The sequence below is a fragment of the Columba livia genome, chromosome 2 (genome assembly GCF_036013475.1).
Source record: "Columba livia isolate bColLiv1 breed racing homer chromosome 2, bColLiv1.pat.W.v2, whole genome shotgun sequence".
In the NCBI taxonomy this organism is placed as follows: Eukaryota; Metazoa; Chordata; class Aves; order Columbiformes; family Columbidae; genus Columba; species Columba livia.
In genome coordinates this window covers 14,326,774-14,398,862 of record NC_088603.1, presented here as the reverse complement: position 1 = coordinate 14,398,862, position 72,089 = coordinate 14,326,774, and the positions used below count along the sequence as shown (strand labels likewise).

General features: G+C 36.4%; 1 long non-coding RNA gene across 2 annotated transcripts; it reads right to left on the bottom strand.

Moving 5' to 3' along the window:
* Positions 1–22,983: 22,983 nt before the first annotated feature.
* Positions 22,984–59,812, bottom strand: LOC135578407 (uncharacterized). Of its 2 annotated transcripts, none has more exons than XR_010469941.1 (5): positions 59,131–59,812; positions 48,271–48,355; positions 46,775–46,939; positions 43,700–43,740; positions 22,984–24,479 (listed from the first exon to the last, which is right to left on the bottom strand). It is a non-coding gene; the product is annotated as an uncharacterized LOC135578407 (long non-coding RNA). The 2 variants fall into 2 exon arrangements; XR_010469940.1 differs by lacking the exon at positions 22,984–24,479 and adding an exon at positions 41,146–41,346 and having other exon boundaries at positions 59,131–59,810.
* Positions 59,813–72,089: the final 12,277 nt, after the last annotated feature.

Sequence of the window (72,089 nt, the reverse complement as noted above, 5' to 3'; positions counted from 1 at the left end):
TATGGGGGTGAAAGGGGGGAAATTATTAAGAATACTTCACCTGGCAATCCTTGAACACTCACCATTGTGAGCTGAGAACAAGCACAGTCTCACTGTTATTATGCTTTGTCCATGTATACTGACAATGAATAGACCAACACTTTGAGTGTTTCTTCATTATAGCCATGGTTTGCTTTTCAAAGTGCTGGAGCATGTATGAGCTAGTTATAAATCAAATAAGTGAGAAATTTTGGATCCCATGCAAAAATCTCTGTGAGGTAAAATCATACAACAACCACAAAATATAAATTCAGATTTTCAAATAATACCATTATCATGTGTTTGGACAAATTGTTGTCTGAACATAAGTCTTGACTGTCTCGTTGAAACTTTGTAACATCAGATCATGGCTAAATCTCAGATGAAACATGACACTGTCATTATTTAGAGGCTTGATATTATTTAATGTGTTTTTTTTCCCTTCTTTTTCCTTGTGTTTCTGGCAGGCTCTCTATGGTGTGCAAGCAGTTATACAAGGCCATGTATAACAAAACAACAGACATCAAGGAGTGAAGGTGGTCACAAGTTGAAAATCTCCACTACACTGTCACACTCAGTGGAAGCAACTCTCTTGCCTCTACATACATTCTTATTTTTCTCAGTATCACCGGAAGAAAAAATGATGCAGTATAAGTTTTCACAGTGTCCACCAGCTTAAATTCAATTCAATCAGTTACATTTTGGATTTAGTTTTGAGGCAGGTATGTTCATTCCACTGAATAGGTTTGTAGTGGTATAGTGAGCGTCACTTGAATTTTTATATGTGCAAGGTTAAATTGTTCTGGGCATATCCCTGGATAAAATGGTGTTTGCATTTCTATTACATGGAACTGAGCCAATACGAGGCAGTGTGTGAGATGCAACTAAGAAAAAAGATGGGATATATTGCGTAAATACAATAATAAGAATTACTATGTGGATAAAGACTTTGATCAATATTGTGTTGTATATCAAGTAGGTATCTGCATTTCTATAAATGCATATGCAAATGTTCAGAAATCTTTTTTTTGTTTCATACTGAGATAGGAAATCAAATATCAACATACTTGAATTAAAATAAACGGTAACAATTTGGGAATGCCATGACACTCCGGTTTTAGTATAAAATACTCTGTTTTTAGTATAAAATACTAAATTATTATGTAGTGATATTCTGCAAACAAAAGCTTTTGTTTTGTCTCAATTTGATATTAATTTCTTCCTTTCACACTTGCATTATGGAAAAATGGCTTAATTTCTGCGTGGCTCTGTTTTTACCTACACAAGCAGAATCAAGTTGTCATAACAGATGAGTTTCTTGCAATTCCATGAATCTAACATTTAGAAAATTCAAGACCATTGCAGGGAAAAAAGAGTAACTGGAAACCTATAAAGAAGAGATCTTAGAACAACAAAGTTGTATGTGTTATGAGAGTTAAGTTTGCTTAACATTGCTTATTTATTAACATTTCTTTAAAAGGAAAAAATAAATCCTAATTTTTCATACTTAAAAATTTGTTCTGGAAAAATAACATCTTCAGTAAGAAATATTTGAAAAGAGAATTCTAATGCTTAAGTTCAACAGTTTAGGTTGCTTGTGATAGTACACAATTGCACAAAGAGTGTCAATTACAGCTTCACTTCAAGCCAAACACAACTTGTTTTTTACAAAACCTGTATTCTAGATAGTTTTGAAAGCAGAGCATAGGAATCATAGAAATACAAACAGAAAATTCTCTTTTCAAATTAATTTCTTATTTCAGTTAAGTCCTTCAGTGTCACTAGATAATTGACCGGACATAGTTAACAATAAGAAAGACTGTTTTGAGGTAGAAGGAGCCCTGTTCAGTCAAGGATATTAAGAAAAAATCCCATTGTTACATTGAAGGAAGGGATTGGTTTTTTTGAAGATTCATAGTTAAAAAGACACTGGGGGTGTGTTTTCTCAAGAAACCTGGCATCTTAGAAGACACTCATGGGAGTGTAGCTGCATAGCTAAGGTTGCTGGCTGTACATGATAATTTTTTTCACCATATACTGTTGACTTCTGCAATGTGAGCACGAGAAATATGAAGAAAGAATACATGGTTTCTGACATTATATTGTTTAGAAACAATATGCTTAGTTTGGGGAATGAACATAGCCAGAGAATCTTAGTTATCTCTTTCCCACTTTTCATCCCATAAAACTGCTTCCAACAACTTTTCTTTACAAATGTAATTTTCTTTTACAGAAGCTAAATCGAGGATCATTGGACAGCTCCCAAATACGTGTGTTTTTCCTCCCAGTTCCTTTGTGGAAACAGCTTAGCTGCATAATTTGACATAGTTTGAAAGTCAGTGCAAACATCCCACAAATACTGAGTGACTGTTTAACCTAAAAAACATAGAGTGTACTTTGAAAACTTTATTAGCAATCTTTCACTCTCAAGTATTTTTATAAACTTTTTCCCAGTGAAAATGAGATCGTCCCTTAAATTGAAAAATGATTAATTATACAAACTATGAGACAGAAATGTTTATCTTTATAAAAGAAAAATATTTACAGAGTGATTTCAGTAGTTTATAGTAAGTAAAGATAATTAATAGTTTGTTGCTATTCTATGATTTTTCAGTGAGATAATCCATAGCTGGTGGCATGGGGAATAGCTTCTATTTCTCAGTTCACCAAACACAAGAAACCTCCACTGAGTGGTTTATCTTAATAGCAGGCATCTGTCTGTTTTTCATTATTCACATGATAAAGAGGAAAGAACTTTGTGCTGCTTAGGAGAGCCTTAATGCAGCACATACTCTTAAAGTAACAGCAGATACATCTGGGAGCTTTTTCGCCACTCATATCTTGCACTTAATGCACACAGAGCTAGTGGAAAACCCTTCAGAATCATCTCAGTGTTGTTGTAAAAAAGCTTTTTGTAGAAAACAGCACTGTGCTCTGAAAGCCTCAGAGGGCAGGACTGCCTTGGGAAGGGGTGGATCTCAGCAAGTGATGTGTCCTGTGGTCCTAATGCCTGTGCTGACCCAGTGTCCCTGGGGCAGCTGTGGATGGAGAGCCAGATGTCCATGTCCCTGTACTGAGGAGTAAATGCCTGAGCATGCTCTGGTACTCCTGGTCAAAGAAACAGTAAAAACAAGCCTGTGGCCCTTGCATTCCAGTTATTACAGCCTCTGGTTTGCATACCCTTTCAGAAGCAGTCTCTATGAGGAATATTTCCTCACCAAAGCAGAAAAGGGAAAATAGCTTTTATTGAAAAATAGTAATGACTTTGTCGATACGTTTGTCAGCACTTATTCTTGCTGGTCACCATAAGCAGGGCAGTAGCTATAGGTTGCCTCTCCCTTTTTCCTCTTCTCCAAGTGTCATTGTGCAGTGTGATGTGAAGACATGACTCTTGATGTCCTGAGATGAGAGGAATCATATTGTTACCTCATCTGCTGTCTTCACTATCCCCTGTCCTGACTGCAGCTGCATTTAGCCCCACTGGAATTTCAGGTTAAACAAAGAGCTGGCCAAAGCTCCTATGAAGACTGGCTTACTTATTCTGATGTAAGCATCTATCTACAGGGCCAAGTGCACAACAAAACCATGAGGATGTTTGTTAGTTTAAATCAATGAATAAAAACGCTTGGATGTTACAGCAGACAGAACAATACTAAAAAGAATCAGTGATCTGCTTTCAACTAGATGACTGCAGTGCTGGTAACATTTTGTGTGCAGAAATGGATAGCAAAAGAGTTCAGAAATGAACATCAAATACAATTACAGCTTCAAAAGCTTTCTGTATGAGAAAGTATTGAAAACATTGGAACATATTAGAAAGGTGAGAAATCAAAGGAGACCAGATAAAGGTGACTAATGTAATGAATGATGTTGAGAAAATAAATCAGGAGCTCTCATTTAGTCATTACAATAAAGTACTTTAAAATATAAGAACAAGGGGCATTCAAGGAGACACCAAATCTAACACCTATTAAAGATGATACCTTTTCTTTATTATCTTGTGAAAATCATTGTAATAAAATGTTGCCGAGGCCAAGGGCTTAGTAGAATTCCAAGTAGAGGTAGATGTCGTATGGGAACATCTGTAGTAATGCTAGCTAGGAAGGTTCATTTTTGAAGGAAGGTAAGCCTTTTGTTCTTCATTACTTAAATAAAGCCACAAAAAAAAAAAAAATCACTTTGCAATGACAATTATTTAATTGAAATATCTTCTACAATTTCTCCCAAAGGATATTATGTTGCTCATTGTGGTCTGACATGGACTGGTACTCTCATGTTTCTATGGAACAAATTTGCCGTGGAGTTAGCTGTTCACTGAGTGATCAGGCCAATGTGTCTTAAGTAATTATCAACTCTCAGATGGAAGACACTGACCTCCAGGTCGCATTCAGTAACTAAACTTTGTGTGCTCCTAGTCCAGTACAAAATCTGGTTTAAGAGAACAAATTCTCGTGTTACATTTCAGCAAACCCAGAGACAAGCCTAGTCTTCCTTGAAGTTTATTTCACTCAGATGATATCAGCAACTTTCCCACACTGATTGAGAAGTACAAACCTATTTGACCCTCCTAACCTCCTTTCAAAATCACTTTTTGTTCTCTAGTTTTTTATCAGTTTAAAAGTACTGTATGCTATCTCTGGATAATTCTGAGTTAAAAAGTCAAATAATATATAATATAAACAGATAAAAGACATAAAATATATATTATTATTATTATATAATATATAATGTATATATAAAATATATGCTCACAGATATAAATGTAGCTATGTGTATACAAATGTGTATTCATATATATGTACACGTGTGCATGTGCGTATTTTTAGATATACACACACACATATTTACATCCAGAAGATATATCTACAGAAATTTACCCTCCCTCTAATTTATTGTGGGCCATTAATAAATACCATGAATTTCTATTATATTTCAACATCATCAATATGAGAAGTCACTGTATGACCCATCGACTTTATTTAGCAACTCCTCTGAAACACAGGACTGCAGATGTCAAGTGTGGTTTTTTATAGACCACACTTGTGGAACCTGAATTCAGTAATCTTTCTTAAAAACAAGTCTGTCCCAGAAGAAGCAATTCTTTCTCTTGTAAAATCAACAATGTCAAGAAACAAATGTCAGGTGACAGTTATACAGGTTATTTGTTATATGGTCTATTTTGAATGCCTGTCTTCTAATTTTTTTATTTCTCTGAGGTATGTCACTACGTGCTGGCTGTGATGGGAAAACTGGGCTCTTTGGATCAACAGTATAACAATAAACCTCCTTTTTTTTTCATTTTTTTTAAATCTGTACACAATTACCTACAGAATTTGTACAACCACTGATACCCAGAAAAAATGCTGCACTTATCAAGTCATAAATACATGGAAGGAGACTCCTTGTTTTGAGTTCATTCTGGGTTCAACATTCATGTCCTAGGCAGATGAAATTCAATGAGACCTATAAAAATAAGAAATATACATTTTTAAAAAGGTTGCTATTAAAACAAACAAACCTCAAGAAACAAAACAGTTTAACAATTAATCTCTCTTACCATACAAGCCCCCAGTGCCTATGTCTCCCTTCTAACAATGCAAGGACGTCTTGAAGGCTGTTTACTGTTCTCAGGGATACAGAGCAAGAATAAATGTCATGTTTTCTCTCTGCTTGGAGAGAATGTGACCTGAGACTGTGATAATGACAATCTGGTTATCTGGGAAGGAAAACGCAAGTGTGAAAGCCTGAAGTTTTAAGCAAGTACATCATTAAACTTCTTCTGGAAACCAGACAGAGGACACTGGGTAGGGCAAGCGCTCTGTGGAAGAGGGCAGCCTCAGGGGACTGTTTGTGGAGAAAGAGCAATCCCTGGCAGGGCTGTATGACCTGTGGGCACTCCTGGCAGGGAATCTGTGTGCAGGGAGGCTGAGGAGCAGGGGTGCCCAAGAAGGGGTGTCCAAGGAGCAGGGGTGCCCAAGGAGAAGGGAGGCCAAGGGGTTCCTGCAGCCTCTGGACTGGAGAGATGATTAGATGGCAGGAGGCTAGTGTCCTGCTGTCCCCACCCTTCCTGTGAACAAAAGTCCAGTGAGGACTGGAGAGAGACTGTTTCAACTACATATAGTCAAACACAAACTTGAGTCCTTCTGGGCCAGGGTCCAGCCAGGCTTGGGGGTGGCTGCCCCCGTGCCCTGCTCTGCCGGCTTCCTGCTGCCCTGCTCACCTGCCTGGCTTCTGCTCTTCCATAACTGCTCTCCCTGCTCAGGCAGAGCCTGGGACATCAGATATGTATGGGCTTTTGTTTATTTGAGTTTTAGCCTTTTTTTTTTTTTTTTAATTTATTTTTACTTTAAAATAATGTCCAATACATCCTGTTGCCTCTTTCTCTTTCCTGTTATAAAATATGACTTTGGAAATTGTTATGTGTTGTTTTTTTTAAAAATCACCATTGTTTATTTTCTCTGTAGCCACATGCCTCCCTTTCATCTCAAACTGAAAAAAAAAATCAAGCTAAGATCTCTTCTGACCTCTCATTTGTGTTTTATTAATTTCAAGCATACAGCACAGAGAATAACGGAGTGAACACGCAATTTTCTAGCTTCAATGTACACGTGTGCAGCCAATGCACCATAGCAGGTACCCAACAGTGGTGTGCTGTGTATTACCTTCCTCATGAGCGGCCCTGAAGCCTGAATTTTAAAGGCCAGGGCCTACTTCAAAAGCTTTCCAAAATTCAAAATTATCTCTGAGCATGACAGTCCAGCTGAAAGTGTGGATTTTCACAGGGCTCTGAACATCAGCTCAGTGCTGAATTAAATAATTTGTACACATAGAATGACTGTATGTTGGAGATGTTGGTAGACCAAAAGCAAAGACAACTGTGATGATTACTCTCAGCCCGAGTAGGTCGAGTCATTGTGGAGTCACACTGGATGCTTCCGAAGTGAAACAAAAGATGAACAGCACAACAGACTCAAAGTATTGAAGGTTCTGATCTTGCTTCCCATGAAATTTATCAGATAATAACTAGAGAATACAGGAGAAATAAGATTAGGGGCTAGAAAAAGGAAAGAAAAAATAAGCATTGGCACAATCCTCGTTGCTTTATCACAACCTGGGTCAATGAGGACTGAGGGCATTGTCAGTGATTTATTTTCTCAGGTGTAGGAATGTGAAGATTACTATGTTACACTTGACTTTGGACTCTTCTGGTGGTCAGTGCTGAACAGTGGTGATCAAAAAGGATGCATGCAAATCTACAAGTGTTCAGGCCCTCTGATACATGGGAAAATATTTTTTTTACTATATTTTTTTATTTGTATATATATATATATATATATATATATATATATTACTACCAGCACCTGTATTTTTATAGGGTTGTGACACAGAATATAAAGGTTTACAGCCTTTTCCCTTGCTCACTTCTTTTAATAATTCTGCATTTTTTTTTCAGACAAAGGCCATATCAGTGGAATGCGTTGTGATACAGTGTGAGCTAAGTTTATTGTGACAAAAGATGCATCAGTTTGAAATATTAACCCAGCATTGCCTTGGAGGCAGTGAATAATTAGTTTAACCTGGCAATGAACAATATAAACCTAGCCACAGAGATGGTGGGTGTTATCATCTTATGTTTTTGTAATGCAGTAAGGACACCAGGTTATCATGATTATAGCAGCAGGAGAGTTTGTAGAATGAGCTCATGTATAAACAGTTGCTCAAAAACACTGTGAACATTTATGAGGCTCATTATTTATCATTAATTATTTAACTGCAGGTCCCTGTGTGGGCAGTGAAATCCTGCTGATTTACTACTTATCAGGAATAAATTACCACTTACAACTTGGGGTTTTCATGATTTTCCTTTTGTCATCATAAATAAACTTAACTAATAAGACTGTTTCCTTCTCCCTATTAAACTGACTGCTGGTAAGAGGCTTTTTGGCTAGTGACCTGATATGAGACAAAATGTAGGATAAGTGAAAAGCTGTGTATTTTTATGAAGTCCTGGATTGTTTGCAATAGATCTGAGAACTCAGCACGGGCTCAGTATTTGCTTACATTTACAGTGTATTTGTACAGGACCAGATTTTTGAAACTCTTCAGCAACCACAATTAAAGCCAGATTTTTTTCTGAGGAGCAGTTTCAAATTTTCCAGCTAACTGGAGTTATTTTAGTACCTAAATAGCTAAATCCTCATTTCAGCACCACTCTGATCCTCAAAATCCCAGCTCAGCTGCTGTCAAACCCTTTAGGTGCCTCTGTTGCTGCCAGCAAGTCACCAAAGATGCCTATATTTCTGCCAGGAGCCACATACAGAAGTAAATCCTAATATCCTGAGACAGTTTTCAGCTCTTCTTCATGCTTCATCCTTAGCTGAATTCAAAACCCACGTAGTCTTCAGTGCATCTTTTGGCAGGTTTCCTGACAAGGAAGGCATGACCTGATGGATTACAGTACTCAGTCTACTGGCACCCAGAGACATGCAGAAGATTTGCCCATTTGCACACGTGGACACCTGCATGTGTGTGCATAGACATTTGGTTTATCCCAAGGCCCAGAAGTTGATACACTCTGCAGGCAAGAAGACAGGTCTGTTTTTCTGAGGGCTGAACCCTGTCAGGACTCACATCCTACCCTGTAAGCATATCTGTGTTGCAGCAAAAGTGATGCTATGGTTGTTAACATTTCTATACACCTGAATGCAAACTTCTGTTAACCCAGGAGGACATTTCAGCAACCAAAACCCATATAAATCTCTGATGCTTCTCAGACAGGCATCTCTAACACGACTGCAAACACCTGTGATGGGGTCTTTGATATATGAAGTAGGCAGGTTTTATAAAAAGGCTCAATTTTGTTTCTGTAGGACACAAGGGTGTGTTTTATCTGATCATTTACATTTATTTCTTTTTATATATTTATATATAAATGCATGTACACACCAAATACACAGTATACACACATTTTCAAGTGTACATACATTATGTATTTTTAACTTATTTATACATACACAGAAAGACACACACACATATATATGGTAGTGATAAAAATAAGGTAGCATATGCCATTCTGGTCCCTCAGATTTCAAACTTTTTCGGACATGGGTAGAATGCATTTTGTATTCTACTTCAGATTTTCATGTATGACTTCACAATTTCAGTCTTGACTACTTCTTATCCTGATGTAATGTTCAAAAAACTTAGGTCATAAACTCATCTTAAGAAATTTCTCATATCATCTAGAACTTAAGAAATTGAGGAGTGAAACAGAAGTTGCATTTTAATACTGTTATTCACATGTAAAGTTTAAAAAGTGTTTTTTAGTTTACAAGATGTTAATAGTAAATCAAATATTCTCCAGCTGACTCAGTGACATGTTACAACACTGACGAATGAAATACAAACTCTGCAAAAATTAATGCCTACTTATTTAGGATAATTTAGAGAAGACTTGTAAGTTATGTTGTTCAGAATATTTTTTTTTCCTCTAGTTTGTGGATGGTGTTTTTAAATCTAGTTTAATTATATACCTGTAGGAGGAAGTGGCAAGATTTAGGTAACTGCACTGAAAATGTCGTACTTGAGACTAATCATGTGTATAAAATTGTGTGCTGGTTTGGGTCTTCATCAAAAATGTGCCCATAATGTTTTACTAGGCTCATCTCTAAAACTTGTGAACTTCGGCAGTATTATCTCAAAGGAAAAACATGTTGTCATGTTGTCCTGCAAGACAAATTTTTTACAAGCAACCTTTAATATAGCATTTGTGATAATTCTGTTTTTGAATCAAATCCATTTTCTTGCTGTTGATCAGAGAGTTTTGGGCCCCTTTTTTGTTCTACTAAATCCAAAATGCATACACAGCTAAGGGGAAGCATAACCTGATATATGTGACTTTAACCACTTGTAAATGCATGAGTTTTAGTCCTTTCTGTATTCACATGCATGCTGATGTGGGTACCTTTTTCTTATTACCTGTGAAGACACACACAGGCCATCCCTGTAGAGTTTCTTCTCCCACCACAGTCAAATTGATGTGAAAGGTCTTGCCAGTGGGTTATTTAAATCCTGATATTCTGCTCTTGGTTGTCAAAAATGCTGGGTATAAATCTCTTGGCATTTACCTTTCTACACTGCCCACTAACATTTTCTACTGCTTCTGTCTCTACTCATGACATTTCCTGGAGAGTTTCAACTGAAAGTGCTAATTATTAATTTAGGGCTAGATTCTGGCTCCTACAGCCAGAGGCATGCTGTAGGGAATGCAAAGGGACTCCGATTTGTTATATGTGTGTTCCTTGCCACTGAGATCCTCTCTCATCCACTCTGTGGCTCATATTAGGGAAAATCTCATGATTCTTCATAATCAAACCTGTCCACGTCAGTTATGAGTTCGGATTATAAATGAAAAACAGATGGTCAAAGTTTGAGATTATTTTTTTCAAACACATAAGTACGTTTGCCCAGTTTGAACAATAGATTGCTTTAATCACTGTTTTTTGTTTTTTTTTTTCCACTTCACAAAGTAGATTTAGCTCTAGGAAAGAAATGTTTCATCATTCTGAAGCCCAGTAAGGGTCAGTGTTATTATGTCAGTATAACAGGTTAACTGAGGCATAAAGGTGAATTGACTTGCCTAAGGTCATGAAAGCAACCAGTGGCAGAGTTGTGAATCAAGTACAAGGTCATCTAAATCCCTGCAAAATGCCTTGCTCCCTAAGATTTTCTTCTTCCTTCTTGTTAGGAATATGTAGTTTAAGTTTTCTTTGGCAGGCAGAAAGCCCTCTACTCTTTCTCTCAATGTATTCCTAAGATAAAGTATATTCACTGACCTGACTCTAACAGGAAAAGTTTCATTCCAAACAGAAAGAGACTCTTATGCTCAAAGCACTCCTTGAATTTCCTTCAGCTTCACATTTTTCCAAACCTTCTTATTTGTTAGGCAGCCAGTTCTTATTTCCCTTGTCTTCAAGCCTCTTCCTCCAGCAGTGTCCCTTCCTACTTTTCTGCTGTATAGATTACTTCTTGTGTTGGCAGTTTTTTCTGTAATTGCCTCTTCTTTTCCAGCCACACCCTATGTGTGTTATGACAAGTCAGAGGTTCTGGTTATGCACAGCTTGTGAGTTGTGGGAAAATAACCCCCCAAAAGCCCTCTGACTTTTACCATTTCCCCCTTTACATTTTTCTCAAGAGCATCCTCTGGAAAGGAGCCTGTTCAAGAGTTGTTTTAGAGAGTGAAAATGAAGAGAGAATGAAGAATCTACGGCTGAATGCTATAGATTTTATAATAGCTAAAATGTCAAATGTTTATACAGATGTATGTATTTCACTGTATTCTCTTTTCTCCCTGCCATATGAAGAAGACAGATACCTGATGTCTGCATAGTAGTCTTTTTCTTTTATTATTTAAGATAAATATATGAAATAAATATTATTATAGTTCAATGAGACATGAGGAGAAAATAGGTTTTTTTAAAAACTGATGCCATAAAGTAGAATAGTATGTGAGTGTGTCAGCTTTTAACAGAAAATGGATCTTGATGTGGCAGAGAGAAGAAATACCCAGGAGTCTAATCTAACATGTAGTCATTGCTATGAATTAATGGCATTATGATGGTGTGGTGGGGTTTTTTCCTCACTAGGAAAGAAAGCTGTATAAACAAAATCTCAGGGAGGTCAAATAAATATAGAGGGATGCCTACTAGAGATGCCTACTCTTCTCTCAGCCTTCCTGTCCCTGTGCAAGGCCGGGCTGGTGGCTTCAGGGCACCTGAGAACACGAGGTTCCACCAGAGCAGTTTTGATGAAGAGGTCCAGGTTACCTGAGTAGTGAGTATGTGTCTGGGTCAGAGGGATTAGTAGATAGAAGGAAGGAGGTAGAAGAAAAGATTGCTTGTCTCTTCTCTTAGAGGAAGCACAGCTACATTTCAAGTTTGGTTTGGGATTTGGGCATAATTTTATTTGTTTTGCAATTTTTGACTCCTCTGAGAGTAACTTTGAGTGAAATATTTTGGGTTTCTTTTATTTTTGTCAACACAATCTGGCATTTTATTTTCACCTCTGCTGTATTATCAGTCACATATTTATCTCTCCAGGACAATTCTATAGTAATGATTGTATCTTAGACCACTTGGAAAATGAAAGCCCTGCAGAATGTTGGTACCTGGAACTTATACTGACAGCAACAAAACAAATGGTTTGTATTTAGTGATGTTGACTTGAGAACATAAAGTCCTTAGTATTTTGAAGCCTGCTTCAGAGACTACATCTCTCCTACTGAGATAAAACCACATCTATGAATAGCAGAACTGCTAAAACTATCATTCTTCTGGTGTGAATACAACAGCATTTTCACTGTGGAAATTTGCCAAAACAGGTGAATCACAGAATGCATTTCTTCATGCACTGGTTAAAAAAACAAACGGATGCTTATGGAAAAGAACAAATTATTCTGTTTCTCCATGTGTAACTTGTATACAGAGAGAATGCTGGCAAAGAACAGGAAGTATTTTTTCAGGTGCTTAATACACTACAGAAATAACAAATTGAGGAAATTACTCACATTAGTAAGCTTCTGCACGATTGGTGCCACATGTTTAAATATGCTCAAAGTTTTTTATTCCCTAGCAACCAAAGACTGATGTTTATATTAGAATCATAGAAGTATAGAATCATTTCAGTTGGAAAGGACCCTCAGGATCATCAAGTCCAACCATAACCTAGCTCTAGCACTAAAACATGTCCCTAAGAACCTCATCTAAATGCCTTTTAAACACCTGCAGGGATGGTGACTCCACCACTTCCCCGGCCAGCCTGTTCCAATGCCTGCTTCTCTTGATAACATTACAAAGTCGGCCTTCATTGTCCTTCTTGCAGCCTGAGCCATGCAAAATTGTTGTCAATGAAGCACTAAAGAAACTGCAATATTTTATTCTGTGTGTTTAGTTTTGACATGAATAAGGTTGCATGAAAATGCCCCTTCCAGTGGACAAAGGGAAAGCAATTGGATGGTGCTGCAGGTACTCCAAAAACCTCAGCCTTGGTTGAAACAAAATTAGATGCCATCATTGGGAAGCTGCTCTAGGGGTGGATTTAGTCAAAAGCAATGTTTACAAGCCCCATTAAAAAAACTGTGCTGTTGTACAAAATGTACACCCATCATCTAGCATTTTAAAAGAAGTTTTATTTTTCCTAAGCTATATCAACACAGCTAGTGATTTAGAGCTCAACTAAATCTTATTTTAATATTTATGGGGCTCCTGGGTGCCAACATTCTTGTAGTTTTAAGGTTTAATACTTATTCATGTTGCTTAATCACTGAGGAAATTCCCATTAGAGGGATAGGCAAAAAAAATTTTTGTCTAAACCTCAGCACTCTGAGAATCATTTCTAAAACTAGTAGTCTATGGAGAGGGGTTCTCCGATATGTTCAATTTCATTTGCATTTTAAGAAATATTTATTGGCCAGATTGTCATTAAATCTTGCATAGGGTATATAGGGTAAAGCTATCTGAGTTTTCAGGGGCCATAATGAGTCAAAAATATATTTTGAGGAAACTAGTTCTTTGAAAATTAAGACTGAATTAGAAAAACATAACATCTTCCAAAAATTATGAAAACAGTTTGGAAAATCAGCTACTTCATAGTTTCTCACAAAATCACTGAACTTTTTAGGATTAAATGAAGTGAAATATCTTTTTTGACATGAAAACTTACTAAAAGTGAAAATTGAGTAGACCTAAGACAGGTGTTCAGTTTTGATTTAGCAATTTAACCACCAAATGGTAAATAATTATTTATTCTCATGGCTTTAAATCCCCTCATTTTTTGTACTGCTCTCAAAGTTATTTAGAATAGCCCTTTGCCTCATGTGAAATACTGTGTAGCATAACAAACAAATAAAAAATTAATGCTCAGAATTAATGTTTTAGTTCCATTCCTAATGATAAAGTTCTCCAGATGTGAAATGGAGACAAGCCACTATTTGTACCAGAACTTCAATTTCTCATGCAGAGGGACTGACAAGTCTCTATGTCTGAAATCCCAGATGGTTTCTCCGGAGCTATGACTTGCACTAAACTTAAACAAGAGGAAAGCAGAAAAAAGTTTAAATTGCAGGGTTTTTTATTCCCAGTGGAATAACAGTAACAGAAATAGCAGCAATGATAAATTAGATTTTCTTAGTGCCATGTTGGGCATTGGCTGAACATATTCTCTAGAGATGCCAGCTACAGTATGGTATTTACATCATGTTGTAGTGCAGAAAGAAGTTGATACATTTTATGCAGAAACTAAATTATTTTCAACACATCTATATCTGTAATTGATATCTTTCACTCAGACATCTTCCCAGATTAGTCCATGGAGGGGCCTAAGTTGCAAAAGCCTCATTATTAAAGACTCATTACTGCTATGCCTGGAACCTTTTTCCCGATCTTTTTTTACAGCAGCATCTCTATGCGCTACTTGGGATTTCAAGCTTACTTCCAAGCCAGAGCTTTACATCTGGCAGCTATGTCTGCTTGAGGGTCTTCCTTGCTCATTTCAAGCTTTACTTTTTCTTCATTCTTGTTGTGACATTACTGATAAGTCTCTTTGTCACTAGCTCTTTTAAATGGCATGGAAGGTAAATTGTGAAGTATCTCCCATTATACTGCTCTAAAGAGAGGTAGATGGTGTTGCTGCACTTATGATGGGTTAGTAGATTTTCCTTTACTGTCATCCCCCTGTACTTTCCTAGGAATGGAGCAGGAAGAAGATCTGTGTCCTTCATATCACAGTATCACAGTATCACAGTATGTTAGGGATTGGAAGGGACCTCAAAAGATCATCCAGTCCAATCCCCGTGCTGGAGCAGGAACGCCTAAGTGAGGTCGCACAGAAACGCATCCAGGCGGGTTTTGAATGTCTCCAGAGAAGGAGACTCCACAACCCCCCTGGGCAGCCTGTTTCAGTATTCTGTCACCCTTACTGAGAAGAAGTTTTTTCTCAAATTTAAGTGGAACCTCTTGTGTTCCAGCTTGATCCCATTACCCCTTGTCCTATCATTGTTTGTCACCGAGAAGAGCCTGGCTCCATCCTCACGGCACTCACACTTTATATATTTATAAACATTAATAAGGTCGCCCCTTAGTCTCCTCTTCTCCAAACTAAAGAGACCCAGCTCCCTCAGCCTTTCTTCATAAGGGAGGTGCTCCACTCCCTTAATCATCTTCGTTGCCCTACGCTGGACCCTCTCCAGCAGTTCCCTGTCCTTCTTGAACTGAGGGGCCCAGAACTGGACACAATATTCCAGATGTGGTCTCACCAGGGCAGAGTAGAGGGGAAGGAGGACCTCTCTCAATCTACTAACCAACCCCCTTGTAGTACACCCCAGGATGCCATTGGCCTTCCTGGCCACAATGGCACAGTGCTGACTCATGCTCATCCTGTTGTCCACCAGGACCCCCAGGTCCCTTTCCCCTACACTGCTCTCTAATATGTAATTTCCCAACCTATACTGGAACCTGGGGTTGTTCCTGCCCAGATGCAGGACTCTACACTTTCCCTTGTTAAATTTCATTAGGTTATTCCCCACCCAACTCTCCAGCCTGTCCAGGTCTCTGGATGGCAGCACAGCCTTCTGGTGTGTCAGCCACTCCTCCCAGCTTAGTGTCATCAGCAAACTTGCTGATAGTACACTCAATTCCCTCATCTAAATCGTTAATGAATATATTGAATAATATTGGCCCCAGTACTGACCCCTGAGGCACTCCACTAGATACTGGCCTCCAACTAGACTCCACACCATTGACTACCACTCTCTGGCTTCTCTCCTTAAGCCAGTTTGCAACCCACCTCACTACTCTATTGTCCAGACCACACCTCCTCAACTTAGCTGTGAGGATGCTGTGGGAGACTGTGTCAAAGGCTTTACTGAGTCAAGATAGACCACATCCACCGCTCTGCCATTATCAATATGTCCCTAGGCTGTGTGGTGACTGCTCCTTACATGTCCTTATATTCATGGCTGCCATTTTAGAAATTTCACCTTGTGGTATCTATTGTAGGGGAAAACTGTTGCAAATGGATTGGTGAAGGATTTGTGTGGGATGGGAAGAGGGGAAGAATAAACTGCTTTCCTTATCTTACAAAGAGCAGGTCAGGTGCAGTGAAGCAATAGGCTGCAATTTCCAAAAGGAGGTAGTGCAGGGTGTAGCCCTTTTCTGTGCATTGAAGCTCCAGAGCAATTTTATCTTGCCAAAGCATGATACTCTTAGTTGTGCTTACACAGCATGACTGAGCCCTGACATTCACAGTTGCTCTAACCAGGGAGTCTGTCCTTGTTTGATATGTTAAATGTCGTGCCCTCTGTGGTGTTCTATAAATAATTGATCAAGTTTTAAAAGCAAAATGCTTGGTGAAACAGTGAAAAAAGATATGAAAAAAACAGCAAGAAACAAGGAGTTGTTTAGACTGGAAGTCTGCACAGCTAGGGTTCATGAAATGCAGTTAATAATACTACGTCATGTGCAAACACGTTGTTGACTGACTGCCCTCCCTAGATCTGAGTAATATGCTGTTTATATCAGACACTACTGTTCCCGCGGGCTGGGGCAAGTACTTTTCTGCAGTCATTGTGAAAAATCAAATCTGTCAAATAATTACAGTAATGATGCAGAGAGCTGAGGATGCAATGCAGAATTTCATATTAAATCAAAGTCAAAAGTGCCTCTTGGCCTTTCCTGCTAATGCTTTCTGCAACCGTAAAATTTGGCTGCAATTGTGCAATATTATATGGGTGAGAAAATGCAAAGATTATTACCATGCTCTCTTAAAAGACAAATCCTAAAGCTGGAAAACCAAAGTATGTAAAGCAATGGCATTTTATTTCACTAACCAGCAGAGAAACACAAAATACCTCCCAGACCCCTATGATTATGAAAAAGGGAGAGACATGTTTATGTAAATGGTGGAGAAATCCTGAAATGTTTCACCTGGCAAGTGTCCCAAAAGAGGAGGGCCCAGAAACCATTTTTCCTTGTCTGCTTCTTGGCAGGAGGTTTGCTGGCTTTCGTTTTGCACCACCGAGATTATACTTCTTCATTTTAGAGGAGGCCACAAGGCAACCCTGCCGATAAAAACAAACAAATGCCAACCTCATTGTCTTGATGTACCCCATCAGGCTCACACAAGTTAGTAATGAGAGTCATGAGTTCAAGGTCCCCAAGGTCCCTCTGACCTTTCTATCCCACTTCTCTGTCCTCTCCAAGGGTTCAAACAGCTAGAGTCCACATTTTCTCCTCTCTGTCACCCAGTCACTTTGTGACACACAAAAATTTGCCCAAAAAAGTACTGTTATGTTTCCTCCCAAAACCAACTACCTGATAAAATTGACTTAAAATGGACTTAAAATGGACTTGCCTGCTGCTGATCTTTTTTTTTTTTTTGCCATTTCTAAGCCTATGCAGGTGCACATAAAGGCATACATGATGCTTGCTGGATGACAGAGTGATCCTGAAGCAGACACAGGTTTTCAGGAAGAGCTTGATAGCTTCAGGCAGAAGATGTCTACAGCTGTACTCCCTCCACCACCTCTTCTGTGATTTGCCTGTAATGATTGTTACTGTTTCAGTAAACCTAGACAGTTTACGTAAGTATCCAGGAAAAAAAAAAAATAAAAGGGCATTTTTTCCTGATAAAGTTGAGTAAACTGAAGTTTGTGCTTTACTGAACTACTTAAAGTTACAGAAGTCTTAGATTTTTTTGCTGATGTTATTGCTCTCTAAAGACTGTCCCCCATAACAGTCTGCTTTTTGCCTTAAACTTGCTATCACTTTAAAATAAAATACTTCCCTATAATCATCCGAGTTCAGAAGTGCTTATAAACTTCCCAGTAATACCTATGAAATACCTTTTTATCTATATTTGCTGGAATAGTATATGGCTTCATTGAAACATATGGAGCTGATATTTGATAGGGGTTGTGGAGGGGAATGTGAACCTACTGTGAAATACGATATCAGCTAAATACAGAGTGCTAAAAAATAATGTAAATTTGTATAGGTAGGTATTGGTGGTGCAAACACTGAAAGGTGCAACTGCCTAATCTCCTCCCCGGTTTACTCTGTAACTCTCAGTTGCATAACTACTATTTGCTGATCTGAACTCTGTTTCCAGAGAATACAACATAAATTTGCTGTAATGAGGTGATAATGACAGGCTTAGCAGAACAGTATAAACTGAAGTAATTGGATCATCAGCATTTTGTTTTTATATTGTTATTGATAAAGACTGATTAGAAGAGGAATGTGCTTTGAGTTACTCACATACACAATGTGCAAAGACCAATATTTATCCTTTTTAGTGTGTATACTGGTTCGCTTAATTGTCTACAGACACAAAACCACACACTTTAATTTCTCTTATAAGAACAGAATGAGCTTTGAGGAAAAAAACTTGGAGAGGCCAAAGGTATTGTAGCTGTTTGCATCCAAAGGGTAGTGGTTAATGGCACAATGTCTGGATGGACACAAGTGATGAGTGGTGTCCTTCAGGGGTCTGTGCTAAGGCCAATACTGTTTAATATCTTTATCATTGACATAGACAGTGGGATCAAGTGCACCCTTAGGAAATTTGCAGATGGTGCCAAAACTGAGTGGTGTGGTTGACATGCCTGAGGGACGAGATGCCATTCAGAGGGACCTGGGACCTGGACAAGCTCAAGGAGTGGGCCCATGTTAATCTTATAAGGCTGAACAAAGCTAAGTGCAAGGTCCTGCACCTGGGTTGGGGCAAGCTCTGGTATCAATACAGGCTGGGGGATGAAGGGATTGAGAGCAACCCTGTGCAGAAGGACTTGGGGGTACTGGTGGACAAAAACAGGACGTGAGCTGGCAATGTGTGCTCAGAGCTGAGAAAGCCAACCATATTTCTGGGTTATATCAAAATGGGCATGGCCAGCAGGTTGAAGGAGGTGATTTTGTCCACTCTGGTGAGACCCCATCTGCAGTGTTGCATCCAGCTCTGGAGCCCTCAGTTCAGGAAAGACATGGACCTGTTGGAGAGTGTCTAGAGAAGGTCACCAAAATGATCAGAGGGATGGAACACCTCTCCTGTGAGAACAAGCCAAGAGACTTAGGGTTGTTCAGCCTGCAGAAGAGAAAGCTCTGGGAAGATATTGCAGCCTTTCAGTGCTTAAAAGGGCCCTATAAGAAAGATGGGGACAGACTTTTTAGAAGGACATGTTGCAATAGAACAAGGGGTAATGGATTTTAATTAAAAGAGGTTAGATTCAGACTAGATATAAGGAAGAAGTATTTTACAATGAGGGTGGTGAAACGCTGGCCCAGGTTGCCCAGAGAGATGGTAGATACTCCATCCCTGGAAACATTCAAGGCCAGGCTGGATGGTGCTCTGAGTGACCTGATCTATTTGAAGATGTCCCTGCTCATTGCAGGGGGGTTGGACTAATGATCTTTGAATGTCCATTCTACCCCAAACTATTCTATGCTTCTATGAAGTGAAATGGAGAGTGCAAAGGTTCGATGTTCACACTATGGATTTCACGGAGATTTATTTCAAGACAGTTTTAATCTGAACTGGTGGACTGAATTTAGGAATAACTTGGTTGGTGATATAGGAGAGATAGAATATGAACTTATGTGTACTACCTGAACTGGTAAGAATAGAAAAGTTTAAGAACTATTTGTAAGCGAGAATGCGGCCTACATGCATGATATTGTGTTGCTATGTAACTACTAAAAATTCATCTAAATATGTTTTGATTTCTATTTTACATTTTTCCAGATTTGAGACAGTTTATGTTTTCTTACTCTAATATCTGTTTTGTAAGCTAAATTAAAAGTATCGCTGTAGAAATACTTATAGCAGAACACTGTTGATTTCGCAGAGCATTGTGCTTCAATCTCACAACACATGTAGGATGAAATGCACTCCTCCCATCATAAATCTTGATTATCAAAACATTTTTTTTGAGGTCGCCCCTAAAGACAGAAACAACATGATTTATGTCCTTGTTTAGATGATAAGCTGTGTTGTGTGGGGACATCCCCTTTTGGGGGTGTTTGCCCAAGACCTTTGCTGGGGGCAGTTTTGGTTTCCATAGAAAAGCTGCCTTTTAGATCTCTTTCCAGTGCCTTTGTCACAGCTTACGCAGCACTGCGCTTAGGTGTTGAAGGTGATTCCATTATTCCACCCATTCCATTAATTCATCCAGCTCCAATTAACTTGGTAAGCTACTTGGTGATAACCCTCTGTAGGTTATGTCTGTAGACATGTTATGGAATCAAACCATTTAAATAGGTAAGTGCTTTATTATAGACTCTGTTTCAAGCTAAGAAGCATTGCATTAGTACATTAATTCTCATTAGCAGAAGCAAACCAGGGAATGCCTTATGAGGCAGTTAAAGGCATTAGATTGCAAATACTGTCAGTTGCTTAATGCTATGGCAAAGAGGATTTAAGACAGACAACACATCACATCAGCAAGGTATTTTGTGCTAGAATGAAGGAAATCTGAAACCAGATTCATAGCTGCTGTTACAAGAGAAAATTCCTCCCTTGACTGCTAAGGAAACACATGTCCTTTTGTTGTTAGAGGATGTGGCCCACAAACTGGAATGAATGAACATTTGACTCCTGTTGCCTTCCTCAAGAGTGGGTACTCTAATTACTGAGCTAGCGGGTGTGGGAATCTAGGGAGGAGGGGACCATTTTTTACCCTTCTGATTGGGAAAATGCTCTTGAAAACACATCACCCATCAACCCCATAGATACTAGTTTGGGAGCTGACAAGTTTTGGTAGATGCCCAGTATTCAAGATCGTTAGAGTTAATGGTGAATATGTTCAGAAATAGACTCCTAAGCGAAAAGAAACGTGGTGATAATGTGGCTGCCTGTGAACCTCAGCTCAAATATTAAGCAGCTAGATCTGAGAGCAGGAGTTTCGATAAACTCCTTTTGATGAGGTTTGTGGATTTGATTCTAGGTTAACTGATAGTGTTACATATTTGCTAGCGTATATAGTATGAGCATGCTATACTTAAAGATAGGTGTAACATGTGCAATGCCAGTACTATATGTTATCAATAATATTATAAATAAGGACATGGATACATATGTATAGATAAAAAAACTAAAAATGTTGGAGATCCAAAGATGGTAGCCACACACATTTGATCAAATAGTTTGACAAATTTAGAGAAGTGTACCAAGAATAATCAAAACAATTTATGTATGTGTCAGCTCACGGTCACTCTTGAGTCAGCCAGTGTATGGGGCAACTGAGCTCTGTCTTTTGTTTCTGCAAAGGAATCGTTTGTTTCATATCAATCATATTTAACCACTTAAGAGGTATTAGTATGAACAGATGGGAATGTGGGATTAACAGGCTGGCAAAAAGACTTGAAACAGTGAACTGATTATTCTTCTAGTGAAGAAATGAGAGTTAACAATGGTCAAACTACTTTTATAGTCAGACGTGGTGGATTATGTTACAATAAAATTATCATGAAATGGACAGAAGATTTCTTCTTCTTTCCTTCTTTCTTTACCAAAGAGGAAATCAACTATTTTCATGAAGTACTAAAGGAAATACAGAGTCATGCACATTTTTGTGGAAAAAAAGAAAAAAAAAAATCAAGGCTAGATGTTTCCCTGAAGTTGTCTTTAATCAAAAACAAAGAACTGGGTCTAGTACAAGGTACTGTTGTACAGTAATCTTGATATAATGGTCCTTTCTGGCCTTAGAAGTCATAGAATTTGCCACTACTGTATTTTTTTTTGAGTTCTCTAATAATCTAGAACTTCTCACTCTTCAGTGAAATGTCAGAAAACCTGAAGAAACTGGACTGTCACACAGGCTTATTTCTGAAGCTCCTGTATGAGGTATGCCTCTTTTAGCTACAGTTCTGGAACAAAAATACTCTTTCTAGAACAAAAATACTCTTTCTAATTTCCAGATAATTTAACCTAAAGATGTTAGTTCATATTCCTTTGTGTAAAACAGAAAATAACCTCCATTTCACAGTGCATGCAAGTGTACTAGCCACTAAGCTAAAGAAAAAACAAGAATTCGTGTTCCCCATTTTAATGAGAGAACACTGACCAGCCACACTGACTCTTGATGAATATAGTTGAAGTCAAAATCATTCCTTCAGTTCCAGATAATAACATCCCTTTTACAAAGATCACCCTTTTTTACAAGAAATATTAGATTATTATTGGCTTTGAAATCAGCTTTTGTGACACACATTTTTAGGGCAAATCTGCACAGCCAGATTGGTACAGAGGAGCTTCTTTTCTCACATCCCAATTTGGCCAGGCATTTACTAGCTCTAATAGAGGACGTGAACATCAGTCTTAGAGAAATGAGTGGCACAGCTAGTGTGCTGGCCCTCCTTAGGGTGAGAGGAGGCTGGCTTTCTTCTATCTGCATATATTCACCTGTGCATCTCCTTCGATATCTAACTGTCCTCATCCAGCACATATGGAAAACCTGCCCTTATTTCAGCATGGTAGATCCCATTCTACCATGGTGGTAGAACTTCTAAAGGTTAGATCTTAAAATGTGTTCTATTAAATAGCTGGAATTCTTTTGAACAAGCAGGGTTAGCTTCTCAATGAAGGAAAGGAGCTACTCGATTTCCTCTCAGAATCAGGATTCTGATGAGTAGTTCTGTTTGGGGTCATAGGCAAATGCTCTTCACAGAATAATAATGGCAAGATAACTGCTACCTCATGGAAAAGCTGTACAGTGCACTGGCTGGGACTGGTTTAGTAAAATTCCAGTCTAGTGTATGTCAGAAAAGAAGAAAGGACAGATCTCAGCAGGATATCTGTAACAGCCAGCTTTCGTTAAATTAATAGATGGATAACTTCTAAGTGATCGATTTATGCAGTTTCTTAAAATACATACATTACCAGCAGAAAGTGTATGTCAAAATTTCAACAGGTAATTTAGGTGAAATTCTTTACAACTTTGCAGTCATGCATAAATCAGTGTCCTTGTAAAAAGCCATTCAAGGTAGGTGTGTGCCAACACAGGTTCTCCAGCTGGCCAATTCCTTTCCAGCTGGAGCAAAAAAAGGACAATCCAACCTGTTACTTCTTATGACTCCTGATCAGGATTCACCTGGGGAGCTATGACTACATATTATCCTGGATTACAGAGTGAGCTTAAAAATTTGTTCCACACCTATATTCTTTTTTCTGGGATGTGCAGGCTAACTAATATTTTCAAAAGTCTTATTTCTGCTTTAAATCCTTTTCTCTTGAAGTTAAGCTGTCAGGAAAGGAAGGTAGTAATGATATAATATAATTTGTTATTCTTTGACATTTTTCACAGAAGAAATATATTTTTATAGCACTGTTCTTTGGCACATCACTCCTCCAAATTCTGTGTAGAAAGAGAAAGTAAAGTCTTATGCAACCTTGATCATTCTTTCACCTGTGAAGCAGATGAAGCTATCTGTTTGAATAAGAACTAGTTCTAGGGTCTTCTCCTGTATTTCTCTATCTTCAGTTCACAGTTGGACTGCAGAGTAATGGCTATTTCTTGAGTAAAAGTCTTTTAAGGACTGAAATTTATCTCAGCACACTAAAGACCAGTTAGGATCCCTTAGTTTTCCAAACAAAGAAACCATTTTACTTCTCTCCGTTTTCCAGCTTTGGGTATATATTCTTTCTTCATGTTAACTTGTTCTAGTAAGCAGAGTTTAGGCAAGCCTTGCTCTGTTTCCAGGGTTATACCAGAGAAATATTAAAAAAAAAAGAAAAAAAAAAAAGAAAAAAGGGAAAAAGAGTAGCAAACAGCAGACCAGAGCAATATCCAAAAGCTTCCAGCTCTGTTTTGCAATACAGAACCCAAGGGGTTTTGATAGGGTCTAAATTTGGCAAAATCAGCTTTCCCATCCCTCCCTAACTCTATTTTTCTCTCCTCTAACTATTTTTACTCCAAGTTCCTCTCTGTCTCTGTGGATAGAGAGAAAAGATCTATGGATAGGAGTCTGGGAATAGGATAAGAAAAGTAAAACTTCCTGTAAAAAAAATAATGTTATTATGCTGAAAGCAAAACCAGGGATGTAACACTAGAAATGAGTATATATTAGCATAAATGTATGGGAACTATGTAATCCATTGATTCATGTTAATGAATAGGTTGAGTATGTCGTCTGTTTCACAGACAAAACAAGAGCCTGTGGTCTTACCTGCATTTCTTTAGTGCATACAATGTTTTGCTGTCATGCATTAGCTCATCAGCATAGAAGTAAAAAAGCTGACGTCAGCTATCTCAGGCAGCTTCAGCTACACGTGTTCAGGCTGGAAAGCTTTTTTAACTCTCATTTGTTGGCACCCACCATGTGATTCAAACCAAGGACATGAAGCTGAGGAAGACATTCACACCACTTCTTTAAGAACTCAGCTGCAGCTGTCACACACGTAGGCTTCCCCATTCCCTGCCATGGAAAGCAGAAAGAGGCAGTTCAGCACACACAAATGTCTAAAGCAGGTATCTAATTCATGTCTAATTTCAACAGCTTTGTTGTAATTCCTGTAGGCACCCAGCCATCTTCCATTATCTTAAAGAAAATATGAGGATCTGAATCTCTTCTTTAAGGTGTAAGAAATGAAGTTAGACAGGATCAATAGTCCCCTTTTGCACTAGATTAGTACTTTGAAGAGGAGTATTTGGTGGGTAGTATGGCTTCTGACAGTATGGTAGCTTTCAAGCTGCTATGCAGGAATTGTTTTCTTTAAAAAGATTGTATTTTTTTTTAAATAACATAATTATTGGCACTGGCATTTAAAATTCCACCACGTCTCATGAGATGGTAAAAAAGCTGATGAAAATCAAAGTGGATGGCCACTTGCATAATGTTTCTTTGTCCAGTAGGACAATACTTTGACTTGAATATAAAATGTACAGAATATTGGCAAGGCCTTAAGTTCTTTCATGTGGTTCTAAATGAAAGTTAAGATTAAAATCTTTGTGTGCTATCTTTTTAATTTATTGTAGAGGATACATTCTGCATTCATACCAAAATGAACATTTTCAGAATACTTTGTCCCTTAGCACTATGTTGGTTCTGTTGCCCACATTATTTCTACCAATGTTTGGAAACATTAGTTGGAAGAAATACATATATTTATTGTCCGTATTTGATTTACTACCTGAAAAGTTTTTAGACTTCAGAAGAAATATTATAAACAATTTTACCTTCATACAGATTTAAAAATAGTTTCAATTGATGATGTAGATTTATTTAAAAAATTCTGCTGACATTATGACTTTAAAAATCTTGGTGTTTTTCACTGAAAGATAAGCAGGAAATCCATCACTACTCGATATCCCTATAGGATTCTTGCTTGACTGGAGTCAAGTCTCCAGCTGCTGTGAGATTTAATAACACCCTGGTTATGATATCAACAGATAGCAAAACCTTCTGGACAGCTGGAACAATTTTTACACTAATGCTGTAATTAGATACATAGAACTGTCGTGGTACAGAAAATTACTTAAAGCTCAGACAAAACACAATGTACCACTTACTAGCCAAAGGTCAAAGAATGTGCTTCCAAATCCACCAGCCTGTTATTTAGAAGAATTGTCTGGGAACGCTGGGTCCTGGATAGTTTGACAGAAGAGCTCACACGGAAAGACAAAACTACATTTTCTTACTGAAATTATTTTTCTTATTTTCGGAAAATAATTTAAATACTTCACAAAAAAGTGCATGCAGAAAAATAAGCTTGTGACCAGAAAGGACCAGGAAGACTAAAAGCACATCTACTTGTCTGGAATGATAGTACCCATTTGATATCCAAACTTATTCACTCTGTAAACTCCACATCCAGTGAGTACAGGATGAGGGCCTTGCAAATAGGTCATGCTTCTCAAAGACTGCCACTTGACCAATTTGGTTCATTAGTTGTTGAATTATTGATCGTTCTTCATGTACCTTTGATAAAAGTGTATTAATTCAGACTGATTAGAGGTGCCATTTGGAATATGAATTCTTTCAAGACTAAAATGGTGTTACATAGCACTATTATTGACAAAACGGAATTTGGCACACAGAAAAAAGATTGAATCGGAAGTCCTTGAATGATTTGAAAAATTGAAGCTATGCACTTGGCAAAATTTTAATTTCTGTAGAAACCATATTTATAAGCATTTGATAAAATAGTGTGATCTAAATCTGTTCTTATAAATTCAGAAGAATAGAGCTGCCTGTGATATTAGCCTAGGTTTTTAACTGCTACACTAATCAGAAAGGAAGCTATTCAAAGTTTTAGGCATTGCAGTGTTATTTTTACTTCATCAATAGCTATTTGAATGAATGTGAAATGAGTGAAAGTGATTTGGCTGGGATTCAGTAATGCATGGGAAATATTTAAGATGCAGTCAAGAAGCCTGCAATCAAAATTAATCCAAGTAAAATAAATACCCATCCCTCTAAGTGACAGAAAATAGAATAGTGAAGAAAAATATGAGTTCAAAAGATTAACAGAGGGCCCTTGAACTATATAGCTAATGTCTTTGTACAAAATAGTGTGCTCAGGCTGTTGAATGAGGACTAAAATCTAGCAGCATTTAAAAACTGATCTTTGTTTCTCTTTGTATAGAGAAAAAACAAACAAACAAACAATCAACAATTCCCCTTCCCCAAATTAACAATCAATTTTCTGACAAATAGGAAGAAGAGAGATGGAAGCGAAAGTAGTTGATTTCATAGAAGGTAAATCCAAGTTTGGCTCCACAAGAGGTGATTAATTAAGTTCAGAAGACAGGTATGTTTCTGAAGGATTGCACTGAGGAAGAAAGTGAAATGACAACATTAATTATATAAAACACAAAAAATATTTGACAGATAACCTTTCTCCTACATTTCACACAGCCTGGTGAGTTTGTGAAATTGTTCTTAATATGACTTGCAACATTTGGGATTTGAGGAGATTCATAAAGTCTTCATCAATTCTTCACCAACCTCTTAACTCCACTCTCTCTCCCACATTGTACCTTGTAATTGAGATCACGACAGATTCCTGAGCAAACTCTGCCAGAGAAAATGCTTCTGAGAGACTGACTGACTGGGAAGAGATGGTGCCCCTGACATTAAGCGGAGAGTTTGCATATGGATATGAAGCTGGACATTCTGGCTACAAAACTCTGTGCCATAAAACCCAAGTATCATGATTTGATATCTGACAGCTGCATAATATCCTAGCAGCATTTTCCTCTCCCAATGTACCAGCTGTCCAACTAAAAATGGAAATGATTTATATTCCCCAAAGACTAAACTGACTGACAAGCAATGTGGGAAGGAGTAGTTGGGCCCCACTGTGACTGTGGCACCTCTAAAGCAATGAGAAGAAAAGTGATGAGATCACAAGGATGCTCCCTCTGCTGGGATCAGGGAGATTTCTCTTATCCAAAAGGTTGCGCTATGTACATCCAGGCATGGAAGAGAGCCGGGCTGTGATTTCTATTGAAATTAAAGAAGAAATACACTACCCCTGATTAGTAACCCTGAGATACATGGTATAGTGGGTTATATATGTTCACCATATAGCAAAAAATCAGATATTACTTTCACACAGTGTATGTGTATATTAGTTTTGGGAGGGTAAAAATATGAACTCACTGGAGTCTTTGATTTCCCTAGGTAATAAAGTTATTCAGAGAATATTAGTTGACAGCTACACCCACTTGCAGTCATCAGTCTGCAAGGGCTGGTATGGAAGTTTAAAATGCCAGTATTCATCTCTTTCTCTCCCCTAAGTCTTCATTATAATGTATCTCAGCATTTTTTAGAAACTTCCAGTCTACTTTTTGGCAGATGTGACAGGCAGCTGTAAAATTGATATCATCAGTGCTGTTCATCCTACTTCTTCTCACAATGATTCTTAGCACATACTAATTAACAGAAATAGGAAAGGTGCAATCAATTTATTTAATGCAGTTAATTAAAAATAACTTGCAAGCTGCTATCAGATAAAATTTGGCTTGTGCAACTGCAATTCTACGAATTTTAATGATTTTTTTTTTTTTAACATAAATGTGCTTCTCAAAGTTTCCTTTCATTAACCAAAATATTTTAGGGCACATAGGAAGAAAGCTTGAACAAATCTTATAGAGCTTAGCAAAACATAAAAACACCCTGTAAATGTAGGGCTTATGTTTTTCAAAGCTCAGTGTTAGGCAAGGGGAAGAGTAAGGAGGGGGGAGAGACTTTGAATGCTTTTAAGAACTGTCTGCCTTTTCCTTACATTGGCTTACCTATTAGTAATTATTAGTAACATTTTTAATATGATTTATAAGATACAGTTATGAAACATTACTTACTACATGCACAAATATGCCACAAGTTAATTAAATTACATGTGTAATTTCAAATAATTGAGCTAAATACAGCTGGAGAGTTCAGTGGGACTTGTAATGAAATCCTTAGTATAGTATTTAATTACCTTCTTGTGCAATCCAACAGAAAGTATTTGGCCTTACAAAGTGATCTAAAGGTCAGGAGATTCAGTCTGCATTAGATCAAAGGCAGTGGCAGGCAGATCAAGAAATACAGCTAAAATATGGTGATTGTTTATTAAAATGAATGTGGTAGCTAATCTTGTGTGGTAGGGCTACAAGAGGGAGAAAGACTTTTCCTAATGAAATCAGAGACCATTTGAGGGCTTCACAGTTTACCTGCAAACAAACCGAGGCTGGAAGGATATACTTTTGTCCACCCTAAAAGAAAAGCACCTTGGGTTGTGCGTTTGTCACAAGAGCCACTTGAGATTTCTCTGTTGTGAAAAATATTTTGAAAAAGCCTAGGTTCTGTTAAAAAGACTCTTGTTTTGGAATTTATGCTTTTTTATTATTTGAATTTTCAGAACTAAAGTGACACATTTCAGAACTGGAACAAAAAAGAGCCTTCATTGATTAAGAGGAGAAGATATGAGCCGTAGCAAATATTTTCTTAAGTTCTGATGTTGATCTCAATGCTGAATAGTGATTGCCCCAAATTTAAGAAAAATGTTGAGTGACTGCTGCTTTCTGCAGGGACAGCAACTTTCAAGTTTCCTACCCATCTGCGTTGTCTTGGATCACAGACCTTTCTCTTCCCATTTGTGAGAAATTCTCTATTCAGTCAGAACCCATAAATTTCTCAGTATCAATGAAGGAGCAATGACTTGACCGAAGACATGACTTCATGAATTACCTGTTATCCAATGCAGATTCTGCATAACGCTACAAACTGGAGGACAATAGCTTTTTCCTCAAGGAAATATGTTCTGTAGCATGCTTTACGCTATGCTCACTGCCTGCTTTCTGCCATGATCTCAGTTTTGCTTATTCCATGCTTCAGGTTGTTAATGTTCAACTGCAGTACAGTGGAAGGGGGTAGCAGGTCTGAAAGATGATCTTCATAGGAAAGTTATAAATAAAGATGATCATCACAGAAAGTTATGAATTTTTGCATTTCACTGTTATAAGCAGGTAAAACTAAGGAAAATAAATTTATCTCCTATGTAATTCATCAGATTCCTATAGGGCAAATGTTCTGTAATTGAAATTATACTTATATTGTCCAGAGGGGAAGAGAACAGAGGCATTTATGTATTGTTTTATCTCTGCTGGTGTCTCTACCTGCTGATTGCTCAATAGTTTAAAAACATGCAACAGATTTGAATCCATCATCAACAGCCTTTCCATATATTTATATAGTACTTACTTATAAACACATTTTTTTTTATACTAAAATGACAAAGGGAAGACTATGACTGTTTTCTGGCACAACACAGAAATATTCTTTGGTTCCTAACAATTGCTTGTACCCACTTGGTACAAAGTGTCAGGATAGGGATTCAGGAGGGATTTCAGAAACAATTGCCAGAACAGAAAATGCATTTAAGGTCCCACAAAAATGTACTGTCTATGATAAAATTGCAAGAGAAATCTGGAAAGAAATTAGTACAGTTGTTATGGTAGAAACAGAACAAAATCATTGACATAGATGAGAAAAGTTTGATTTTCTTTTCTGTAAAAAGCATGAGAAATGAATTCAGATGAAGATGTACACTAGATATTTGAGAAGTGAGGAAATACTGTTTTTCAATGGAATAGTTCTGAAAAGAGAAAAGCAAGTGAGAAGAAGATGAAGATGATGAGTAGAAATTATCAATTCACAAGTGGGAGGAGAGGAAAAATAAGATTAGGAGATAGCAGCTTTGTTTCCTTCCCTAATTTTTAAGATGTGAAATTACTACTGAAATAGAGCTTTAAAACATACCAAAATCTTTACTGTGTGCTTAGTTCTACTTCTATGAAATGGAAGTACCTAAAATTAATGGTGTCACTGGTTTCTTTGGAACTCCTTTCTATAACTCCATGTGTGTGAGCAAGTTGGTGTAGAATGAATGTGTTTGTATGCATGTACATGGATACTGCATTGCCATATTGTCTGCATCAGCTTAACTGTACCGAAACTAGCAGAGCTGAGCTGGTTTATAACAGCTGAGAACACGGTACATATATACATTGTACAATTATGAAGTCTGTAATAACATAGTCTGCTTTAGGCATGTTTTACCTTACTAAACAAAGCTATGAAAGTAAATGCAGAAGTGTATGGCCATCACAGGCTTGGAACTACTGAAGGACTGGTTTATTCCTTGAATCATAAATATCTCCTATACGTTAAGCTAATCCCTTTGGACTGATGCAGTATGGCAAAACAAAAGGACCTTTTTTTTGCATTTCATCTAAAAACATTAAATACCATGAAAAAAAACACAGCATTAATGTTGAATTTTCTGTTTTTAGAGTCAACAAGTGAATTCAATAATTTAAGTCATACATTTGTTTCTTAGCATTTATACTGCTACTTTATTGCGTTTGGAAGCAATTTGGAAGTGTTGAGTGCATAATAGTTAATAAATCATATACAGAAAGAAGAAAAACAACTTTGTTCTTTAACAAATGTGGTAAGGGCTGAAAATCACAGCATTTTTTTAAAGCAAACAAAAAACCCCAAGCAAACAATCAGAAAAAAAAAATACTAGAAAAATCATTAGAGAGTCAGGATCTGATAGTGTCAAACTCCAATAAAGATAGAGGTGAAAAATTATCCAAATATATCTGCCATAAACTGTTGATTTCAGAAACAGACCAGAGTCATATTCACAACAGACTTCTTTTCATTGAACTCTTATCTTTATACTGTTATGTCTTTGATGAAATACAGCAGCTTATGGAACAGTCATCAGGAAAGCAACATTTTAATAGAAAGTAAATGCAAGTGTGTTAAATCTAATCTCCAAAGAGCAAATATTTACCAGAAGTTTATGACCACAGATAGACTTGTAGAATAAACAAAGTGTAGTCTCTTCTTGTCTACATATGTATTAGACTTTTTTAATTTTAAAACCATTAGACTACTGAATGTAAGTACAGCACCGGCTCAGTGCAAACCCTCATTGCTTTCCAAACGTGCAATGCTAAGGACCACACACACAAAAATGTATTTTTGTAAGAGAGAAAAATTTGTAAAGGAGCTTTCAGGATTTGAAGACTTTATGGGTCTTTGTAATATTTTAAACAAACCACATACATATTTTGAGCTTTATTTCATTAGATGTGATCTGAGGTTTGTTATGTCTATGTAGGTGGTTATACGAATTTCCAACTACAAAAACAATTACATGGTTCTTTTGGTCATTCAAATCAGAAAAAAATTTGTATGAAAATTATCTGCTTTTCAAGTTTGTTGAAAATTATGTGACAAAATTATTAGTATTTTGAAGATAGATTTCAGTACTCACTATCATGTATCATGTATCATATCTCAGATGTTATACAGTACTTAATTTCAGAAAAGATGGAGCATAAAAACAAGCACAAAGAGGATTAAGTTGTGTATTTTAAAAAGCTGGGTTTGACTATCTTGAACAATTATAAAAGCAACACAAATTAGAATGACAGGAAATTGTCTTTTTGCATTTAAAATATTTGGAATAGAAGAAGGTCCTGAGACAGCTGAAACTACATTTATTCCTAATAATCATCACATAGGATAGTAAAATGTTTTGGAAAAGTTTTCTAGACCCTACTGATTTACAGGATAATACTGACAATGTGCTATTAGTGGAACCTGAGAATTTAAGGATGTAATGGTAAATGCTGTGATGTAGCAGTGTTTTATCTGAATACTGTAGATGAATCCTTCTTTAATGATGAAAAATGATAATTAAAAAGTTACAGTTATCTCTTTGGAAAAAAACAAAACAAAATAAAAAAACAAACAAAAAAATTAAATTCTTATCAAGCTGCTAGAATTAAAGCTATCACCAGACTGAAATATTTCTAATCCAATTTGACATATGAGGGAGAGATGACTCAGTTAGCTATTATGGTTTTGTTAGAAAAAAATGTAATATGGTAAATTAAATGAAAAACAGATATTTGGTAACTGATGTAAGCAAAACACTCTGTCCTGAAACTCGGAAATGTAAAGTTGTATAGCCTTACTGACCTAAGTAATATACTCAGAATAACATTGTTTATGTTTGTTGTGGGATTTTTCATTTTATTTTCTTTGACCTTTGTACATTAAGACCAGTCATAGATGAAAATAAGAAACTTTGACAAGGAAAATGATGTAATCTACACTTTTTTGCTTCATCAGCATGTCTGCCATTAATAATTTTGTTTCCCTTTGATTTTACTTAATGTTAAAAAAAGGTAAAATTCAGATCAAGTGAATAAAGAACAACTCTAGCACCTTTTAACATTCATCCACTTTCAGCATAAAAGACTTGGATACTAGTTTACATGCTGAGAAAACAGAAGCTTTAAAACCGAAAATCTTCAAAGTAACAGCATTCCAGGGTGACTTTCCATCTCTCTTGGACAAGTTATACAATGAGTGTGCTAAATTCTGCTCCTGTCACTCAAGAGTGCACAAGACCTTTTAACTCCAACCTTTCAACTCCAACCTTTCCTGTCAATGGCAAATCCACTTCCTGGAATAGATAAGTGAGATGGAAGAATGTCCCAAGTTCTAGTCCTTCATCATAACGGCGGCAGTGCTCCCTCTGGTATGATGAAGCTCCAGCCACTTCTCAAATACAGTCTCCAGTACAGGAGCCGGTGCTATTTTGCACAATGAAGCCCTGAATCATTGTGTGATCCACTGATGGCAGTGTCCAGAAACTTTCTTAGAGCACATGAGAGATCTGTAGCACAGAAATAGCACCAAATGCCCACACTAGAAGGCCATTACCATTTTGAAAGCCAACTGATGTTTGAGGTCCATGTCTTTCAACCATGGGCAGTCATACTTTAAAGGCCACACTATAACTCTCACATTGCTATTCTGCACACATCTTTCTGACTCAAAACCACCTGCCAGTTTCTTCATGTGCTGCCTCATCAGATTACCTGTTCCAAGTGATGAAAAAGGGGGTAATAACCAGCTAAAGTTTGTTAGGAGGCAGAGAGAAGATGAATACCCTGCTTGCAATGCGACTGTTGTGGATAATGTGTCTTCTAGAACCCATCATGCAAGACTCTAGGTTGTGCTTGTAACCCAGAAAGAGGTTTTAGGATAACAAAATGAAAAATTAACATGTCAGGATCTCAGGACCTCTGGTTTTGCTGTGGGGCAATATTTTTGTGATGATGTTCTCCCAGTCAGTCAACAAATTGTGTTATTACACAATATGTAGTTATCATAATTGAGGATTTTTTTTTTTTGTTACACAATCTGTTGATTCTCCTGACTCAATGCCTAGTAAGGAAGAGAGTTAAATTTTCATGTTGGCTCCTTCCGCTATGAATTCCTGTGAGTAACAAGGAAAGGGACAAAACGATTTGTGCTTCTGTCTGAACTACTGCAAGCTACAAATATAACTTAAAAATTCTGTCTGTTCTTCATTTACCTATACCTAGATAAGATTCCTATTCCCTCTCTTTCAAATTGTTATTGCCTCCAGGAAAATGCCATACATTGTCTGTGCAACCAGACTGTCTTGATGAGCTGGCAAGAACAAGTGCTAAACACACATTGGACACCTTAAGAGATTTCAGCAAGCTGCACTACTGCTACATGTTACTCTCCTTCATTGTTAGTCACTTCCGACACTTCAGGTCAAGGCAGTGAATCAGCAAAGCCAGCTCTGAGCTGGAGGATCCCAAGGCCAGCTGCCGTTGTGTGATTAACCACAGGCAGTGCCAGCACAGAGGCACCAGGCAGTCTACTGGTTTTGCAGACTAAGGGTGGCAGCGGTTGTAGCAGTGAATCAGTCATCCTTCTCTGTCAAGTGGTGTCACTTAAACCACACAAACTCCCAGATGATGAAAACCAGATTGCGCTGTTTGAAGGCATGTGGGTTTGTTACTACTCTTTATCTCCACCTGCTGGAGTTTTTTCTAAACGTCCCCAACTCCGACGTCTTTCTCAGAAGGTTAAAGTACAAAAGCTATAGACATGATATGCAAACACCAGCAATAGTTATAACAGCGCTTTGACATGCATAGAAATTTGTGGATATGGGCAAAAATAATTTCAAAATGTTAAAATGTCACAGATTGATTTTTCCTGAAATAATACTTCAGCTTTTCCTGTGAAATGAGTTTTAATTTCTATGTTTATGTTTTCCTGTTACAAAGTATCAAAAAATGATTAAGATTTACAAAATTAAGAAACCAGTTCAAAGGAAAACATACTCAAAAACCAGATTTTTTTTTTTTTTTTCATTTGAAGAGAATTCCAATTTCTTCTACAACAGATTGTGATTTAGGACTATTTAAAAACAACTAGTAAACATAATTAAGAGTACTTTTTAGTTGGATATGTTTAGAAAAACTAAAATTTTTGGCTGTACTTAAATAGATTCTAGAGCTTGGAAAGCTCAACATACAGGAGTATCAGTAACACTATTAAAAAATAAAAAAGTAGGAGAAAAGTTTAATTCATAAATGGGGTTTCTTATGTGTGGAACTTTGTGTGAAGAAAAAGTAAACTGAAATAATAAATTTTTCACATACTCTGACAAAGAGATATCTGTAGTTTATTTATTTCTTGTAGAAAAGTAAGGGCTGTTGCACAGGCTCGGTGCTTTTGAATGTTCCATCTCCTCTGCTCATACATTTTGTAGGCCACAGCATTATCATTACAGTAGAAGGTAGCTGTAACAAGACATTATGGCCATAAAATAAGTGATTTAGTATTGATGACTGGGATGAAGAGTAGTCTTTAATCAAAGCTTCAGATTTATGATTAGTTCGCTGATGTAGGACTAATACCAATAGGTTCAATCCTGCCTTCTCACTGGGGAGGCCTAATTTCTCTGCTTCATGGACCCATGCACTAAACACCACGCTGTTGTTTCTTTTGTGTTTTCAGCTTGACTGGGTGCAACTGGCAAGTATGAGAAGTAGTCTGACTATGAATATAATGGCTCCCATGACTTGATGCTTCCTTGTTGATTCTGCCAGCTCTTAGGGCATTTTGGGGGAGCACAGATGGAATTATGATTAGGGACATAGATATTTTCAGAGTTGAAAAGATGATAGAAAGACTAGATGTATGGACTTCCAAAGTCTAGGAACAGTGCAAAACAAGTGTCCTGAATAACCTCTTTAAGTTATGTAAATACTATTGGTTGCATATGTTCTAAATCCCATGGGAGGTGATCGGAGTTTGACTCCAAGACTCTTGTAAAGTTTTTGGTTTTGCCTTTTGTTTTTGTAGCTTACTTGACAGATAAGATGTTGGTGTACCTGCTGAAATAAGTTTGCCTATGATCAGTGCTATATCTTTGCTAAGGAGGCACAGAAAGGTGAGAATATGGAAGCTAATTAAGAGATCAGCATTAATGTAGAGATCATAAATACAGATTTTTAAGCAAGAAAGAAGGCAAAATTTGTGAACCTTTTCATCCTGTCTAAAAAAAAAAACCACCAAGAAAAACTTTCATAGTGGGAGAAACTGGAGATTAGCAGGAAGTGGAATATATTATTTTCTCTAGAGTTACAATATGGATTCATTCAGAGACTAGGGTTCAGGAGAGGTTATCAAAATTTATTGTCTATGGATCTGAATCTGTAAAGAATTAAACTCTTCGGAGAATATGTTCAGCTAACACAGAGTAAATGATATCAATCAATCAAGTTTCTGTGATCAGGAAATGTATTACACTATAGCATTCATGTATGAGATATGTATTTTTCATAGCACATCATTCATACACTACAGAACATTTCATTTTGTTATAATGAATCATTTAAAAAAGAGAATCTGGAATGTGATGCTACAGGAATTCTATTAGCTTAAATGTATTCATATCTGTACAATAACTTGGGATCTTCAGATAGAAATGTTTAAATAAGTGCAAAATCTTCCATTGAAACCACTTAATCCTGTGTGAAATAGAGTCCCAATTATATAAGAAATAGATAATTTTCAATCTATAGATATTTATAATTTCTAATGAACCCTGATGCTATAAGTTTCTTTTTTGGGGCAGTGTAAGATAAATAATTTTTTTGCAAAACTGTAACAACTACTGCAGGACTTTTAGGAATATCATAAGTTTAAACATATTTGCTCTGTAGTTTAGAACTTCCTTTTCTGAAAAGTTAGACTTTCAGTGTGTTAATTTTGTCCATAACTGAAAATAGGCATAAATAAATCTAGTCTTTATTAAATAAAAATCACATGTATTGATTTTCCTGAACTTAGGTATCTAGGTTTATTTAAGTTTTGTGGTGTCTCATTCCTGGTCTCCATTTGATGATCTAAATACATTATTGTGTCCCTGACGTCTTGTGACTTGCCTATAAAATCAGATCTTACAGATGATTTGGAGACTTTCATATGGCACTATATGTTCATGTTTAGGCAGCTGAAGTCTCTGCTGGCTGCATTGTTAGGCCACGAACCAAGGAAGGATTCAGTTTAATACAGCTACATGTAGGGAATTACTTGTAATCTAAGATCCTCTACTTGTAATCTGCAGTTCACAAAAGTCAGTCATTCAGTTCAGTTGCCTAGAAATAGTCACCTGCTACCAGGATGAAATGCTTTCCAATATCTCATCTGGCTTCCACATTTTACTCTAGAACATGGGTTTTCTGTGAGTCTTATCTGTCAGTCTTCCATGGATATCTTGGATTCCTCAGGGCATCTCAAGTTGCACTACAGTTCCATGTTTCAGCAACCTTACCCAGTCCTTAGTGAATTCAGATGGTAGAATCTGGAGAGCCACCCAGGTGATTGGATGCTGGTGTCCACAATGGGTTTTGAAGAGCTCTCCCAACACCTCTGTATAGGCACTTACAGTAACTTGTGTTTAGCTGTGAGCAGTCTCAACTCCTATATTTCTTTTAGAGGTAAGAGTGGATCAAAAGAGTGTTGATCCACATGGCAGTTCATATAGAGGGAATTTAGATTACTTCATCTTAGATGGCTAAAATTAAGTGAAATGCATCACAATCTGAAGAATTACAGTAGTCTAATTCTGTTCTTATATCCTTTCTACTGAGCAATCTAGAAAGGAAGAAAGGCAGGCAGGAAGGCAGGAAAGAGGAGGTGTGGGGGGAAGAGATGGAGAGAAAGAAAAGAGAAAGAAAAGAAAATAAGGAAAGAGAAGGAGGAAAGGAAGGAAGGAAGGAAGGAAGGAAGGAAGGAAGGAAGGAAGGAAGGAAGGAAGGAAGGAAGGAAGGAAGGCAGGCTTCTGATTATACTAAACATCTCATTGTACTAAACATCTACACTCACATAAGCGTATGTGTAAATACGTGTGTGTGTCTGTATGTTACTGTGAGTGTTTGAAGTCCTCATAAATACAGGAAAGCATCTACAGGAAAGCATCAGTTTAGAAACAGAAATAAACACTGTCAAATCATGCAGGATGTGTGGAAGCACTGACCCTGTGTTAGTGTCCTGGAGCTATTTACTTTGTCTCTATCCTAAGCTCTTTGTTGAATAAATTTCTCTTAATTCCACAAGGAACTAAAGGCCACTTAACAAGCTGACATCTACAAAATTTGTGTATTTATCCATAATATGCTTATTAGAAGCATTTCATTGTCAAGAATAAGATTATACTACTCATACTGCTTATTAATGTTTAGTGTTAGTATTTTCATGTTTCATCATAACCTATATACATGAGTATTGAGAAGAAAAGTAAATTTGTTTCAGTAGCTGTGCAGATCTACAATGAATGAGAACATCTGGAATGTCTTGAACATGGTAGATACTTACTGGAACTAAAATTTGCAGTATTGGAGTAGAAATGGGAGTAACTTGGCTGAAAAGTAATCCAGAAAATGCAGATGCAGGAAGACATGTAGGTGTAACCTGTCCTTCAACTACACACATTTATGAAAGTATTAACACACTTTCTACTGTCCTGTAATCCAGACCATGTAAACTTACAAAGGAATAGTACTGAATTGTAACATTTTTGGTCAACATGTGAGAAATGGGAATTGCCTGTAGCTTATAAACCTTTATTTCCTTTATAAATTATAGGCAATTATTATTTTCAGTTATTAGACCATTGTTGTATTTTATTACTTGCTTTACTACAGTGCAATCTTGCTGTAGATAACAAAGGAAACAGGAACATAAGGAAGATATCAGTAAGGATGCAGTAGGTGTTATCACATATTAGAGCACAATTATAATAGGAAAGAAGGAAAGGAAAGGAAAGGAAAGGAAAGGAAAGGAAAGGAAAGGAAAGGAAAGGAAAGGAAAGGAAAGGAAAGGAAAGGAAAGGAAAGGAAAGGAAAGGAAAGGAAAGGAAAGGAAAGGAAAGGAAAGGAAAGGAAAGGAAAGGAAAGGAAAGGAAAGGGAAAGGAAAGGAAAGGAAAGGAAAGGAAAGGAAAGGAAAGGAAAGGAAAGGAAAGGAAAGGAAAGGAAAGGAAAGGAAAGGAAAGGAAAGGAAAGGAAAGGAAAGGAAAGGAAAGGAAACCTAAAAAAACATCCTTAAGAGATACTGAGTACTAAAATTAATTTCTCTCCTGATAATCATGGGCTCTATAGAGAGATACTGATTAATGGCAAAGTAAAATCTCTATCCTTTTCCCTCTCAACCCCTCCATGTTCTACAGGATACTTTTCTTTCTCTTTTTCCCGGCCTGAAAGTACCTTACCATCTCTATACCTCTCTTCCTCTTCTTCTAATTACATCTCCTCTGCTCCCCAGCCACCAACTCTCGCTTTCAAAGATGGTCTAATTGATACATATCTATCCAAACTCTCAGCCATTGATCTCTACTAGTATTTAGTTTTTAAAGTTATTTCAGACCTAAAAAAGGACCTGTGTGCCTGAAAGAATGTCTAATTTCTCCGGTCACCCCAGGTGGTAGAATAAAAGGTACTGTGTCTGCCTACAGACCTTGTCTTGCTTTGTTAGAGGCCTCCTATGGAGCACTGGTGTGAGTTCAGAATTCCCTCCACTTGAACCTGAAGTGCTGGGGAGCAATTTTTTGACAAAGCATTATGACTCATTAGTGACTCAGAAACTGAGTTGGCTCAGGCATCCTCTGGGAGATTTATATCAAGGCATTCAATATGATTGATTCACCCAGTACTGAAAGCAAGAAGTTCCTCAAGGTACCTGACAACCCCAAAGAAAGGCTCCTTAAAATGTCATCCCATATAACTCTGCTATAGCTCTCTTCTTGGTTGATGTTGTTGGTGTCCCCTCTAATGCCAGCTTCTTCTCATTCTCAGGGTTGATTTTGAAATACAGGAACTGCAGAGAGTGCAGCTAATAGTAACAGTAAAATATAAGGCTGTGAAATTGCTGTCAAAAGTAAAGATGTTACCGTTCTTTGCAATCTAATGTAAAATATTTTAAGAAAAAGAATGGAAAACAATAATGAATTTATAATAAAAAATAAAGCAATATAAGAGATTATGCAGTCCTCCAGGTCTACTTTCCACAGCATTTAAGAAGAAAATAATGCTCCAAAGCTAATTATTTTTTGTTTTCTTTTACAAGATTCCTGAATATCAAAACTTATTTAGGAAAGAGCTTATCTAGCAGGACAAAAGCTGAACAACCAGTTATAAAATAGGGGAGTAGTTATATTTTGCCTTAGTAATGACCCTTTTTGGCTGGCTAATAAAAAAATAAATAAAAAAATATATGTGCACTAAATAAGTAGAATAGTACTCATTCATTTCTACTTAGAGAAACAATTATTAGTCCAGAAGCCTAAAATAAAGGTTTTGAGTTTCCTTCAACTTTGGATGACAACTACTACAGACTGCCTGCACCTCCAGGGCCTCTTGTGAATCCTCTCAACGGTCGTAAACTGACTGTGCTTTTTCTGTAGGACTCTTCTGTAAATCTAATCTGAGTGTGTTCCTGAAAAAGGGAGGAAGAAAAATACTGCTAAATGAGCTATACAGGGCCTGTCAAAAGAGAAGAAACAAGATCACCATTTCACAATTTCATTCCTCCTATAAATTCTGCTTCTGTGATATATAAGCTGGCTTTATTGAAAGACTTTCGAAAGGTGACAATACCAATGTTTTAAAGGGTTTTAAAAATAGAAGTTCTTATCTTATTTTGACAACCGTATGTGGAATTATAGCTAGATTTTAAAATAATAGGTTGCCATTTTTTCTGTAGAGTTATGTATATTTTGTCCATTTGTCCATACAAGTAAGAAAATATGAATAAATTTCAGAAGCCTTCAGAGGGTTCCATGTACATTGGATAACCATTGAATGCAGATGAATCTTACGAAGGTACAGATATTAATAAACGGTTTCTGCTGCCACTTTAGCAATATATAGGCACTCAAGGTTTCCATCAGAGCCCAAGATGTGACTGAGATCTAGTTGAGACTAAAGCTATAGCAGAATAAGATGAAATCATGAATTGTTGAAATCTTGGTAAAACTGGCACTGATTTCAACACAAGTATCATCTGCATATTTTATTGTCCTTTTATTGTTGCCGTTCCTTTTTTTTACTAAATTTTAATTTAGAAAATGGTAATTAAGATTAGGAATTCAAGGGCTACAGGGGAGTGGGTAGAAGTAAGGCTCCCGCCTGCTGACCGGGGAAAGTCAAAAGTGTACTCTTATTGTGTCTTTTCGTGTACTAACTCTTTAATGGGAAATTAATATGTAAAAAACCTATGGAGAGGGATTTAGAAATATATAGCTCACCACTCAGAACCATTTATTGCTAGACTGCCTACTTGGTTCTTGACACATTATTCATGAATTGGTTGCACAGTGTCTCTTTTCCACATCTGGAAATTTTCTTATAGCCATGAAGTGAAGTCTGTAGAGGGCTGTTTTAACAAAGAATACAAAAGACAACATGAAATATATGAAAAATTTATACAGTTGTGTTTTTCTGTAAAAACACGTATGACTGGCCATTAGAATTCTTGCTAAGTTAGCATCTGGTTTATTTACTGTATGTGTGGTAACGTCCTACCTGTTAGGTTGTAGCATTGTCTCTCTGTAAAACAGATTATTTTTGTCAGAGAGAATTAAGACAAAAATGGAGTAGTACAATATTGTTTCAAAAATGTGCTGAAGATCTGCATAGTGAGAACTCCTTAGAGGATGGGGATCAAAAAAAATTTCATGCACTTCTGTAGACTTGTGTAATGAAGTCTGCAGCTTTTGGCTCAGAGTTTATTTTTCAAACAAATCTGTAATAGTAATTTCCGTTCTGAATGATCTCCCAAAGTAATGTAATTATTGGCAGCATGTCAATATGCATTGAAAACTGAAGCTGAATTAATATTTTATTAATTTTTGATACTTAAAACCAGAATCTGGAAGATTATTTGATTATGGTAGCTGTAGAAAATATTACACGTCTGAGTTTTTGAGGTCATATGATACACGCTCAGACATTAGAGTGACCTATAGTTTTGGAATGTAGAAATGAACTGTGTAACTATTTTACAAGTCGTAAATGGTGGGAAAGTGTGCTAAAATGATCCAAAGAAAAAAAAATATAATCAGCCATACGGATAGGCAAACAGATAGGATAGGACGGTTATTCACTCAAATCTGATTCATGCACATAATGGTCCTGTATTCAAAAGATTTCAGACTTCATCGTGTCAACCAAGCCACTGTGTAAATGAATTGCCATACCATGTCATAATCTGCCTTAAGTGTGCTTAACCTCCTTCTATGAAACTGAGAGCCTTCTTTTTCCAAATTCTACATAGTAACTGATTTTGACATATGTATAGAATCTGTACTTTTAATCAGCATAGTTCACAATGTATTTCTTTTTACTAATAGAGCTAGTATCTTTTCTATTTTAATAGCCCAGGATTTTTATATTGTTCAAATCAGGGCATATCATGCAAATTGTAAACATGTTAATTTGTAGCTGCAGCAAATAATAAAGAGTAAGAGAACCTGATGAGACTGAAGAAGTTAGATTTGTATAATTGTTGTTGTGTTTTATTTGTATTGCTGTAATGCATGGATGTTACAGAGTTCCAACTTTTAATTGAGCAATAATTTCTCTTCTTAGCTGTACAGACTAAGCAGATTGTCACATTTTTGACTAAGAATTAAAGCTTTTCCTATTATGATATCTGATGGATGTGAAGTTGTGAAGAAAAGACAAAATAAATGCTGTAATGTGATTTTGGAAAATTAATCAAATGGCTATCTAATAGCTAAAGTTTTTTTTCTATAAATTGAGAATGAAATGTTTGTCCAATTAAAAAAAATAGTGTGCCTTCAGTATGGACAGTTTTTATTTCAAGCTAGTTCTGGTCTTCAGCAAACTGTAATTTTTAATTTTTGGTCCACGCTTCCCCACCTTAGTAAGTTCGTGCTTCTCAGATGCTACCTAATGTAAATGACAAACTAAAAACTACTCTTATGATCATATGCAACACACACACTCTTAAGGTAGTCTTTACTTTATTACTTCTATTTGTGTTACCACAGTGTAAATGCTACAATGCATTTGAATTAGTTAGTTTACTCCTGTATAGGTACTCTTTGAATTCTCTTACCAAAAGCCTTGGGTGCGGATTTTACTTTCCTGCCACTCACAAGGGAAGGAAATAATGTAAAATACTAAAGGTTACACAGTTTGACGTATTCTAATCCACATAGAAAGGAGAAAGATGATCTACATGTGCAGGGTCTCATAATGGAATTATTTATGCTTATTCCTGTGATCTTTTTGCTGAATTCCACTGTTTTTGATTTCTGAATGCCATTTTGCTTTCAATAAAAGAAAATCTGAACAATTGCACCTGATTTTATCACCACCAAGCTTAAAATGTAAAGATTTGTATAATATTACCCTTGGTGTCAAATATGAGCCAAACTGGCATTATGTTACATACTGGGCTATGCTCCATACATATACACATTTTACTACATAAAATAATGTTCACCCTACTTTGTAGAAATGTGCAAAAATTCCCTCTTCTATAAATGAAATCTGAATTTTGCAGTGACAAATCCAGAATGAGCAGAGGTTAGAACATGGTTGGATTAAGCAAATTAAATTTAGAAAATGTGTTAATATATTTTCATGAATCTGAGGGATTCTTTGAGAAACAAATCATGCTCTGAGATTATTAGCAAATAGAACAGAAAGTGTACAGTTGCAATCTGAAGTAAATTCTGTTTCGTTTACTGTTTACTTACTTTACTTACTGTTTGTTCCTCAAACTGGTGAGCAGTCTGCTCTGAAATGAGAAAAACAAGTTCTGCCATTTCATTAGAGTATTCTGCTTCTTACTTCTTTTTCGTTATTTTAATATATTAAACCATGTCCAGCATATTTTAGACACTAGGTTACATAGATTGAGATCCTTAAATATTTTCACAGGACTAGAGGGAGAAAGAGAAGACAGTTTTGCTGATAAAAAAATAATGTTTCAGATGCCAGAGAAGATTAGAACATGATGAAAAATGCTGGAATGGAAAACTAATTTAGTGACATTATGGTGGTTTTGAAGAAAAGGTTAGGGGAAAAGTACATTAACTTTGAAAATAGAGCCTTCCTTTCACAAACTGCAGAAGTTTATATCCTTATGTTTTATCCTACTTTTGTCTTCAAATATAAAATACAAACCGACTTTGACTCCTGTGTAGTTTTTAATACTAGAGAATTTTTTTCTATTCCCACTCTCCATCACTTTCCAATAAAATACTAAGAAAATTAAACTCTGCAATGTTGCCAGATTGACACTTTTAACCAGGAAATATTTCTTGCCTGCAAGCTCTAATTTCAGCAAATTGCATTTTTATATATGGTGAAATACTAGGTTACCCAGAGAGGTGGTAGATGCCCCATCCCTGGAAACATTCAAGACCAGGCTCTGAGCAACCTGGTCTAGTAGAAGATGTCCCTGCTCATTGCGGAGTGGTTGGACTGGATGACCTTTGGAGGTCCCTCCTAACCCAAACTATTCTATGATTCTATAATATGTATCTTTTTGTACTGCCATGTCTTGCATTTCTTCATGATAGCCTACCTTGTCTTCCCTCAAAAATAATTCATAAAGATTATTGGGAATAATTTACCAGAAAAAACATGCCTTGCTTTAAATGCTCTGTTTTGAATAATGTGCAGGACTGTTTGTGAACTGGTTACCATAACACTTCCAGTTACAGAGTGTTAGTTGGGGGTTTTTGGAGTGTTTTACAAAATATGAATGTTAAGACTTCTTGTCAGAAAATGAATAGGAGGTTAATTAACTTGAAAAAGAATATTTATTACAATGTTTGGAAAAATAAACAATTGTGTTGTTTTTGAAAACATGTAACTTTGCTTATCTTTGCTTGCTTTCTATGTACGGTCTGAACATCTGCATTTGAAGGTTCAAAAGCCACTTGTATGTTTTATGTAAAGCACAGATACTGTCACAGGCTTTGGCTCACAGGATTCCTGATTAAGAATTCACAGAGGGGTACTAGAAGTCTCCTTATGTGCTCTGAGCCTGGAGCTTAGTGACACAATCGGGCAATCAGCCAAATAACTTCTGCCTAGAACTTAAGTAAAGGTGGGAAAACAAACAAACAAACCAAAAAAGAATACAGTTGTTATTACTATCAACTGATGCATTCATTTGCTGAGAATAAATTACCTGCCACCATTACAATTAATCTATTAAGTTTTACAATGTTAAAAATATTACCATTAACCCGTATTAATATTTTTCTCTTGTCATACAGTCAAATCGCTCTTCGGAACTGAGGCTTCTTTCTTTGTGCCTGTTTTGTTGCTGGGAATCTTAAACACGACCACAATAAAAGTCATAGGAAATTTTGATACTAGCTTTTGCTTTCCCCACTTCTAAGTGGTAGCCAGTTTATGATTCTTTGATTACTGTTCCAGCTCTCTGCTGTCCATTCCTACAGCCTCCCGTTCTCTCCACAGCCCAGAATTCTACCATATATCATCTGTCAGACTGAAAACAGCTCCCGCCTCTATATTTCCCCCTCAATTGCAGAACAAGGCTGTGTTTGCTTAGCTGGAGTGGTAACAGCAGGCCAAAGACATCTTGTTTTATGGCCATTTGACCTTACCTGTACATATTTGCAAAGCCAGAAGAGTACAGAAGGAAACCAGCCTCTGTCTTTGTAAATTACTGTACAGGATAAGAATCTCCAGAGAACTATTTGTTTCACACCTTATTTTTTGCACTTCCTTACCACTAGTCTCACTTCCCATGTCTCTTTCTCAACCCATTTGCTTTTATTTCCACAATACCTTTCTCCTGTTTACTTTCCCCTCTGCATTTCTATCATTCAAAATTTGTAAAGTTTTGTTAAATCAAGCTAACACACACAACTTCTCCAGAGCTACTTTGCTCACTTCACTTCTATTGTTTCTATCTTTCTTCCATTTGTGCTTTTGGATGTTAGCACCTCTGCAGCACAGTCTGTCATCTGGCACTCTCTTGTGTAATCTCTTTTGCTTTAAGGAAGAGGGGTGCTGAAGGACTGCTCCATTACCAAGACTAATACAATAAGTTATTATGTATGACCAAGTTGGCTGACATACTGGTTGTCTAGGGAGTTAGAAAGGAAAAAGCCAACTTAAAGTTATAATAAAGAGAAAATTAATTTTAAGATTCCAGAATGGATTAAAAGTAAAGACTGGGAAATTAATTTACTTGGATTAGAAGCAGTTGTTGGGAAAAAGAGGTATTTCTGAGAGGAAACCTTTGTTTACTTTTGACTAATGGAGTTCAAACTTCATTAAAACCTCATTATGGTTAGTTTTTAAACAGTGATTAGAAATTCCTGGCTAAAGAAAAACATACTAGGCCAGAAAATATCAAGCACTATCAGGAAAGGTGCTAAGTTCCTGGCATGTCCACCCACTGAAGACAGAGCTGACCACTAGATTCTGCTCAAATTGGAGCCATTTGACATTAGTGATAGAATGGAGACATTGCCCTCTGACAGAGTTCCTTTTGCAAACAAAGATGGAGAATTTGGTCTGTAAGCAAATAAAGAATCCTTAGGAACACAGACTGTGATATGACCTCTCTGCAAAATATACTGCTTAGGGGATTCTTATACTTTTTCACAGTCTTGTCAAAATATGAAAAAAGACCAAAAGAACCTCCAGTGCAGACCTCTGAAATGGACTTCTGAATTTGGTAAGATCAGGCACTCAGCACTTCTTTGAAGAAGCCTTCTGTAGATGTCACTGAAAGTTTAACCCATGATCTCATAGCATGTGGAATCAAACAAGTGTGAAAGTACCTGTAATTAGTGATCTGCATGAAAAAGAGAGTTTGTTACTGCCAATGAGCAATGGCCAGGCAAAGGGAACTTCATCTCTCACTTGAAGGGAAATTATTGGGAAAAAGTTGCTAATGAATAATTTTGATCAGCTGAAGACATTTTAGAAGATGGAATAACAGGGCTCTGTGGAAAAAAAAGAAAAATATTAAAGATTTCTAATGGATTAAATCACTTGATATTTATACATGAATGCTTTAACATTAATGTATACATGTTTACATTGATCTTTTATATATCTTTGCATGCTATGCCTGGGTATACTCACACAGGATAAGTGTGTGTGTGTGTGTACACTTCATGCTACCTCTTTTGTTATGAATCATGGTAACTTGATAGCAAAAACCACAAATACTGTGAGGAAAGATTATGTAAGAAGGAAGAAAAAAACACCTTCTCCCCGAGCTTTAGTAAAATCTTTGACTGACTCTCTACAGGTAGAATTCGACACTTGTGAAACCAAACTCCAGCTGTTGGTCCAGCACGGTGCATATCTGCCCCAAAGTCTTACCAGCCCTGGGTTTGTGTCTGTGATACTGCAGCCATCTCAAACAGATGTACATGTCTGTATTTAAGCAGCTGACAGCCACACGTTAATCTGGACTAGCCATGACGGTAATGTAGCTAAGCCTAAAGTAGACAACTATGCTTTAAGTACCAGTGGTTATAGAGTGAATTTAGACACCTGGCATGTATGTAGACACCAAGTCACTGCACAACCAATCCTACTCAAAACTACTTGTTTCTTTAGACCATGATAACATTTTACTCTTCTGCCAAACTACAAGGAATTTTCTTAGTGTGTGATTGAGGACCTTGAGGTTAATAATGAACATAAACTGTAGCTGGCTGTATGTACATAACTACATGTTTTTCATTAAGAAATATGTTATAATATTTTGACAAATACAGGGTCATTTTTAGCTCAGTCTTCCTACGTTAGATACTCTATTGAGGATGGAATACCTGGGCAGGAAATGTCACAGGCTTGGCTAGGTAGCACCTAGTGCTGTCCTGAGCTGCCTCATTTCCCTATTCAAGTATGAAAGACAAGAGTAGGATTCCTCTTTGAAACAAGTCAGTGGGAAACTGGGTGTGAGTGAATCTGAGCTTCCTCTTCCTCTCCAGTTTGGTGCTTACATAAATGACTCAAGGTTGTAGCTTAGATGTGATCTCAGCTGAATGTTTGCACTACCATGTCCCTCAAGTAGACCTAAACCTGGAATAGAAGTCTTTATCAGTGTTGACAGTGACACTTTTAGCAATGTACACAAGTCCTTTTATTCATTTTCCAGCATTAGTTCACCCTAAAAATCAAAGTTTGTCCTTAATGAACACTCTATAACTAACAATTCTGACTTGCCAAAATTTGTCAAGAGGAGATGTTGAAGATACTCCAGATTCAATATATAAAATCTGTGCTTTGGCAGTAGTCATTGAAAAACAATGAGCCTTACCTGGTGTGTCCCAACCGTTGCTGCTGTAAATCCTGAGCAAGGTGAAGTAGCTATAGGAAAACGATTCCCAGAAACATTTTGGTGTCTTGATAATGGTGGTACCCAAAGGGGAAAGTGAAAATCAGTGATATTACTAATTTCCTAAAGGGTAAAAAAAAAACCCCAAAACAACAAGAAAAACAAACAAACAAAAAAACTCCAAATCCCCAAAACAAACACACAAATGAAAATTTAAAGTACTCTGTTGCTCACATGTAGTCTTCCCTTGTGGCATCTGTTATCAATGACTCGTTGGAATCACAACTCTACCCATTATCAGAACAGAAATGTTAACGGCTTTTCAACTAGAAAAAGGTTTTCTTGGTGATAGAAGAAACAACTGAATGCAATCTTTAATGGGACAATGTTTCCTCTCAGAACACCATGGGGTACGAGCTCTCCTTCTGTAGCTTTCAGTTAATTGCACATTAAAGACTGCAGGAGATGATATTTGTGTAAAATTGTTGCTGGAACTGCAATAAGAGATGCCGCTCCTAATTAAATTAGAATGTTGTAATTCTGCATGGAAAGTAGTGACACCAATACAGATCCTGAAACATTTCCGGGTGACAAATGTGAGCAATAAGAAGACATAAACATGAGCAGCAAATGCATGAAATAATTCTAATTCATATCAGAGTTCTAATAATACATTTTCTGAAATAACTGCAATTTTAGTTACCTTTAGTTTAAAAGTCAATTTGTTTGACCTTAAACAGATCTGAATGTTCTCAGCTATATTCAGGTTTGGTGAAATAAGAAATCAATACAGGGAGTGATTTTTTGTGTCCTTCAGCCATCTATGAAAAGATACTCAAAATCTTTGTCAAAATTTACATCCATAAAACTAATAATCCAGCGCTGTTATTTTGAGAAAAATATACATGTTCTCCAGCCTGCAGCATAAGTACAGAAGGTTCCTTGTTACCTAATATTAAATCAAAGGGCAAAATTCAGAACTGAGGTAGCATGAACGATTAAAGTAACAAATTCACTTCCACATATAAATGTTTTATTTTGAAATAAAGTAAAAAAAAAAAAACAACACAAAATTTCTTCTACCAAGAAAACTATGATTATATACATATGTATATATATACATATTTTTTTTTCCTCTTTATCAGAAAAAGTGTTCCTTCACCCAAACAAGAGAAATGACCCTCCTACTCCTAAAACCCTTTGCAGGCCAGAAGTTGCTCTTGTAAGTCAGTAGATGACTTAAGTGTATAAAGTGCAGTATAAAGAAAAGATAAATACAGAACTTCTTTCATTATATTTCTTCAGTGCATAGGTGGATTACTTCGTTTCTCACAAGAGCTCAGAAACTACCATCTGAATTTCTTGAGGGTCTGGTTAAATTCAGGACATCATTACTCTATCATCAAAACTTTCATGATTTCCTAAAACATGCAGGAGAGATAACTGACAGTACAGAAGGAGAGAAATAAAAAATTGCACAAGAAAAGGTATTTAAGTATAACAGAAAACAATTCCCATTTTGCTATAGAGAGAAAATGGTCCAGATGTATCACCTCAGGATGTCTCTTTCTCCTGGAACTCATTTAGCTGCTAAATTTAGTAATTGTACAACAAAATTCAGTCTAAGCTTTCCACTTTAAACTAAGTCTTTCCTTCACAATCTCTCTGTTCCAAACATTATTTCCCTCTTGCCACCTGGTGAAAGGTCTTCAGAAGAAGTTTAGTTTGCTCCTGGACTCTAATCTCTTTGATTTCTATGAAGTGACATTTTTAATAAACTAAAAAATCTTAATTAACATAATCCAAGATGCCATTCCATAATATATTTCGACAATTCACTTCAAGGTTTAGGAAAACAGAACAGACTGCTGAACTCACATCAACAAAACAAAACAACAAAAAATTACAACTGCTTGTTCATTCCTCCTTACTATGTGTGCTACTTTTAAAAAACATTAATCATGAAACGGTATTAATTAGTGTTAAACTTTTTGGCAGTGCATACTTTGAAGTGTGTTTGTAGGTTTTACCCATCCCCACTCACTCATCAGTGGCCAATATTTTGTACTGTGCCAGCATAAAGTCAGGGCAAAATGTACTTCATTAACTATTTCACCCTAATAAATAACAAGTACATTTCAATAATGTTTCGCTCAGAATCACAGATTTTCTACCTCCTGATTTTCCACCTCCTGATTTTCCAGCTCCTGTTACATGATAGTGATTAGAGTTCAGGCCCATGGATACTTATCTATTCCTTTATGCAGCTGCCATCAGTCCCAGTTGCTGAAACTGGGAACTGCACTGCATACATAACCACCTTTTTTTATCTTAGTTTCTTAGTGTCCGGTGAAGAGAGCTTTCTGTTCTGAGATGGACCTTTTACCTTTATATCAGTGTCATTTGTTGTTTTTCCACAACTTGCCTCTAATTATTGAGCAAAAACTTCTAAAACAAACAGACTTGGTGATATTTCTAAAGACTTCAGGCAGCTTTGAAAGTTGCAGACTGAGTGTGCAAATAATCCTGAAATTCCATCAGTCCATTCAGTAGGAACGATTCAAATTACTCCATCTGCAGGTCAGTGTCTTACCTCTATCCTTTTCATAAAAATCTGTGAGAACAGATACATCAGAAAGCATGTTTTTAAAGTAAGTTTTGTTTTTAATCCAGCCCTTGGCCAGCCACATTGAGAAGGGAATTCTACAGATATATAAGTCCGTGTTGAAAATGTCCTATGACAAACCTGATCCCATTTCTACATCTTTTCCTTCAGAAATCTGTTTTATTTTTAAAATGTTTTCAGAATAAATCAATTTTATCTGATAAGATGGTGATGAACATATGTGATGCTTCTTTAAAAAATTATACTTTTGTTCCAAAAGTATATTTTTTTTTTCAATACATGGAAAATCCATTCTTAGACCAGCTGTCGTGACCTCAAATTTGATGTTTATATCTGTTTTTCCATTATAGGATAGATTATTAATTAATATTTTTTTAATTTTGTTTTTCCTCAACAATTAACAGACTTTTTTTTCAGGCACTGTGTCAAGATTGTCTAAGAAGACCCAGGAATCTTATAATCTAACATGCCTTTTTTGTAAAAAAATGAAAGCAGTTTCTGGCTCTGCTACTTTGTGGGTCCCAGGCGACAGAGGCAAAACACAAGGATCCCCATTGCTTGGACCATTTATTATTGCTGAAGCAAATAACTAGGCAGTAAAATCTGACAGTAATAAAAAATAGCAACAAATACAAAAATGTGTGCATGTGTGTAATTAACACCTCTGCCAGTCACACAGTGTGTAATTTCAGGTTATTTACTCACAATCTAACAATTTATAAAATAAATGCTGCTGCAGTGTTGTCTCCTAGAGGATGTGTCAGTGGTGAATCTAAAACACAATCCTGTTTCTTTTGAAAATACATTGGCCCATGTCAGAGTTTCTGTGGCAAAATCCAGTTATTTAATTATCTTTATTTCAAAGTTTTCTTGAAAACAGCTTATATACATTTCCTTAATAAATAAATATCTGTCATAAGGAAACAACTTTTATCCTGAGACAAATCATGATGTTTTTAAGAATGTTTAGAGACAGGGAAATGAATGGGCAAAGTTGAATCATCACACATTAATAGCAGATATTAAAAAAATATGGTGCTAACACATGGTTTAAACATACTCTTTGCAGAATATATTATGGTCTGCAGCATAATGGTTTCTGCTTTAGGTATTTTGCAGTTCAGCACAATATATTTCAGTAAGGCAGGAAAATGCTAATAATGGACACGTATATACTGAATTAATTTCTCAAGGGACAAGCCTGTTCAGGCCAGACTACTCAGGCATCATTCCTTCTAGACTTCAGGTAATTAATGTAGTGCAATTTAAGAAAGGTGGAAGGGATCATATTGATAAGTGTCAATAGTGTACATCCAAAATATCTATTATTTCCCTTCTGTGTCCTTGGAACCCAGAAAAAAAATAATACACCAAATATTCAGCAATCATTTATAGTTAATTGCTAAGGAGAAGACAATTTAAAAAAACTAATAAAACAAAAAAAAACTATCAAACCTCTTTTGTTGCTATGGCTGCATTCCCTTCCCCCATTCTCAGTCTATCAGAAACCAGGAAGTACTATTTTTAATCAATTAATTGTAGCACTCTTTCTTCAGGAGCTGAATCACCATCCAGTCCATTTGGACGTTAGAAGAATTATTATTTTTAAACAGGATTTTTTGTGACTCTATGATGCTGTTGAAAGCCTGGCTTGCACTAAACATCCTTCATTCTCACTGGTTCCAGAGAAGAAAACGCATTACAAAATTAGGACATCCAGGAACATTAAAACACATAGGTGCTCTAAATCTTCTATAACTCAGATCCTATGAAAAAAGAAACTTTACTTGAGACCTACCATCTAGATTTGTTTTTTTCTGAGGTTAAAGAGTCTTTTTTTGTCCTTTACTGTGGAGACTTGTAATACTTTTTGTTTAATTAAGTGACAGAATAAATTGACCAAGGCAATCAGGAAGTGTTTTGATCCAGATTATTGGAATGGAAACTATACTCAGCCTTCCCAGTAATTTATAAGCCAGCATCCTTCTCCATTAGATCTGACAACTACAATTTACTCTGGACCTTCTGATGCAGCTTGTCACTACCAACAGACCAGTATGTACATGGCCAGGGGTTACAACATACTGATTCATTAGGCTACAACCATGAATCTGCCACTTCAGAGAAAAGGCCCATCCATCTCTCTACATTTAGCTGTCATTCCTACCATGAATGTAATGCTATTACAGAGACAGCCAAGTCCATTGCTCATGCCAGATGTTGTTAGGAATTCAATCCATCCTATCTGTGAACACTAGTCCCTTCAAACAACAAGATGTTGAGTGAATTACATATTGAGTGGTGAGTTTTTTTGGCATTTAATTATCCAGCTGAAAGGAACATGCTTAATTGTTGCTGCAGTTACTGGTTGGTGACTAAATAGAGGAATTTTATGAAGCGATGGTAGAGCATCGGCAGCTGAATAAACGTTTCATAGAAGTGCAATGTCTATGACAAAAAATCTTTATGTCTTTACTGAACACAAATGCCTCTCTTGTTCGGTAAAGTGAACAGGTTTTATTTTTGTTTTTAAGTAAGAAAACATGTCATTATTTCAATAAGGCAAATTCATGTCGCTCAACCTCCTGCTAACTAATTTTGCCCTTCAAGCAGGAACATTGCCAGGGTGTACAGGGCTAGCAGCACAGTGCCAGTTATTCATACATTCTCAGATATTCAAGCTTGGGTAGCCAGGGAAACGTCTGTCAGGACTGCTGCACTCAGCAAAAGGGGTACGTAATCCGCTTGGAGATGAGCTGGTCCTACACTAGTCCAGAGACATAGGACACTACCACATCATCTCTCTTTACATATGCAAGGCAGCAGAACGCCAGACCATCACAGCACGTACCACATTGAAGCAGGACTCTGAAACTGAAATGGAATTAAGCCTCATCCTTTCATTAGGCTGATTAAAACTGTCCACATTACAGAAATAGTCCTGTGCTTCTGTACTTGACTCAAGCTGAAGAAAGAAATATTATGAATATACACAATATTTTTGGAATAGTTAATAATGCTGTACTCTCCATGAATGTTCTATCTTATAATATGCCCAGCTACATTTCAGTAATAGAGTTTTGAGGAAATTGAATCAGGGCTTGGGACTTTATTAATTTATCCATGTGAAGCTTCATTCTTATTTATAAACATAACTAAGCAAAATAAGCAGCTAAAAAGGCAACAGATTGTTCTCTTAGATTTTAACTGGGAAATAAGACATGATCAGCATGACAGAAACAGAATAAATCTGACATTTTCTGAGAGTAAACATGAACACTGCCTTTGTTTTTTTTTTGTTGGTTTGGTTAGTTGCTTTTTCAATTTTATCTGGCTTAATATATAGATGTGCTATGAAACATAGGAAGCAATCATCCCATTCATTCACTAACAAGTAAACAATGCTTGGTTCATTTACCAGCTTTACTTTGTCACCAGTTAGAAAGAAATTATTTGTGATCTTTATATTTCTTTGATGAGGCCAGTTCATCTAACATTGTTGAACTGACTGTATTTAAAGGAGGAAAACAAGTGCCTAGACTGACTATCACTGGAGGTTTTTTTATGTATCTGAACTAAAATTATTCTAAATGTAGTGAGAATTTGGCATCGTTTGTCAGAGCTTAGAATGAAGAGATCTGAGCAGCCTGTGCAAGAATTTTTTTCCATTATGTATATAATTATTTACAAGGAGAATGTTTGATAACTTGGTCTAGTCTAGGAGAATGTTTTTTCTGCTCCTGTTCTTACTTGGTGAGACTAACAGCCTTCAGAGTTGAAGGGTCCCAATTAGCAGCAATATGTTGGTGCACTAGATTGGCACTCTTGCACATTAAGATCTAGAGTTAAATAATTTCACAGATTCCAATGGATGTCACTCACACTGGTACAGGGAATGCTGTTCTTTCTTCTTACATTAACACTGCTTTCAGGATCTTTATATAAACAAGCATGTTACAGTCAGCTGGGTCTGCTACTCATCTGGTAATTCTAGTCTAATTCCTCCCGATTTAAAGCCACAGCAATGATCAGCCGAGGTTGGCCACATCTAGGGGCTATGGTGGTCAGGTGTCTGTTCACTCCAGCTTGGGAAATACTAAAACACTTGACAACCAACTCACATGTCCTCTGCTAAGTATTAAGAGTTGATTTGTTGACAGCCTGATACCTGACAAAAGAGTGGGAACAGGTGTTAATCTAGTTAGCTATCTAGGGTTAATAATCCACTTATACAATGCCTTCTGCAAGACCTGGTCTTGCAAGCTGGAGAAGAGTCTTAACCTTCTTTTGCTTTAATGAAGTTTAGACCCATCAGGTGGGTCTTCGTACTCTACACAATACAGTCTGCAGGGTTAATCTTTATTTGGTTTGAAAAAGGCATAACAAGTATCATAGCACCCTAAAAGAACTTCTGTATCTTATATAAGCACAGCAACTTAATGAAGTGTATACAAGCGTGTTTGTGGATTCCTCAGTGTATGAAGTAGAGCTGTAATATCCAGTATGATCTGACCCAGAATTTATCTTCACTGAGGGTCACATACAAATATTTGCCCATGTGATATTTAAGGTAAGGACAGAGACACAGTAAGATAGTGTTCCAGCTCACAGGCAAAAAAAATGAAGAAACCTAAAACCTTTGTTATCAGTTACAACCCCTGTGAATCTATCTACAAGTTTTCAGATTTCTGTTTAGGTGAACTGAGAATTGTAAGGCCATGGGAGGTTTTTTGGGCCACCACATGCAAGGTCATGGAAAAAAAAAAAGAATAGTATAAATAGACCTGCTGAGTTTCTCTTGACTCTCTTGGATTCAGGTCTTGGAATAATGATAGGCTGTTGACACAGACATTTGGGCATCAATTCATAAACTTCATTTATTCTGGAACATCAAATTTCTAGTCTTCTGGTCACATGTGCTGACAATGGCTAGTGGTCAATACTAGTGGAAAATACTGGCAAAAATGTCCCACAAAGAAACAAATAAGACTAATAGGGAAGTTATACGAAAATCAGGTGATAAGCCATAGATAGAACCTAAAAATGATTTATGAAAATTATGTCATTGAAGGACTAGACATGAGGAGGAAATTTTTTACAATGAGGATGGTGAAACACTCAGGTTGCCCAGAAAGGTGGTCAATGTCACATCTCCGGAAACACTCAAGGCCAGGCTAGATGGGGCTCTGAGCAACCTGATGTAGTTGAAGTTGCAAGGGGGGTTGGACTAGATGACCTCTGAAGGTCCCTTCCGAACCAAAGTCTTCTATGATTCAATGAACGTGTCCTGCAGCTGTAAATAGCTTTAGGAACTAAAGTCCTATTGTTCAAGTTTCTAAGTTTCCTATGTACTGTAGCTATTCTCCCATCCAATAAATTATTTACAAAGTAATTGCTTTATTCCAGTTAACTGCATCTCCCAAGTAGAAGTATAAATTAACTAGTGCTAGTGTCATTTGAAACTGGTCTTAAAGGCTTGAGATTTAAATTTTAAAATAAGACAATTGATGAACAACAGTAGAGGTTTTTATTGCTAAGCTATTATCTATAATCTTTGCTGAAAAAAATCAGACTAATCTGGTCAACACTGGATGATTCTAAGGGTAAATATTAAAGCAAGATTTTTTTAAATGCAACAATTGTTTATGCAGTGTGATCTTATTGCTTGTAAGACTAGCCCTACTGCATAATAGCAGAGGGAAGAAACATTTTGTGAAAGACAAATCCACCATAAATCATTCCTCTTGGCCATCTACCAGGTCTGCACGCAACCAGCAAAAAAGTGTATATTTAATCAAGCATTGAAATTGAGACCTCAAACCATGTCACAAGTGGAATGTATCTGTTCAGTAAATCTGTTTTAGCTGTTTAATTTTTAAATATTGGATTTAATTTGTTTTTATTGTAAAGTGTAGGGTCTGAAGTTCTAGCTGTTAGCTATAAATTGGTCAGCACGTGAAGACACACATGAGAAAAATGAGTGTTTAACCTCAGACTGATAGTTATGAGTTAAGATGGGAAAACTGGATTTGTATACTCCATTAACAATCCTACTTGGTGTTAACCATGATGTCGGTTCTGTATTAAGTCACTTGTCACTTTGTTAAGGCTGCAGTAGGAATCTAGCTACAGTTTTCCATATCCTGACAGCAGCATGGCAATTAAAACACCTTTTTGGTTGAAAAGGCCTGTATTTGCTTTTTTGTTATAGAGTTCATATTGGCAAGAAAGTGTTGAAAAAAGAGCAGGAGGGTAGGCGGGTAGCAAGTGAGACTGAGGGCACAAAGGAAAGAAACCTCTCAGAGAATTTGCAGGAAGTGGAAAAATATATTCAAATATATTCAAGGTAGCAGTGGCTAAATGTCTATAGCCCAGATGACAGGACTGCAAGTGGTTCCCTTGGAAACATCCTTCTATTCAGACAAGTAGAAGAATGTAACTGGCTTTTAGGTCATGCAGACCATCTTTCCATTAATGCAGAATATAGCTGAAAAACATGAAATAATATCAGTTAAAAATAAAAATTAAAAAAAAATAATAAATCCCCACTTTAAATCCCAAAGTCCTTTGCCATAGGATGCAGGTTTATTTATTCCCCATTACTTGATGCTGTATGTCACATAAAATTAGAACATAAGGGCGTTTTTGAGTTAGGGACTCTTATCTCATTTGGATATGTGGGGGTTCAGATTAACACAGACTGAGAAGCTTCCTCTGTTGCTCCGATCTGTGGGTTGTACCAAATATGTTGTTTTTTCTAGCTATGAGATACATAGTTTAAATAGTCATAATAGAGAAATCTAAAATATATCTCAGATGATGTGTTTCTGAATTTACCCCTCTATATATGTATGTATATACTAAAAAAATAAAGAAATAGTTATAACATTTTCCATAGAAAATTACAAGCTGACAAAACAGAAAAATCCTTGCATTTGCTGGGGCAAGGTATGCTTTGAGCACTCATTCAGCTCTCTCTTCAGGGCTCTATACATGCAGCTCAGTTTTGACAGAAGTGTTACTCTATGAACAGGATATTTATTGAAAAATTGATTATATCTTAATTAGTCCAAAATTATCAATAACCAGATATTTTTCATAAATAAAATATACTTTTTTTGTGAGTAGTCACTGTTTTCAATTTGGTTTTATTGTTTCTGAAATTAAACATTTATGGTTGTTAGACTGGATTTATAGCCACTGAGAAAACTGCAGAAAAAGACATTTCCTGTCTTATATAGGATCCATCCTCTGAATCCAGCATACAGCGGGGGCAAAAGAGATTTGAATCTCTGATATCCTAGAAACATAGGGTAGGTTTCAGTAGATGGGACAAGGTACATGAGGAATAGGCTAAATTAGCCACTATGGAATTCTTTGTGGATGTGGCTTGGCACCTGCTGTAGGTACCTGAACTAGGTCAGGCACCTTCCATTGGCTGAAATCTTATTCTTCAGTTCCTGTTGTGAATACTCTTTTTGAGCATTTTTGCCCCATTGTAGCTAAGTATATTGAAGGAGGACTGTTTTCCACTCTATTAACATGACTTCACTGAATTTACACAGTACTTATTTATATCTGTTTTCCTAATAAATTTTATCATCTTTGAATTATTATTAAATCAGACCTCACTTCTGATAGAAGACCCTTCTGCTAGCTTTACTGTATGCATTCATAAGCAGGTGGTTTACTGAGAAAAGAAAACACCTGTATTTTCTTCAGAGTGCTATGGCTTTGATTTTTTCTTGCCTGAGTACAATGACTTGAGTGTTTATTTATCTCAGCTCAGCAAAGCTCTTGTTACAAAATATATCCAGAGCATATTGCAGAGAGAGGGAAAATTTGAATTATAGCATCTGTTTCACCAGATTCTTACTCCCTTCAACACTTGATAACCAATGCGTTTCAGATCTGATTTTTTTTTTTTTTTTTTTTTTTTAAGAGCAGTGAATACTGTGTTTCTTATAAAATAGAAATAAAGTCAGGGATAGAATGGGCAGTTTCTTTCACGGAGACCAAATTTTCATTATTTTGTGAATATTTATACAGAAAAAGATTCATCAAAAACTAAACATGCTTTTGAGTTGAACAACATGGTTAATACAAGATACTTTCTACACTTCTTCAGGAAAATAACAGTTTCATTCATGTTTCAAAAAGTGTGAAGACACTGAAGAAGCAGCTCAAAAAATGATGAATAAAGGTAAATACCATACCTGGAAGAGAGAAGGTCACCTGCAGCTGTCCCAGGGTTGAGTGGAGAGCTGAAGCAGAGGATTTATGCTTATGTCCCTCTTGCCATAGTCCTAGGATGTGAAGTGTATGGTAGCCACAATGACCTAGAATTTCCTGGCCCATCTTCTCTGCAGCTGCTTGTTCCCAGTCTTCATCTCAGTTTGCAGCCTGCTCAGAAGCTTTAAGGCAGCTGTTTGTGGCACCACTTCATAGACTGAATAAATGATCTGATCTGAGGTTGGTTTTGGAGGGACAGAGTATGGGGAGGGGGGGAAAGAAAAGTAATCAAGGAGAGGAATTCTTAAATGTAGCCTTCATATAAAAATTGAACTGACACAAAAGCAGCATTCTGCAAATATATGACAATTTAAAAAAGGAGAATCACTGGCTGATGAAGTTGCAGGATTGCAAAGCTGAATAACGTCCATGGTCTAGAAAGGTTCTTCCAGTACTGGCAACAAGAAAGGTCAAATGTGGTGCCATTTAAGGTTGAGATGGCTTCACAGTGAAAAAGAGAAGAATTTAATACCATGCCAGTAAAAGGAGAATAGATTTTCCTTTCTCAGACTGTGGCTCACTATAAGCATTTGTAGATTCTTGCTGGGTGAAATCTTAAATTCCATCTAAATGAAACATTCATCTACTTGACAGTTTGTGGTGAATAGCAGCTTCTGTTTTCTGTCAGTATGAATTATGCATGTTTGGAAAAAAGCTTCCAAATTTCAATTAGTGAATCTTAATTTTCTTTCTTAGACCAGATGGACTTTGTTAACAAAAGGATTGTATCTATATCTAATGGAACCTCAAATTGTTTTAATCAATTTCAATTGAGATAAATATTTGAAGCATTAAACCTGTCTCCACTATTTTTTTAACAAAGTCAATTCTGGATATCAACAGCATACTGCTCAGTTTATTACTTTTTTATCCAATTAGAAAGCAGAATCCCCCTACACTAATTGGCAAGCACATAAAAGAATCTACATGTTGCTTAAGCAGCAGAGAGGCAAGGAAGTTTAATTAAGTTGTAACAGGCAATTTGTAACTAATTATATTTGGTGTTAGATGGTGCTGGTTTACTGGCACAGAGGGGGGAAAATTCTTGTACAGCTTATTGCAAGTCCCAAAATAGATAAAACATTTTTCCTATAGTAATGGCATAAGTTTTAGAACTGAATATATTACAGCCTTTGTGAACTGGTTAATGTCTTTGAAACACTACAGTACTGTACATATTGGGGACTCTAGGCACCAAATCCCATTGTATTCTACAGGAGTACTATATTTTTTTCTCAGACTTGGCATTTTTAATTACACAGTTCAGTTACTTTAGCTTGTTCAGTAAATTTAGCATGTCCATTTACCTCAATACCTCCAGCAGTTCTCCCTCTTGCTTGTGAAATGCCACTTAGCAAATGTATATGAAGTTGACTAATTTAACATGCATACCTAATTTGTTAAAATTTTGTGAAATCATATAATTTTAATTTGTTTTATTTTCCAGCATTCATCCAGAAGATACGTGGTAAGTTTTTGCAGGTATTTCAGTATCCAGAATTGAGAAGTATGGATATGAATTTGATATATACTTTTAACTTATAGCTTGACAGTACTTCTTAGACTTACACATTAACTCTTAAAATGAGTTTTTACTGTGAATTTTTAAATTTAGACATCGAAATTATTAATTTGTTTTCCAGAAATACATTTTGTTGTTATGAGCATGTATGAAGATGAAAGTTTTCATGACAATATTTGCATGAATATGTATAAATGAAGAGATAACCATTTACTGCATTGTTTCGAGAAGGCTGCACAGAGTTTAACATTGGCTCAAAGAGGTGCACTAATTCTCATGTTCGCTGGTGGCCTGAGCAAAATGAGTCTGAGAATTCAATACAACTCCATGAGTTTCCATTCCATAGATAAGTCTGTGAAGGACATGAATGTCAAATCAGAGAAATTAAGCCTCCCCATGGAGGCAGTCACAGCCCCAAGCCTGGCAGTGTTCAAGAAGCAACTAGACAATGTCCTCAAACACATGGTGTGAATTTTGGGATTGTCATATGCAAGGGCAGGAGTTGGACGCAATGATCCTTGTGGGTCCCTTCCAACTCAGGACATTCTATGACTCTGTGAATAATAGCTATTACAGACATATCTTCTAAAAGTAGCCACTCAGGAAAATCTTTCAGACTTATCGGCGGTCACTTAAATTCCAACTGGCTTATCCAGTGTCTATAAACTACATGCATGAGAATAAAAGGATTCATTCACAGCTAGTTCCCTTCAGCCCCACTAAAAGAGTATGCAGCAGCAGAAGAGGGCTGCTTGTATTGCTAAACCTAAAGACTTTTAGGTTTCCTGTATGGAGCAAAAGTTAGTTTTAGAGGTGATTCAAAGAACTGAAGTAGGAATCCTAATTGCTGCATAATACAGGTGTTCTGAATAACCCTTTGAAATTATCCACCTTTCTTCACAGTGTATGCAGAGCTTAATTGCTGGGGTCAGGCTCCTAAAGCTAAAGGGTGTGATTTCTTTCACCTATTCCTAATAACTACACACTGTGGCAAATACTTCAGTGAACAGGTGACAGGCAGAAAGCTTTCTCTGACAGCACAGCAGATGTTAGATCATTATTTCTCATCAGGAGAATGGTAAAACCAGAACAAATTGCTTTTCTGTAAAATTTGTAGGTCTTCTTTATAATATATGTCTTATATATTCACATGCAGAATATATAACACTACACACAACCATCAAAAATTGTATTTTACCTCTCAGTCTTTCAGGGCTATATGGATCAGTTTGACTTCTTATATATTTTTGTCTATGGTAAAAAAAAAAAATCTCTAATCCTTTTTGAGGACTAATAACATCTGTTACAGTTTAGGATTATATGGAAAGACGTTAATGGATGCCTAGCATGAATTCCAGTTATAGTATCAGTTTGTGTAAACAGAGATGTGACAAAAATAAAAGTAGCACTAGCAGCAACACATCTGTTTAAAGCGCTAATGCAAACTGCAAGTACTTTAGGACAGTAATTTAGGCTATTTTTCAACATTTCCTGTTTGACACATAACCATATAAGATATGTCAAAAGCTTGATTCAGTTGAGATGATGTGTACCAGCTCTTGCTGTAGGGAGAACAAAGCCATAAGGCACAATCTTTCAAGGTCTAGGGGACAGCAAAAAGCTCAGTATGGGTTGTTAATTGTGATACATTGCTTCTCTCCTTGGAAACATGCTCTGAATGTCTTACATCATTAACCGCTCTTTTATTTTCTCATCATACATCACCTCAGAAATAAAAAGTGATCCAAAGTCACAGCTCAAGAATACTTCTCATATTGAGCTGGAATATCAAAAGGTAAGCAACTCCCGTGTCTGCTGTTATAACAGAAACAGTTACAAGTTGCATAGCCATAACAGGTACAAACCAGTCAAAAACATGCGAATAATATGAGTGGTCAGGCACTTACTAAGTAGCTTATTAGGTTTGCTGGTTTAGGCATAGCTTTGTGAAAATATGGATGTATTGCTTCCATGCTCCTCAAAGTTATGCATGGGAATATAGAAATTTGTAGAACACTAGTTCTAATTCTTTGCTCATTCGCACCTTGCTACATCTGTCTGTGCAACAGAAAATGGTTTGTGCAGAAATGTTTCTAATCCTACTTTTTTCCCCTCTGTATATTACAAAGTTTTGTGTAATCTGTTCTCTTCAAATAAAAATCTGAGGGGTTTAGCATATGAGTGTCGAAGCCAAAGTGTGTTGAGGGTGATAGGCACCATCTATCTTTGGCTTTCCTTTTTTCCTTCTTCTTGCTTATTATTATTACTATTATGAATTATGAATTATTATTATTATTATTATTATTATTATTATTATTATTATTAATTATTTATTTATTTATTTATTTATTTATTTATTTAACAAGTGGTAGGTTTGTGGTTGTGAAGGAAGTCAGTAAGCAGAATGTGCATTTACTGAACAAGTACAGTAGATTAAAGTGGTTGGTGATATTAAGAAGCGTTCTATTTCTACCCAGTATGAAGTCAGGCCACGTCTATGAACCTACCTATTAAGAGTACTTCTATGCAAATACAGACAGACAATGTAACAAAAATTCCAATTTCTCAGTCATTTTAAATATTGATTATGTATCATAGTGGTGGCAAGCTTTCTAGATCAGCACCTCACCTGTGTCTGAGGTCTATTTACCACAACATTCCTCCTTCTGTTTACAGAAAGGGTAGAGATAGGACCTCCCATGTGTGTGCACCATGAAGATCATTTGTGCAACAGGTGTCTGGACTACCTGTGCAAATCAAGGGCACTGTACATACCTAGTAAACCTTCTTCATTCTCAGACCATCTTACAGAATACAAAAGTGCAGCTTGCTCTTAAAGGTCCCCTGGAAATTAAGTCAATCAGGGAACTGTAATCAGGCCATCAGCTACAGTATAACAACAAAGAGATAGTAAAGAAGAATAATGGCAATGGAAGTTCTGGAATTTACAGTCTTAGTAAAATCTGTACACTTCATAGTCTGTGACCAAAAACTTACCAAATTAAATTTGTTTGTAACTGAAGAACAAACCTCTCCTTTCTCAGCTACTTGTTTTACTCTTGTGTACTAATCGCTGCAACAGTATTTTCTCTGCAACATCGTGCTCTCTCATGCTTCAGTGTAATGCACTATGCATATAACATGTTGTATGCTACAGCTTTTGTAAAGTTTGAGTGCTTGATGAGAAATTCATAGTCCTTGTTGGGACAGGTGACGAACCTTAATCTCACCAGTTCTTAGCCCCATGGTACTGATCTATTTTTTATTGAAAGTCATTAACAAGGTTTTTACTAATGACCATGGTGATAAAATTAAGACACGTGGTTTTGATTGCCAGGTTGCACATAACAATAACTGATATCTTACTGATTTAAGAACATCCCTGTTGATAAAGCATGATGTTGAAATTTCAGGCTAGGATCTTCCTTTTCTTGGCCATGGAGATTCTGTATGATGCCAGCCAGTGGCTTCACTTCCAAAGATTGTTCCCCTCTCCCTCTCCCTCTCCCTCTCCCTCTCCCTCTCCCTCTCCCTCTCCCTCTCCCTCACCCTCCCCTCCCCTCCCCTGACTCTTTTACTTAAAATATTTCACGTAAGTCTCTTTTAATACATGTCTGGGCTTGATTAGAGTTTCTAGATATTACCATTGTGTAAATAAACAATACAAGGAAAAGTTAGAATTGAATTGATTACAGTTTATAAACCCATTTTTGTGGATAAATTTTGCCGGGATCAACATGAGGTAGTTGTGCCAAATCCATCAAGGCATTGACATTAATTAGAAGCAGATTTTTTCTTAATTTCTTGAAAGAGAGAACCATGGCTTATTACAGATTTTGTATCAAATGGACAGCATATCTATTGATGGACAAGCTCACACTTGAGAGCCAAGAGCAGATCTTCTTAATTTTTTTAGGCAACAGCTGGCTGCTCTGGCACATGCAATCAGAGAGAGACCTCCATTTTCTTTGAAAGCAGGAGATAAAGGGTGAGGACAGAGAAAACACCACTTTGTGGGTTTCCTGTGCTCATAAGGTATATGCCTTCAATACCTCACCTACTTCCACTTGCCTAACCAGACATGGAAAGAAGTAATGAAATGTTTATCCTGTCTGAGCAGATTGTCATGTTGCAACCTCTGAGATCTGCATGGAGCTCCAAAATTCTATTTTGACAAATATCTTCTAAAGTAAGCCACTTCCTCACAAATACTGCTATACCTTAAAGAAAACTCAATTCACAAGAACTTTGAGAAAAACAGGACACTCAGAAGTTTTTCTGACAGCAAGAGCAAGCTTACTGTATTTTGTTAACCTTTCAACATACTGGTTACAAGATTTTCTATAGCCACTCTGCCCAATTACAAAACAAAATAGAACCACAGTAAAACAGTCTGCCAAATGTTGTGAAATATAGAAATGGAAGAGCCAAACCCAAAAAGATCCCTTGGGGAACATAGCCTCCAGGACAGGCAGGTACAGAGACATCTGGATTTGAGGAAATATGGATTTTTTAAAAAAATGTAGAATAATGGAATGTTTTCAGAGAAATCATATCATAAATTTATGTCATAAAAGGAATATAACACAAATGAAAACAAAATATAGTTGTAAGAAAGTAAAATACTTTTCAGCACAACCTGAGAAATTTTTAAGTATCTTCACTCTTAAAAGACTGAAAGAATATTAATTAATTCTATGTAGATGTATTGGAAAACTGTATTAATATGTAGTAAGAATAATTATATTGCAATACACTGAGTGTGTTTCTCTTCTATTGTAATTGAATTAACTTTCCTGTTATTAGTCAGGAAAAAAAAAAAAACAAAAAGAAAATATTCAATCTATAAGTCATTTTAGCCCTGATATTCTGAAAGTTTTATCTCTTCTTCACTGAGCTATAATCACTGAAGAACTGTCCACATTTGTGAATACAAGTGGACTAAACCTCTGTAAAGCTTTACAAGTTCTCCCTGTAGAGCCGCTCAGTTCAAACTCACTGTTAGATTGAATCCACTGGATTAGACACTTTAAAAAGGGCCAGATTACTTATGTACCATAGGGAAAACCTGAAACAGTGGTAGCAGCAATGGAAACACTGCACTAAACTGACTATTCTCACTGTGTTGGGCAATAAGTATTTTTTAAAGTCTCAGTATTTACTCAGAGCTAGTGAATGCTAGAATAAACAAGCATACAAACCAGAAGCAATAGTGTTTTAAGTCAGTTAGTGTATTTTTATGACAATGATTTTAAGTAGGACTTTGTACAGATAAATGAATGTGGTTTGTGTTTCAGTGATCACCTTGTGGTCAGTCATAAAGTGGACAGGTTTCATATCCTCTGTGAGAGTAAGCAAGAATTAGTCAGCATAAACAAATTTACATCAGAGAAGGTAGTTCAATATACTCTAATAAATGTTGTTTTTCATAGCCATTAACAGTTTTTCAAGACTGTACATAACAACCCTCTGAAATGAAGTGAAAAATATTTTAAATAAGGCTGAGTGTGCCCCATCGTTTGCCAAGAGCTACTCAACTTTTTATGCTTGTGTGCATACAAAAGTGTAAAACACTTACTAATATTGTTCTCAGAAAATGTAACATCTGTTAGATAATTTTGTTCCTCTTATAATTAAATTTATCAATCTGAAATATCCATTCCTGAGTTGTCTGTAAAATAGAGTCTATGAAGGAAGTTGTTTACTTCAGTTACTAAATGCAGATAATCATACTCAGCTAGGCTAAATGGAAACACAACAACCCTTGATCTTTCTACGAATGAGTTACCTGGAATAATTTGTTCCTTGTGTCTTACTTGGCAGTTGTCAACAAAGACAGTGATAACGTTAATTGCCTTACCATGATTGCTTACTTGTGCTAGAAGATTTTACATCCATTAGAGAGTCCACAAGCCTTGGCACAGATTTCTGGGTTTATTTATAGGAGACTGAAAACGGGTAAACTGCTTGTCAGAAAACATATGTGTTACCGTATTTTATCTTTTTTAAGACACAGGCATACTGTTGCTTTGGATTCACTGTGGGCTACGCTAAAGATGACTAAAAAAAATTTCAATTATAGCTTGAACACAAGCCACTTCTTCCTCGAGATACACTGCAAAAAATTCACTGCTTAAATGTAAACATAAAGCATGTGAATTACCTTAGAAGATTGTTCTCTCTAAGCATAAAATACAGTAATAGACAACATGCATTATTTACTCCATCAGTTTGAGTGTTGAACCAACACCCTGGTCATTCAGCTAATGCCACAGGAAATCTTTTTCCTGTACTCTTATTTGGCATAACAGAAGTACTATTTGGAGTTGTTTTGTTTTACGTTACTTTGTTATTTGGACGTGTTACTGACTTCATTGAATTCTCTGCTAATTTCATTGTGATTTCAATCACACAATATTGGGTCCTTATGTAGGAGTGTCGTTATGGTAGTACTGTAGTGATGAGCACTTCCATCGTAAATAATGTGGAGGCAGAAATCTCTGCTTTTATTCTGAAATTTTAGATAAAGCAAAAATATTAGAATAAAACTTTAAAACAAACATGTATTGTTTTAATTAAGCAGTCTGCAGAAATATAATGACAAAATCTTAGAACAGGCTTTGACAACATTCTAATTTAATTTTTGAAAGTTTTTTTAAGAGTCACAAAGACACCTATGTGTATGGACAGTAATCCATGAATTAAAGTTACTGTCTTTCCTTCTGTCCTCCATGAGGAGGAGAAATGCATTCATAAATGCAGCCAAAAATTCTGCTTTGGTTAAGTGACAATATTTGGACACAGTTTAAATATGAGGTAGATCGTGCAAGAAGCCTCTTGATAAAGTCCATTTCAACCAGACATACTTTCACTGTCTATTTCAGTATTTCAGTATGTCACAGGGTAGTGGCTCCTCAGCAGGAAGCTGGGAGTGAAGAGACCATAACTGGATGGCTTCACTGCTTCCTGTTAACTACATCTCTTGCACTCCTAACTGAAAAACAACCACTATATAGCACTGAGACTTTACAGGTTTGAAGATGACTGCCTGTTCCACTTCAGGTGGAATAAATATTTGCCTATATCTGTGAAAAAGAGTTCGAGTTTACACTTTGAAAAGGAAATGTTCAATCAGTTGCTATCAGAATGTTGCTGGCAGCTGAACTCATGACCTCTCACTGGTTGCGTGTTTATGTCACAAAGATGAGAAATCACCAGCAGGCCTTTGGCAGAATTCATTATAGATTGGGACATCAGGACAGCTGCAGTTAAGCCAGGAAGCTCAGTATAAGAGGAAGATATTAATATTTTATCTAACATATTCACTTGGCCAAGTCAGGTAAGAAGATAGAGCACTTTATTTTCCTTAATTGAGGCTTTTCATACAAATTCAATAGAAAACTTCCAGTTTGTACAGTAGGGAAGCTTACAGAAAAAAAACACATTCATGAGAACTTCTTAATCTCTCTTGTAAATAGAAGACCAAGAAACGAATAATCCCCAAACCTGGTTCCTTTTACTTTTGAAGTCTAATGGATGATTTACTTTTGAAGAAAACTAAATAACATTTTGCAAACAAATCTTTTGGTATGAGAGAGATTTTATATCCCCTCACGTACATGAAAAATGAGAAATTTCTGAATAGCTATTACTTTCCTTCCTTGCAGTGTTTATAATCTTGTAAAATTTTGAATATCACTTGGAATTACTAGTAAAGGGAAGAATTACAGTAATTACAAACAGATATAATTTTTTGAAAAGCTGAATCTCCTAAAACCTAAATGAATTTTCAAAAATATTTTGAAAGGTAATTATTTTGTAAGAGAATTGAAAGTGAATAAATAAAATAGGTTGAATTGTAAAGACTTGAAAGAGTTATTCGAAAAGGCCTTAACCATTTGCTCTGACTCTACTATTAATGACAAGCATCCTAGAATTAACATAAGATCTTCAGGACAGAGCAAAGTAACAGCAGGAAAACTCTTGAAATACTGAATTAGTCATTTCTCATTGCTGAAGGATTTTAATGAATTTTTTATTCGCCATAGGATGTCTGGAACTGTACAACTAGCTTTCCTAGCTGATGTACAAGCATTCTATAATGTAATAGATCGTTTCACCTATTAGTATGACTATAATGAACTTGAATTGTAGATGAATACACAACTAACATTTGGTCCAAGGGATACATAGAACTGTGTTTTATAACGTATACAGTGTTCTGTGTTTCTAATACCTACTAAGTTACATTTTCTGGCATGTAGATTATATTTCATTTTAGATTACCTCATAATCTTAATATGTGTTCTCAGTTTTCTTCATTATTGAGAACAGGAATAAAATGCTTATACTCTAGGTCTCATTTTCATCATCTCACACTTCCTTTAACTTTCTTTGTGTATTAATCTTACAGGGCATATGGCTTAGTTACAAAAATAATAACATTGTTACCTTTTCTTGATGATCTTGCCAACATTGATTATTCAAAATTCAGATTTTTTTTTCCCTAAGTAACATTATGTGTTCTCACATATACATATAGTGAAAGGCCTAAGTAGTTCCTTCACTATTAAGACATATCAGTAGGTTCAGGATAATGAGGCTGATTCAGTAAGACTAGACCTTCAAGCTACATTTTCCATTCAATGAATACACATTCTCCTTAAAACTACAATGACACATGCATGAATGAACAGCAATGAAGTGGTTAATTCACTAGGAAAAGAAAGAACAGCTGTGGGCAGCTTATGAAGAACTATGTTTGACCTGTCCATCATGGAGACATTTGTTCTTTAGTGCTGCAGGTGGCAGAGTTACTGAGAAAATCAACTTAATTCAACACAATCTTTGGAGTGACTTGCTTTCTTGATCGTTTTCTGAACAGTGCACCTTTATGTCAAGTCATGATCATTGCTGCAATACTTAAAGATCCTGACTGGGAACCAAAAGTTTATTGCAAAGAAGAGCATTGTGAAGGAGACGTTATGCTCAACATCTTTTAGCATATGCAAATACGAACTAGAATGTAAGATTAAGGCACAATTGAAAGAAGCATTTCACCATTACAGAAAAATGTACCAATAAACACTGTTGTTACTAGTTCTAAACTATTTTCCTTACTTTCTAGTGGCTAAATCTACTAAGACTTTTTGCTGATACACACTTTCTGTAAGTTTAAAAATTACTTACAAATTTAATATTCTTTATCTTGTATTTCACTGAAATTTAGGTCATGCTTACTAGACTTAAACAGCCTGCAGGTCTACAAGCAGAATTCTTATGAAAATCAGTGGCCTTATAGCAGAAAATAACATGGTCAGTTAAACATTGTGGGAAATACAGCTTCCCATTATCCATAGCTGCTGAAAATGTATGCTTGAGGAGCCCACACATTTCAAGCAAGCTAAAAGCAAAATATAATTTTAATTGACCTTGAGATAAGAAAAAGAGAAGTGACATGCCCCTCAAGTCCTCTCTTAGAAGTGGTTCCAAAAGGCAGCAGAGATGTCTGGCAGATCTTTGATATTTGTCCACTACTTATTGCTGATTATCAGTCTCCTTTCCCAATCTTCACACTTAAAAAGACTCACTCACATCGGTAGCAGAGAGAGACAAAATACACAATACATACATTCTAATATGAAGCTGAGATGTAAGTTGTGTAGCTTGCTGAATCCCTATTATTTTAGACCAATTACTACTGTTACCCTTCAGATGTCTTCAGGGACTCCCAGTAGGGGTCCATGGGTTTGTGCATGACACTGGCTTGCCGGTGTAGTGTGTCCTTAATGGATCTGGCCAAGAACAGAGGTTCTATTGAGTTAGTTGTGAATGATGGCAAAACTGTGACATTTGTTATAGTGACTGTACTTGTTTGCCTCTCAGTCATGAAAATTACGTGTGTTATAATTTGCTTCAAAAACAGATAAAAAAATTAAATTTGTTTGAAGTTTTTTTCCTTGACCAGTTTTGGAGGAAATACAAAGAAAAATCCTATCTTAAATGAAATTGATTTAGTGCTCTTTTTCTTCATGAAGTAACCATGTAAAGAGAGATGTTCTTAGTGGTCCAGAACAAGACAATTGTTAGACTTAACCTGAAATACAGAGAGACATAAAAAGTCTGTTTACAGCCAGATGAACGCAGTTCAGTTTATTGTTGTGTTTACTATTTTAGCACCCAAGGCAAAATCCAGAATGCAGTCTGTTATTCCAACGTGCAACATGCCTACCATAAAGAATTTATCATATAAATAGTCCTGACAAAAATAGCCATTAAATATGTCACGATGTAACTTTAAGAGTTGTTTGTTTGTTTGTTTTTCCTGAGCTACAACACACTTGATATTGTTTTTGTCCTCTAAAAATGAAGTTTAAAATTTTGTTTAGAGAAATGACTTTCACATTTTATCTCTTTCTAAGAAAATATTTTTGTTTTGCGGTTACTTCCAGGGTTCCACTCTGCGATTTTTTGAACTGAAAGGAAGATAGAACAAAACAGAATAAAGGAAGACTGATTGTTTTAGGTTCTGGCATAGATTCAAATATAAAATGTACTTAAAGCTTGGAAATGGTTGAAATTTCATTGTAGTGATATGCACAGAACTGGTAGAGATGGGCTTAAAATAGAAAAAAACACATGTAGGTAATAGGACACATGCTGCTTTCACACAGGTGATAATGAAAATTCTTTAGACCTTTCAGGTGTAATTTAGTCAATTAGAGCACAAATTGAACAATTTCCTAATTGTTAAAGTGAATAACTAATATTATGTCTGTCCCCTGAGCCATCAATTGAAGAAAGAAACATAATTATCAGCTCATCAACCTAAGGGCAATTTACCAAGCCTAAAATACACAGGTTGTAATTCTTTCTGTTCTAATAGTGACCAAGTTATAAATAGCTTCTTTTGTGTGAGTAATGGACAGTCATTTGTAAATAACAGTTCTGGACAACTCTAGGGTTACCTTTCCCTATTCAAATGTAGACACAAACATATTGCTTAGAATCTAAGGGCAGAGATTAAAATAGTGTGAGGAGAGCTTTTCTTTTCAACTGCAGTTGTTAATCACAAGTAAACAAAGATCTTATGAAAACCTGATCTGCTATGTATCAGGTTTAAAGAGACAAAAAGGAGCATTACCAGATATGTTTTTGTTCTCTCAAGACACCTGTTTAATATTTTTTGTTTTATTTAATGTTTTCTTCAGATAAGGGAAAGGAAGAAGCTTTATCTCATGTATATGGATTTATTTGGTCTCCTGGACCACTGTTACAACCACATATCTGTCTGTTAAGTCTATTGGTTATGTTTCATTGAGTTCACAACTCTGTGACCAAATAACAGTGTAGCCCTTTCCT